Raw genomic sequence first — 72,089 nt, forward strand, 5'->3', positions numbered from 1 at the left:
CTAGTGGGCTTTCTGCCCCCTGGGGGCAGATCAGGGGCTATTGCCCCGATCTGCCTCCTGGGGGGGCAGAATGTTGCATGCCTTCTTTGGGGGGTTGTGTGGGGCCATTGGCATGCCCAACCATGGCATATAAAAACAAATCCCTGGTGCTAGGCTGTGGGGGAGCGAAGGCCCTTGCCCAAGGGGCCGCTCCTCCCTCCCTGGTGGCTAGTGGGTAGATTCCTGCTTGGGGATCACCCCCTGGGGCGATCCCCAAGCAGGGATACACTAGGGAAGGGTACCATTGGAAAGGGGAGATTCTCCAATTTTCCAACGATACCTCTCCCACATTTTTCCTTGCTCGGGGGGGCTGAGATAGCCCCACAAGCACCGAAACTGTGAAACTTAAACTAAGGTTCAGTTTCATTTTCATTGTAATGATGATAGCGCGAAATGCATGAAATCGTCATTACAATGGAAAACCTAACCGTGCTTTGGGAGGTCGGGGAAGCTCTTCCCACCTCCTAAAGCAAAACAAATGGGACTTTTTTAAAGTGTGCTCATGACGGAATGGTTCTGGAATGAGCAGACTTGCACTTATGCTCATGACGGAACCATTCTGTCATGAGCATGGAAGGGGTTAAAGCTGTATTTTGTTTTATTATTGAGCCTGGTGAGGTCTCCAACCATCTTCACTGAAGCTTTCAGTGGATCATGCAGAACAGACTCTCACCTCCTTAGAGCCTCTCTGTGAGTCTGACGAAGAGAAGCAATCTGACCATTTGATAATGCTTGATAGTGAGATGCTTGGTTCTCAGTAAAGGTATTGAGGACCTATTTCTACCACACAACTTATAACCCAATTTTCTATAACTGTTCATCCACATGTCTGGCCATTAACCTTATAAAACATTCAATAAAATTTCCACCATTAGAACTATTGTGAGTCATTCATGTCTTTGTCTTCCTATCACCGCATGTGGTGATTGGGGATGTTTTACTCATACCTTGTGGCAATAGCAGCGTACGTCACTCTCACAACATAAAGCTGTGGCGTCAATATATTGACGACATTATCATGATCTGGTCCGGGTTACAAGACACCCTTGTCACCTTTCTTACTTGACACAATGACCGTGATCCATACTTATGATTTACCAGCACAGCCATCCCCACGAACATTGCTTTTCTGGACCTCAACATTGAGGTAGAGGCAGGTAGGCTAAAAACCACAACATACTACAAATCCACGGACAGAAGTTCACTGTTACAATTCGAGAGCTTCCCACTCGGGCCCTCAGGGAGAACCTCCCCTTCGGCCAAAATCTACGTATACGTAGAAATTGTAGCAATGTATCAGACTACCAAAAGCAATCAACGCAGCTGGCCACAAAATCACGTGAGCGGGGATACCCCGACAAAATAGTCCAAAACACCAATTAATGGGCCCGCAATCAGAATAGAGATGCTCTCCTGGAAGACAACACACGGGAGGAAACCACTGCCCCCTTGACATGTGTCACCACTTATAATGAGGCATCGAACATGGTGTCTAAAATAATCAGAAAGAACTGGGAAAAGGAACTGAGGCCAACCGCTTTTTGCGTACAAAACAGCCAGCAGCCTCAAAGACCGACTAGTCTCCACGAGACCCAAAGTGACCCAAAAAATCGCTACAAACTCGGTACTCAATGCCTGGGGCCTCCCTGATGTGGTCGGGCACTACCCATGTGGCGATTGTGGCACCTGCCACTTAACACGCCCCACAAAGACACTTGATCTGGAACCCAGAAAATATGGTGACAAATAAAACACACGAATTGCAACTCATCCAATGTAGTCTACTTGTTCGAATGTCCATTTAGACTACGCTACATTGGTATGACTACGCACAAAGTCAAAACAAGAATTGTGGAGCACCGTAGTACCATCAGGTGCAAAAAAAACATTAGCAAACTAACGGACCATTACCTCCAAAAAGGACATACAACTAATGACATGTCCTGGACTGTAGTGGAACATATTGAGTGTCATAACACCAACCACAGCACATTTTTGCTCAAAAAAGAACAACGTTGGATTTACCGCCTGTCCACCCACCTACAGGGGTTGAACGACAATATCCCCTGGCACAGTCTGAATTCTAGTGTCCACAAATATACTAATGACTGAGGTTCTCACCAGGTCATGCTGAACACAGCTTACCTGGACCGTACGATGCTTGTTACCCACGCGCTGCTCTAATCCCATTTGACAAATCCTAATACACTCTAGAGTGTGCAGCATAGTCTCAGTAAAAAGTGACAAAACTTTCGTTTTAACAAATACCCATTTTCTGTGCGATTTGGGTTTATATATAATTTACTCGGCTCCCAGTATACAGGTGCACGTAGCCCATCTATCGCACCCCAATTAAATAATCATAATCTAAAGCGATATTTTTTACCTTTTACTTTCATAACCCAATCTTTATTGTTCCTCAACTGAAGAAAATAGTACTACACATAGTTAGGTCTTTCCTCTATGTCTACCTACACAATGAAGGCCTAGTCTTTCCACTATGTCTATGTACTACACATAGTGAAGTCTTTCCTCTATGTCTACCTACACAGTAAGGGCCTAGTCTTTCCTCTATGTCTATTCCTCTTCTCCCACTGCAGACGCTACTCACACAATTGAGGAAGTGGTTCTAGCTGGCACATGGTGGGAGTAATTAAGCCTGAGCACACTGAGGATGAACATCCACGGAGATCCGATGCATACCAAGTAGGTGCTGACGCGGGGACCGAGCTTCACCCAAGTAAGTGGGGACTGTAGGGACTTGCTGACCCTCGAAGCCAATGGAGATCCTCTATTTGATCTCTAGGCGACTTCACTCACCTTTTTGTATGTCTCCTCTTTAACTTAATAGAAGGCGTGTCTAAGCCGACCCCAATGCCGGATACTCATGAAGCTTTGCTCTGATAATCTCAAGAGTAAGCATTTGTAATCTTTTAACTGTCCACCACCAATTCGGCAGCATGGCGTGATTCCGCTATTGATTATATGCACATATAGCTTTTATTGCCGACCAACTACCACGTCACAGTCCGTACCACGCCACTATTTTAGCATTATGGTTACTAAACGGACACGACGGCATTTAAGCGCATAAGATACATGTGCATTCTGGGATGCTAATTTCCATTCATTATGTGTTTGTTTGTATTGTTTTATGTCCTTTATCTTTACAGATACAAAGCAGAAAGGGAAGCACCCTCTTACCCATATTGCACCTTAGCGAGTGCAACACATATCGGGTCACTTACACTCAATTCCTGACCCTGCCTTTTTAAATCACTTCACGAGCACTTCACACACTTATAGGTCCTGAAGAAAGCCAGCTCGTTACAAGGCCTGGCTGAAACATGTTGACCACACAGGATGTGGGAGACCATAGATAACTCCACAACACATCCATTGCATTGTTTTTGACACTGCCAAGGGCCCTCTAATAAAATTACATAGTATAGGAATTGGGACCCAAGGCCAGTTTTTAATTCACACTCACACGCTATCACTGCACACTCATTTACCATGAAACCAGCTCCGCTGTAAACAGGCGTTGAAGCACACCCGGGACACATTCGGTGTCACCGGGTGGAGAACGATGATGAAGCATGCCACCAACTAGGTTGGTGGGTGAGGGCTTTCAAAAGAAATAGGATTTCTTTCTTCCGTACAAACACACTATCCCTATGCCCTTTGAGGCTAGTTCCCATTGATAATACATATATTCCAGGGGAAGTGAACTAGCCCTGCTGTTCCTCCCTCTCCCCTTGATACCTAATAATAGCAGCAAACGCTCTGTGCCATTTTGTGATGATGATTCTAGATGGGAAAGGAAAAAACACAATGTCTTAATGTCAATGTGAGAAGGTCAATGTGCATTCAGTCGAGCAATAGAGGAGTCTCATATATGTCCAGGAATCTGGGTATTTATTGCTTGGTGCTTGGTTACAGATAACTGTTGCTAACGGGATAGTGTACGAGGCAAATACATTCACACACCTCAAGGTCGGGAGTCAACCAGCTGTCTTGTAGCACTTTGTAAATGCCATGATGGACAGTTAAGAGAGAAGTTGACGTATATACCAGCCTCAAGCTCAGACAATAACAGAGCCAAACAGTATTTGCTTCAAACAGGCATACATATAACATGAGCTTATGATACAACTACTACATCATGCCATCCTTATCGACAAATCCTATCATCCAGTGCTTCATATACAGTTACATAGGTGAGTTTATGCTTCCATGTCGTCAACTACTGCTGTGTTGTTAAGTCTTGATTCAGGGTGGGTGACACCAAATAGTGGTATCCTGAGTCCTGAGAAGCTCCTCCATGTCTGAAGTGCTTTTCGGTCCTCTCGCCTGTACAGTTATCTCCCTCTGAATAGATACTTTGAGGTATGGAGCATACAGGTGGTTCAGTGTGTAAAGCTGTCTTTAAGCATCCCAATACATGGCAGTAGGGTATTTATGGAGTCCCAAGTTGTTCTCTTTACGCAGAGCCGAGCTTTCCTCCAGGGCCCAGTTTGTGAATGATTGTAGTCAGGCAGTGACATGGGGGGGGTCACGTGATTTCCATTTGCAAGAGATTAATCTTTTGGCTAACAGTAGCCTAAATCGAGGAATCTAGATGTAACTTTGTATTTCTTTGCCTCTTCTATATAGTCCTAAAGTGTATACCTCCCATGTAACCATGAGCGTTCTGTTAGTAAAGTGCTTCAAGCAGTCGATGATTTCCTGCCAGTAGTGTAATAGGGGGCAGGCCCAAAGTATGTGAAGAAGGTCGGCATTCATCAGCGGGCAGAAAGGGCAGGAGGCACCTGCATGCTTGATTTTATCAGGAGTAAGATAGGCGCTCTGTAAAACATATAGTTCAATCTGCTGGAATCTTGTATTACTGGGGACATTGAGAGGGTTCTCCAACATGGCATCCTATTCCTTATCTGTACATGGCCGTCCCAGGTCCAACTCCCACCTGGCGTGCAATGATGTGAGAGGTAACGTTATAAGCGAGCTTACAGACTCAGCCAGCCAACTTACCAGGTGTTTACTGTGACCTAGGACATGTTACTATTGTACTGTAAGTAAGCCTGGGCAAAGCACTACGCTACGCTCGCGTAGTTTGCGAAGTTCGGGCTACTTGGCACTAAGCGAACTGCACGTAGCACAGTGTGAACATGCGTAGCGTAGTGTTGCGTAGTGCTGCGGTCATTTTTTGCTTGCTCGCGGTCCTCAACGTCAAGTTGGCGACCGCGAGGAAGCAAAATGACATCCCGGCGAGACTTTTTCCTTGTTCGCGATCAGCAACATCAAGTTGGCGATCGCGAGCATGGAAAATAAACCTCCCAGCGAGATTCCCAACGCGAGGAGGTCAGGTTTCTCATTGCGATTGGTCGCGTATACTCGCGACCGCTCGCGATGAGAAACTACCAGTTCGCGTTGAGAAAGCTGCCGCTCGAGTAAAAATCTACTCGAGCAGCAGAAAACTACAGCTCGCACTGTGCAAGATGCCATTTTTAATGATTGCACAGTGCCGGTTGCTTGTCCGCACTGTGCAATCATTGAAAACGACATCTGGCACAGTGCGAACAAGGTACTACGCAGTTCGCGAAGTGCTACGCTTAGCTCGCGTAGTGCGAACTGCACTTTGCGTAGCTTCGCGAAGTGCTACTTCACGAACTACGCCCAGGGTTAACTGTAAGGTGAATAGGTTGTTCGTGGGTTAAGTCACCCCAGATTTTACCTAGCATCCCCACTAATGATGTATGTAGTAAAAACTGTCTTCCTCCTCTGCTAGGGTGTCATAAGATAAAAGTGTACCCTGTAAAGGTTGCCTACCGTCTGAATACCAGCAGCATCCCACTCATATAATTCCACTCTGCTGCTCCATGTGGCATGCTCAGTAGAGCTAGTGCTCGGGCATAAGGAAGAGTTTGGCATGCCTGATAGAGGCTCCTCCAATAGCAATGATGGGTAGCCAGCAGGAGTGCAGGCTTATACAGTGGGAATCGAGCACAGGGGTGAAACAAATGTAATGTGCTAGAAAGGCTCCAGGCTGGTGGCAGTGTAGCTGTGTCTGATAGTTGTGATGCGGAAAGTCACCTTGCCACCCAGTGGACTTTTGCCGCCAGATAGCATTGCTCAAAGTTGGGTACTGGAAGGCCATCATGATCTACAGGCTGAAATAATTTTGTCAACGCCACATGACATTTGGAGAAATTCCAGGTACATTTTCTCATCATGCTTTCAAAAGAGTGAAATAAGGAAACATGTATATGAATGGGCAAGTTCACATAACAGTATAGGATATGAGGAAGCGGGACCATTTAAAGTAACTCCACACGACCAGTTACAGACAAGGAAAGAGTCTTCCATCTGGGACCTCAATGATGTGACAGCTTGTGTCAGATTCCCATCAAAGAGATCCACCAGGAAATGATGGACCTGCATCCTCAAATACCAAAATGTAGTGGGCTTCCAAGCGAGCGGAGTTGTGTCGATGGTAAGATATGGGTTGGGCATAGTTGAGGTAAACAGGAATGAACAAGACTTGGTCCAATTAAAAGGCAGGCCAGAAAGAGCAGCGAATTGACAAAGGGGGCACACAATCTCAGCAGGGATAAAGCAAATGTCGCTGAAATATATAAGCAGGTCATCTGCATATAAGGATAAAAAGAGGAAGCCATCTCCTAATTGTATACCCCATTCACCAGATGGAGTCTCTATCACAGAAGTGCAGCACCTTGAGCACCAGAGGCCTAGATTAAGACTCAGGAGATCTACGTGCCAGGACCTGATGTGAGGAATATCGTGATAGAGCATGCAGAGGAAGCAGGTCTTGTGTCCAGGCTTCCATATATGTAACAGCATCACAGCCATTCATTTCCTCTGGTAAACCTACTATATGGAGATTTTTCCTCCTAGACTTTCCCTCTGCATCTTCAGCTCTTTGCTCCAATGTGTGTAACCAATCCGTTAGTGTTTTCAAGGAAGATTCCATGCATTGGGATTTAGGCTTCAGTCTGTATGCCAGCTAGAGTCTACTAGGTCAAAATGACCTTGTCAACAAGTTTGTGATTTCTGGATGCAAGCATTGTAAGGTCTGTGACAACATTGTCGATTCAGGTTTGCTTGATGGCTGCCAGGTGAGTGCTAAGCTTGCTTTCCTGTGCCACTGAAAGGTCTTGGGCCTCTGGTTGCACAGCATCCCCATACGATGTACCAGGAGCCAATGCAGAATGTGCAGGTGTGCTCTGAGTAACCGATCACAGTCCCCCTATGGTGCAGTTTCACATCTAGTGGCTTTACAGTTCAACAACGTTCTGCAACGTTTATGTGGTGGCAGAGATTTCAACACCTGTCTGTTCAACTCCAGTGGCACACCTTCTTCAAGGGAGTTGTAGCAGTGTTTGGCAGCATAGGAAAGTTGCTGTTAGTTCTAAGTGAATTGGTTCTCGAGATAAAGTTGGAGGGCTAAGCAGGATGGAGTCCACAGCCACGGTTCATGAGCGTAGTGTCCATTAGACCACTCAGGCACAGAGCAAACCACATATTTGACACCAGTCAAAGAATGGCAGAACATTTAGGCAATCATGCAAATCAGCAACAAGATCAGGCTGAGAGGAGTTGTATATGGTGGCCGCTTGCTGACTCTGCTAGTAACTTTAGCATACTATGTCAGTAGTGCTTCAAAGAATTGAGTGGGGCTAGCGGAGGCAAAGCAGCAGATACCTGTCAGGTATTTGCATTACCACTTCACTGCACATCTGTTTTGGACTGGTGTTTGATTAATGTAGCACCTTTTTAATGAGGCAGCGTGGTGGTAGTGGAAGGGGTACCTGCAGCTAAGGAGAGGCGGAGATGGTCCCAAGGTTAGATGACCACAAGTAGTGCCTGTGCTGGGAGAGTCAGTGGTGCTCTAATGACAAATTCATGTATATGTTCAGGGAGTTCAGGAAGGACGGTGGGCAGCCAGGAGCATGAGTTGTGCCACGACGAGATAGGCTCATGTCTCAAAGCCCCCCAATGTCCCACCACACAAAAGGTAAAGTAGGGGTGTGAGATACAGTGGTCAGGACAATATTCAATGCACCCTAAAAGCACACAGAAGAGATGGCTAGTGGTAGAGTTCAGAATATCGAGGGACTGGAATATAGCGTGCTGCTTCCAATGCAGGGAGGTGTAGTGTTGCCTAAAGGGTAGGAATTAGACCAAATCCGGTCCCCGGGCCCTGCCACCTCCAGCAGACATCACAGTATTCCCAGTAATATGGGCTGGGCCCAATTAGACCCCAGTCCCCAATCGGGTACAACACGTCAGCATGTAGCTCTGGTACCACACAAGCAGATACATCAGGAGGGATCATTCTGTATCTTCCAAGCAGCAATATGGTATCAGGCCTGGCCTTATAGTAGTGGTGAGGCCTGGGCCCAATCTAACCCCCGTGCCCTGCCGCACTATGGTGTGAAGTCTAGGAGCATTTCCTGGCCGCTATCTGGTGCATATCACACCACTACACTGCAGCCCCGTCCACCAGGTTAAAGGAGGTAGGCAGTTAGGCAGTAGTTTAATGCAGTACTGCCAGTTCATAGGTCCCACAGAGCACCCAGTGCACAGACAAGTCTAGACCCAATATGGCCCCCAGGCTATTCTCAGCAGCCGCATTACAGGAGTGACCAAGGGTTCGGCAGCTCAGTATTTATCCTTCCACTCATCTGCTGTTACAGCGTCTTAAGGATGGCAGTGAACAATGCCAAAGTCCAAAACCCTGGGTGGAGAGAGAGTTTGAACTTGCCTGCTACATATTGACTATGAAATGAGACCCTAGAAGAAACACCCAACTGTCTGAGAGCTCTAGTTGTGACCAACAGAAAGATGCTCTTCAAACTGAGAAGTGTGGAAGGGAAAACATCCTTTACCGCAATGCCGTTACTACGCATACCTTTACCATGCGTGCCTTTACCACCCATGTGCCTTTATCACACATGGCTTTACTATGCATACTTTTCCAAGCATGCCTTTTCCCCACATAATGACAATTATATATAAGTATTTGCATCATCAAATACATTAAAAAATATATATTTTAGATAAATATATCCAATAATTATTTTTCAAAATAATTTAAATGTAGCCAAATATATATAAAATGTGGTAATATAGTTCTAGGCACACAATGTAAGGGATATAGGTGTAATTGGTGGGAAAGCGTATTAATGCTCAGGTAGCAACTAAGATACCTGAGCATCAAGGGGTCGATTACGATCCAGGATTTTTTTTCCCGTACGACTCGTATCCGTATTTTTTTATGTACGAATCGTACAAGGCCCGTACAAACGGCGAAGTACGATTCGTACATGACAAATACATACGAATCGCCTCGGGAAAAGTCTACGAGACGTCCCCGGACAGTTTTACTTACAACTCGTAAAACTGAAGTCCGAGCGCGCAAGTACGAACCGTACCGCCCGTCCGAAAACAAAAGCGCGTGGAAAAGGCCCCGTACGGAGCGAACTTTGTACGACCCCTACCCCGAGTACACTTGTGCCCAGGGTACGAATCGTACGGCCCCCCCAGCCTCCCACCCCTCCCGCGTACGTCCGCACCATATCCCCCACTCCCCGTATGTACAGACCGTACCCCCACCTGCATATGTCCGCACCGTACCCCAGGCGTACCCCCCACCAACGTTTGTCCGCACCATATCCCAGGTGTACCCCCACCCGCGTATGTCCACACCGTACCCCAGGTGTACTCCCCACCCGCGTATGTCTGCACCATACCCCAGGCGTACCCCCCACCCGCGTATGTCCGCACCATACCCCAGGTGTACCCCCCACCCGCGTATGTCTGCACCATACCCCAGGCGTACCCCCACCCACATATGTCCGCACCGTACCCCAGGCGTACCCCAATCCTCGTGTATGTACGGTCCGTACATATGCGAGGATAGGGTATGCCTGGGGTACGGTGGGAACATACGCGGGTGGGGGGTATGGTGCGGACATACGGGGGTGGGGGGTACGGTCCGTACATACGGAGGGGTACGGTCCGTACATATGCAATGTTGGGGTACGCACCGTACATGATGGCACATACGATGTGGGTGATGGCATGTACGTCGCGTAGCGGGCCCCCTTTTCCTCGTGTATCGCAGCGTACTTAGCTTTTCCGGCACTTTTTGGCTCCCGTAAAAATATAGCTGTGCGGAGTGCTGTAGGTACGAATCATACTTGCTGGTCCATAAAACGCTGCCTGACTGCATGCGGACGTCGCATACGCGCTGTCCAGGATCAGAATTGTATGTATTTTTTAGCCGTACAGTGTTTTTTACGATTCGTACGGAAATGGTATTTCTGTACGAATCGTACTTGCTGGTTTGTACGATGGAATTCCCGGGTACGAGTCGTACGGAGAAAACGCTCCATACGACCATTCGTACCCGGGTTTTACAGGATCGGAATCGGCACCCAAATATGCAATATAATCTAATTGAATATGTTTTTTTAAATATTTTATGGAAATTATTTTTAAAATATGTAAATAGGTTTTTGGAAGTGGTATGTAATGGGAATATGGGTAATGATTGAGCAAATATATTAATACTTATTTATCAACCAAGATAACTGAATAATAATTATCAAAATATATTTACATTTATTTTAGCCTAATTATTTTAATTTAATGCATAATACCTTTTTAAAGAAAGCAACTTAAAATTTCTATTATTACTGTAACAAGAGCAATATTTAAAAAAAAATGTACAACAATTGAAAAATCTAATATGTCAAGTAGGCATTATAAAAATACAAGAAACCATATTTTAATATTTTTTTATATAAAAAAATTGAAAAATATTATTGAAATATATAGTTTAAGTTGAAAAAATATACTATGTAGATATCAATAAGGAAGAACAATTTAAAGTACACTTTTAATATATTTTCCCACAGTTTTACAATAATTTCACTGAGAGAAATTGTCCTTTTCTAATTTTTACTTTTTGCAGATTGACCTAAATAGTTCATTGTCTAAGGAGCATTGTGCTCAAGATTGGAAGCAAGGAGGACCTGCGGTCAGGTTAAAACAATCTAATTTATGTTTTAAAACATATTGGTGAGGCAATTCATTGTAAGGAGAGATGAGGGAAGGTAGCTAAATATTAATTTTAATAAAAATGTGTTTAGTTTGTGTTTTAACAGGATATACATCCCTATACAGGTTATTTTTGCATGCACGTCAGGATTGTTTTTTTTTTCAAATATACATTTAAGAAAGAAAACAAAAGTAATCTTTCTATTTTATTTAGACCTATTTGACTACAAATCATCAATATAATGTTTTGCATTAAGTTTTTTTTATGTTGATCAACTCTGGAAGAAGAAGTCTGCACTTTGTAAAAAGAAAAAAAACCTGGATCTCTTGAATGTTTATTTTTTTTCAATTGAAATTGTTTGGGAAGGGTTTACCTTTTTTTTTTAAATTAACATTTTGAAGCAACTTGTTCATTGGATCATGACATTTCTAGAGTTTCGTAGAAGACAATGTGAAAATTGGATATTGTTTTTTTAATTTGGGTTTGGATTTGATGAAAACTTTAAGGTTTTCTGAATTATGAATGACTCTTGATGAAAGGTTCTTAAAATAATACCAAGGGCCTGATTACGATTTTGGTGAGGCAGCGCCGGGTCATCCTCATGGCTGCACTGCCAATCCTGTAGTCAGGAAGCCCACTAGCCCGCCAGATTAGGAGTTTTCTCCTGTCTGGCTGGCTGGTTTTTGGCATTCCCACAGTGGTGCTTCAGAAAATGGGCACCATAATGGGAACAAAAGAAACAGTTCCTGCATGGCATGGACTGTAAAGTCCACGTCATACAGGAACTGGTGTGCATGTACACAGGGGGACTCAACATGCAACCCATGGTGCAAAGGCACAAGGGGCCTTTGATTCCTCCCTACCAGGGTGTTCATGGAGTAGGAACTGCCATGAAAACGCTGGCTGAGAGGAAACATCTAATACACTTGGCGGCACCAGGGCGGTTCAGCCAAGCATATTGATGCCTCCTGACCACCGCAACACGGCCAGGGAACTGCGGTTCCCTAGGAGCTGCAGTGGGGCAATGGCGGTCCGACTGCCCTAATTGTAATAGGGTTGAAGAAAGAAGACAATTACAGATAGGATGTGTAAAAAAGTTAATATTTTAATGATCATTTCAAAAATGCCAATAGAACTTAGTTATTCAGCTGAAACAGAAGAGTAATGATTAAAGTTTTTAGGAGGTATTAATAGTGTTAAATGTACGCAATATTGTTTAGGTCGTCTGAAACTCCCACTAGCAATTGTTGAATTTTTGCAAATAGTCTTTCTGACATCTTGCCATTTTAGAAAATTCAAGGACTCAGACTACCTGTCAATGATTGTACCATTCCCACTTGCTGGAAATGTTGCATTATTTTAAAACTTCTAGAAAATGATATAGTTTAGGGTGACTTTTTCTAATAGAATTCATAAAAGAATTATGCCAACCCTCGATTGAAATTTTGTTTTTTGCACCTTCCTCTGAGCAGACCATGTAACCATTCCACCATTCAATAGGAAACATGGGTTTCCCTCTGTGTACCAACCTGTTTAGATGGCCAATCCATGTGCCTTCAAAGTAATTTAAAACTGTGGCCAATATTTTTGTATTTTGTGTAAAACATTCTTATTGTATAAGGCGTCATCCACACATTCAGAAGGTACACAACCCAATGCAGTGAGATTTCTGAGTTCATATTGAAGTTTACTTTCTGAAATAAATTCCTTAGCTAAGTATATTTTTTTATTTTCGCCAATGTGCCTATGAAAAGTAAAAAACACCCCTGAATTTGGGCATTGGGCAACATTTTAGTAATTGGATTATTCATTTGTAGTTCATAAACAAATATGATTTTCCTAGGACGTTTATTTATTGTTTTAGATTTTACAACTGGTAAAAGCTGAGTGTAAGTTGAAGATTGTTTGTCAGGCAGAAGACTGTAAATTCATTGGATTGTTTGTTGTTAATGTTTGCATGAATAGTATAAATGTAGGGGAATGTATAGGGACTAGCTTTAGCATTTCCATCCTTCATCCAAATTCACTATTCTCTAGGGTTATTGTGGTATGTAGCGTATTAAATATTATTATTTGTTTTTGAGGGTTCTGGTTATCATAGAGAATAAATGGTTCATGATTAAAGTATTCTGTCAGCTCAGTCCGAGTAGAAAGAGTTAGGGCATATTACGAAGCCCCTATCGCCACCACAACGTCACTTTTTGTGATGTTGTGGTGGCGATAGGGTCAGCGCTCTATTACCAAGGCAGCGTTAAACCACATAACGTGGCTAAAAGCCACGTTAACTGTCTTAACGCTGACTTGGTAATAGGGCCCTTTTCACTCTATAATTAGCGTGAAAGGGGCGTGCAGTGGGTGTTGCGGTGGGTGTTCCACCGCAACACCCATTCACTTCGACACTGCCACCTATTATCAAGAGAGGCAATAATAGGTGGCAGCGCCAAACTTCAGACGAGGAAAATCCTGCTCTTAAGGTGGCTAAACAAGGAGAAAGGCTTCATTTCTCCTCGTTTTTGCTTTTTCCATGTGTGCTGCCTTGTGCAGCACACATGGAAAAACACAAAATGCCAAGGTTCGTTAATATACAGGAAGGTGTCCCTTCCTGTACATAAGCAAGCCTGTTTTTTTAATGACATTTTGTAACTTACATGTGTGCTGCATGAAGCAGCACACATGTAAGTTACAAAATGGCATTTTAGGCTTGTTTAGGTACAGTAAGGGACACCTTCCTGTACATAAACAAACCTCCCTGCTCGCAGACACCCTTGCACTCTGGTGCAAGGGTGCCTGCTTTGGTGTTAAGTCGTGAGACTTAGTGCCATCGCAGGGGGAAACATCAGGCTGCCCCATATCCTTGGTAATATGGTGCAGCCTGGTGCTTCTGAAGTGGCGATGAGAGGCGTTAAGCCAAGGAGGCTAACGCCTCTCACCGCCACTTCCTAGATAATGTGCCCCTTGCTCTTTAAGGATTACTCACCAGTTTTTGTTCTTGCGCCATTCTTTTTAATTTTGTGATGGTGGGCCTACTACTGGCAACTTGCATGGGGATATTTTGGGCTATCTCCCTTGAACTGAGCCACAGAATCCACAGGGTTCATTGATGGTGGCGGCAAATGAGATGACCTCATTTGTTGAATATTTTCTCTAACTTCAATCTTCATTGCAGAGGTAGAGTGGTTATACTCAGTGGTTTGCTCCACTGTGTCACCAATAGTAACCCTTCTGCCTTTCTACCAGGATGAGAAATATTCAACATACCGCCTATGACTTCAGGGCTCCAGGTAAGCTCTCCTTACAGTAAATGTACCCACCATATTTTAGAAGTCTATTGTCTCTGTTAGATGGAATATAACTTGCTTGATGTACAATTTCCATTCTTGAAAATTCTGTAAAGACAGAAACCAAAATATTATGCATGTGTTATAATGAGATTGTTTATTTTTTTCTATTGTTCTGGGTTGAGCCTATATGGAAAATTGCAAAGCAATTCTTGAAATCTGTTGAGAAGAAAAAGTTATTTCATTCTGTTTGGACTGTGGAAAAACATATTTATGTTAATGTCCTGTTGTCCCTATGTACATGCTGCCCAGATAGCACTGAAACAGGGGAGCATTTTCTATTTCTCTTGCCCAGGTACGCTGCAAATAGGAGGCACTGGTTAGTACCAATCTGTAGTATCTTGTCTGTAAGACAAATGAGGCCTACTATTAGAATCTTTACAAGTGACACAACTGCATGACTGATTTTTGCCTTATCAAGATATTGTTATATGCGTGGCGAATTGGATGTACGATTATGCCATGGTGTGACAAGTAGGAACTTAGGGCCTCATTATGATTGCAGTGGGACTGCCACCATTAGCCCGTCGATGGTGGTCCCTCTGCCATTAGACTCTGCCTACCTCCCTGCCAAATTTTGATGGCGGGCAGATGGTTGGTGGTCAGAGAGATTGATCACCAAGGATCCAACAGACTAAAGAAGCCCGTCGGACTGTCGGGGGAAACCGCAATCCCTACAGGGGTGGCGGTGCCTGCAATGCACCACAACAGGGATTTTGATGTCTCTTTCTGCCGTCTGTTTCATGGCAGTTTACCTGCCAAGAAAAGGCATGTGGTAAGGGACATTGGGGGCCCGTAGTGGACCCCCTTTGCCCCCTGGCACTCAGACATGGGTGCCCCCTCCATACCGCTGCACCATGTGGCAGGCCCCGCATGGTGCCTGCCACCTAGTGCAGGGATATGCAAAATGTGTATTTTTTGTACTGCAGCATGTGCTGCATCCCCAGCGCCTTGGAGGCGTTTGCATTGTAATTCCCATGGCGGGACCGTCGACAACAACTCGGGCGGTCCCATTCCCAATATGATGGCAGTTATACGAAAGTCCAACCGCTATCATAATGAGGCCCGTAGTACTCTGAACAAAAAATCTGCCACAGCCAGAAGAGTGGTTAGGCCCCTGGAATGAGTTGTAACAAGGGCCTTTTTCTTATTTACTGATTAAGTGCTAACCTCCAATGTGACTCCTAGATAGTTTGGAGAAATGTATATTGTGCGCAGTTTTGATCTCGTATTTAAACACATATTCGCTTAATTATAACGCTTAAATGGATTGTTTTAGGACCTTTTTATTAAGGAATTATAAAATGTGAGCATGACTCTCCTAATTTAAAAAAATAGATATTTCATACTGCTTAAATGGCAAATATGTTTACTTGTTTTATATTTAATGTTATGTGCTTTTAAGGTTTTGTTATAAACCGAATAAATATTATTACTGCTACTACTACTGCCCTGTTTTGAAAAAAAATTGTGAATATTAAATTAAGTTTATGGTTATTGTGAATACATTTACCTGTTTTATAGGTCTTTGTGGTTTTGGCTTCAGGCTTTTGGAGGTGTTATTCTGTTTTTCTTGAGGCGGTGTTGATTTTGATTCTTTGATGTGTATCTAAGGTTAGAAAGACATTTATATGCTATTGTTGTTTTTCTTGCATCATTGCATTTAATTATTTGCATTGTATGTATTTACATTTACTATTTTATATATTTCGTCAGCGGATTGAGCAAGCATGCCAACTGGTTCACACCTGAACTCCAACCCGTCAAGTGTGAATGCAAGCAACTAGAGAGATGCTGCCACTCCAGCAGGACTCCTTAAGACCTCACCACCTTCAGCAGATACTACATCCACCTCAGAGGAGCCAAGAAGGATCAATCAATCAATCAATCAATCAATCAAACATTTGTAAAGCGCGCTACATACCCGTGAGGGTCTCAAGGCGCTGGGGGAGAGGGGGTGGGGTGCTGCTGCTGCTACTGATCGAAGAGCCAGGTCTTGAGGAGTCATCTGAAGGCTAGCAGGTCCTGGGTCTGACATAGGTTCGTAGGGAGGGTGTTCCAGGTCTTGGCAGCGAGGTAGGAGAAGGATCTGCCACCGGCGTTGGTTTTCCGGATGCGTGGAACTGTGGCGAGGGCGAGGTTGGCAGAGCGGAGGTTGTGGTCGGGGATGTAGAAGCTGAGTCGGTCATTGAGATATGCTTGTCCGGTGTTGTGAAGGGCTTTGTGTGCGTGGATGAGGAGTTTGAAGGTGATCCTCTTGCTGACGGGGAGCCAATGCAGGCTTCTAAGGTGGGGTGTGATGTGGCTGTGTCGGGGGATGTCGAGGATCAGTCTTGCTGAGGCGTTCTGGATGCGTTGCAGCAGTCTCAGGAGCTTGGTTGCTGTTCCTGCGTAGAGGGCGTTCCCGTAGTCCAGTCTGCTGGTGACGAGGGCCTGGGTGACGGTTTTTCTCGTGTCAGAGGGGATCCATTTGAAGATTCTGCGGAGCAATCGGAGGGTTTTGAAGCAGGATGCGGAGATGGCGTTGACTTGCTTGGTCATGGAGAGGGCGGGGTTGAGGATGACCCCCAGGTTGCGTGCGTGGTCGGTGGGTTCTGGGGCTTTTCCTAGCGATGTGGGCAACCAGGAGTTGTCCCAGGCTGATGGGGTTGGGCCGAGGATGAGGACCTCCGTCTTGTCTGAGTTCAGCTTCAGCCTGCTGTCCTTCATCCATTCGGTGACGGCCTTCACTCCTCTGTGGAGGTTGGCTTTGGCGGTGTGGGGGTCTTCGGTGAGGGATATGATCAGCTGGGTGTCATCGGCATAGGAGATGATGTTGAGGCTGTATTGTCATGCAATGCGGGCGAGTGGTGCCATGTAGATGTTGAACAGCGTTGGGCTAAGGGACGATCCCTGTGGGACGCCGCAGATGATCTTAGATCGGAAGGGTGGGAGGCGGACGCTCTGGGTTCTGCCGGAGAGGTAGGATGTGGTCCATGCCAGGGCCTTCTCCTGGATTCCGGCGTCATGGAGGCGTGTTGCTAGGGTGCGGTGGCAGACCGTGTCGAAGGCTGCAGATAGGTCCAGGAGGATGAGGGCGGCTGTTTCTCCTTTGTCCATCAGGATCCGGATGTCGTCGGTGGTGGCGATGAGGGTGGTCTTGATGCCGTGGTTGCTCCGGAAGCCGGACTGGGACGAGTCCAGGATGTTATTGTCTTTGAGGTAGCGGGTCAGCTGTCTGTTGACAATCTTCTCTGTGACTTTCGCCGGGAAGGGGAGCAGGGAGATGGGCCGGAAGTTCTTGAGGTCCTTGGGGTCCACCTTGGGTTACTTCAGAAGGGCGTTGATCTCAGCGTGCTTCCAGCTCTTCGGGAAGGTTGCTGTCTCGAAGGAGATGTTGATTGTCTTCCGGAGGTGGGGTGCGATGGCTGTGCTGGCTGTGTTGAAAGTGTGGTGAGGGCATGGGTCAGATGGGGATCCGGAGTGGATGGAGTTCATGGTCTTGATGGTGTCTTCGATGCTGACGTTGGACCAGGGGGTCAGGCGATTGGTGCGGGTGGGGGCCTGCGAGAAGGTAGTCTCGACGGTTGATGTGGGGGTGTTGGAGTTGAAGCTGTCGTGGATGTCTGTGATCTTGCGGTGAAAGAAGGTGGCCAGTGAGTCGCACAGGTCTTGTGATGGTGGAATGTCGTTGGTGTTGGAGCTGGGGTTGGAGGATGTCCCAACCAATCACATTGAGACAAATGCCAACGACACTAAAGAACTCTTCAGCATTGTCAGAGAGTTGTCCTGCCTGTCGGCCATCAAAAACATATTTGGCCCTCTCAGGTCTTTGCGACATCCTGGCAGACTACTTCCACAACAAGATAGCAGACATCTCCAGCAATTCTGACCCTCAACCCACCATCCCCGACCAACTGCTGACACTATCTGACATCACCCATAGCCACCTGCCCAGCTGCTGGAAGCAACTCACCACGCAGGACATCACAACCATCCTGAAATCCAGAGAACTCACAGACCCTTCTTCCACCATCATTTCAACCTGGGGCAACAGGAAATAGGCAGTACCAACACTAACACCCTCGAAGCATCCATCACCACAGCCACCATTTCCAAGCATGAAAGCCTGCAGAGGTCAAACAGCTCCTTAAAAAACACTTTGCTGACCCCCACGGAGCCAAGATTTATTGCCCCATCTTGCTGCTCCCCTTCCCTGCCAAGGACCTGGAGAAACCTATTAGTCACCAGCTCACGGAACATCCAAAAGAAAACAACCTTCTTGACACCTCCCAAACCAGCTTCCGATCCAACCACAGCACCAAAGCACCCTGATCATTCATTACAAACAATGACATCAGATGCCTCCTTGACCTAGGAGATGCAGCAACCTGGATCCTCCTAAACCTCTCTACCACTTTTGATATCATTTCCCACCACACCCACATCACCAGATTCCACCACATCGGTATCCTCTGCAAGATCCTCAAATGGATCACATCCATTTTCACTGGACACACATAGAGTATATGCCTTTCACCGTTCACCACCAAACCCAAGGGTATCATCAGTGGCATCCCCTCCATCAGCCCCACCCTCTTTAACACCTATATGCCACCGCTGGAAGACATTCTCTACACTTATGGGTCAGCATCATCTCATAAGCAGATGACACCCAACTCATCCTCTCCATCATAGAAGACCCAGCCACCACCAGATCCAACAACCGCAACAACATGACCAGCGCTGTACATGGCCTAGACAAAAGGGCTCATCTTTGGAAAAAACACCTCGCCCTGGGGCTGCACCTAGTGCCCACTGCTCTTGAACCAATGCTGACCCCCAGTGACCACGCCTCCAACCTCGGTGTCATCCTCAACAGCCAACTCACCAAGAAACAGGTGAAGGCAGTGGCTTCATCATGCTTTAACACCCTCTACATGCTCCAACAGATCTTCAGATGAATCCCCATCAACAACAGGAAAACAGTTACTCAGGCCCTCATCTCCAGCCGACTAAACTACGGACACTCACTTTATGCCAGAGCCACATCATGGCTCCTCAAATGATTCCAGACCACATTGAACACTGTAGCCAGACTCATTTTCAACCTCCCCAAATGACTCAGCATCACCCCCCACCTCAGAAGTCTCCACTGTCTCCCCATCCATGAAAGGTGCTAGTTCAAGCTGCTGACCAATGCCTACAAAGCTCTCCGCAGCATCAGACCCACCTAAATGAACCACCACCTGACTTTCAACCATCCCACCAGACAACTCCGATCTGCCTCCCTTGCACTCACACAGGTCCACCCATCTGACACAGTGGACGTCATTCATTCTCCTACCTCACCACCAAGTCTAGATTGACCTCTCCCATCATCTCCACACCTCCTCCTCACAAGCTGACTTTAGGAAAGGGTTCAATACTTGGCTCTTTGACTAATGGTCCTTGGGCCCCAGTGCTTCGATTCCCTCTGGGGGGATAAGCCTTGCTATACAACTACTGTTTGATTGGAGGATTGATTTTTGGTCTCTTTGCTTTAGGTTGGAGCAATGATTTCAGTTCTCCTTTTTGTTGTTGGAAGTTTCTTTTCATTCAAGTTGTTTGGCTTTGTAATGGCCTGAGTCACTGTCCAGCACCTGCCCTGACTAGGCACAGGATGGACCTAGAATAGTAATTCTGCTCCCCCAGTAACTGTCCAGCACCTGCTCTGACCTGGCACTTGGCAGAGTTAGATTAGTACATCTGCTGCTAGGTCACTATCCATCACCTTCCCTAACTTGGCCTGATTCTAAAAAAAACAATACAAATAAGGCCCTAATGTCTGTTTTGATAACGTCTTTGCCTTGGTATAAAAAAAATGACAATGTAACATTTATGTTAACTTACATTTTTAGAAAATTTGCATGAGTTGGCAAACGGCATTGATCTTGGAACTAGGATATTTCGCAGAACACATGTCTGAAAATGGTAAAAAAGGTATTCCATTTCAATAGTTTTCAGGTATTATGCTATTTCTACACATATTCATGTTATTAGTTCAACTTACTATGACAGATAGATGGCAGTGTTTCAAAAAGTGTCTCTGACATGCTCCTTCTTTCTCACTCTCCGGTGCATGTGCTCACTCGTTGCCTTGTTTTTGAGCTCCCTAGGAGTGTTTGTCCACTATGTTGGTAGGGGACAGAGTCACAGGCTGTGTAGTAATGCAAGTATTCGGAGTTTGAATTTTGCATGTGATATAACAATGTTTAACAATACATGTAGTTTTGTAAACAAAAAAGTGATGGATGGAATGCATGAATTAATCCCAGCCACTGGTGGTCACTCAGGCAGCATCTCAATCCATTTTTATTTTGCACACCATGCCACCTCAGTTTGGACCTGACTATATACAAATCAGTCTTGACCCTGTTCCAGTAGAAATAGTCCACCCCAAACTGGCAAGCCAGTTCCTCCCTGAAACAAAAGACAAGCAACCCAAGATTTATTTCACCCTAGTTATGGGCGCATACGTCAGGTACAGCTTGGTTCCAGTGACACGGTGTGCACGGGAACCATGTCTGGGCAAACCTGGCCCACTTATGGTGACACATTATGAATATAAAACAATGATGGAGGGAATGGTACAATTGATCCCTCTGTGTGGACTCAATTATATGCAAATACTCAGATCTGGGTCTCTGGCTCACTGTGCCACAGGAACCAAGCTATACCTGGCTTAAGAGCTCTTACAGGGGTAAAACAGGCCCAAGGTTGCTTGTGTTTCAGTTCATGGAGGACCTGGCCTGGCAGTTCAGGCTTGACTGCAAGTGGCTGGGTCCAAACTGAGGTGGCGTGGTGGGCAAAACAACATGGAATGGGATGTGGACCTGAGCGATTGCCATTGGTTGAGATTAATTCAAACATTCCATCCATCACCTTTTTGTTTTTGCACATACATGCACTGCTCAACCAACATTTTTTTTTTTAAATGTTGGGAAATATATTTTAGTGTACACATCAATATAATTGACTTTGCAAAAATAATTCACATTTTGAAGCATTTATTTGAATTTCTAACTTAAAATAGAAAGTGTGGTAAAGGTTTGCATAGTAAAAGGCTTATGTGCATGTTCAATGTATGCATGGTAATGGTAACTTTAATGAAATCCTATGAATGTTTTGGGTAAGCGTATGCATTGTAAAGGTATGTGCATTGTAAAGACTGCATGGGAAAGGGGAGCTTTGTTGTGTCACAAAACCGCTTGAAACCATTTGAGTGCATCAGTCTGGAAGGTAAAATACTTTCCCTTTTCTTCGATGCCTATGTGGGGCTGAACAGTTCTGGTAGCTCTTTTTAGTTATGGTGAAGTAGTGCACGGTTGGAGCTGCCCTTGGCAATGCACATATCACAACAGTTATTGTTTTATCTTTATTCTTACAAGTTTCAATGTATCCAGTTCTCCATTTTCACATATCCAATGTTTGTCATTTTGGTCTTGGTTTGATAAATAATCATTTTATTCTTTCACCAAATCAGTTTTAGAATAACCTTTTTTTGTTTCTGTCTTTAATGGATTTATTTTGTGCTGCTTAAAGACTTATAATGCATTTCTCAAGTGCAAGGCCAGATGCGCTGTCCCTTGGCTTCCAGAGGTTAAACCCAGTTTTTCCAGTTTTTAATGTTTGCCAGTGGCGGTGCATCCATTAGGGCGCTGGGGCCCCACAAGATGCCCGCTCCTGCAGCTCCCTCGGCGTCTCTTAACTTAAGTAAACACTCAGTTTACTTAAGGTCAGAGACGCCGAGGGAGAACTGACAATCATGTCAGTCAGCATGATTTCGGACCGCCCACCCCCTTCAGAGTCAGAAGGGGGTGGGCGGTCTGGCTCCATGTTGACTGACAGGCTTTGTCAGACCAGGGGCAGGCAGCAGCATAAGTGTGCAGGACTTGTGAAGGTCGGCACATTTTACTGCTGTGCCTAGTCATATACATTAGTGTCTGCTCAGACTGGCGTATGCCTATTAGGAGAGCGAGGGTTGAGCAAAGGCTCAAACCTCTGTTTCCTAATGGGCAGGCGGGCAGCGAGTAACCCTGCTCTAAGTCAATCCTGGTGCTTCTGGAGCAGCACCAGGATTGGCTGAGAGGGGTTGCCACTTGCCAGCAGTGATGCGGCTATTCCTGTAGGTGCCAACGGACCGAGGTGGCGCGGACCTGGTCAGGTAGGATTTTTATTTTATTTTAAAATTCTTCCCTGTGCGACACCCCCCCCCCAATGCCCCCGTGACACCCCCCCCCCCCCGCGAGCCGCGACTGTGCTGCACTCCTTAACAGATACTCAGACAAGACTGACTCCAGTTCATGTTTTCGTGATTGCAGCAAGGTGTTTCTTCCGGAGCGTTCAAAGTTGTGGTTTGTCCGTGGGTTTCTGAGTTCTTCTTAAGCGTTGTCTTTGATTAAATTAATGCCATCTGTCTTTGGACTGAGTTTGGGACTTGTTAATTTGGTGTTTTCGTTTATGCTTGGGCACTAGGCATTGTTTTGAGTCATTGAGGCCACTGGCTTTCAATCCTTTGACTATTGAACCTGGGATTGGTTGTCTTCTATCTCGTGTTGAACTCCGGCCCTGGATTTACCTATTGCATTCTGGGTGTTGTATTCCTGATTCACAAAGCCTTTTACATGCCACTCCACAGCAGTAGTTTGCGTTCAAAGACACTTTGGTGTTGGCTCACATGGCCCTTTTGACTCACGTCCATATCCAAGCTTCGCATTCCATGTTGCGGTACTTGCTCTCTGGGGCTGCCTGTATTTTTCGAATGTGACCAGGCTATCGAGCTGTACGCCACATGGGAAACTTCACTGAATGCTGTGCACGATGCACGTGATAGGAATTGCATTTGGCTGCTATAATGAATTTTTGAAATGTAATGCAATGTTTGGATATTGACACGAGTTTGCGTGAGTTGGGAACAGGAGGATTTTTGCTATGCCCTTTGATTCAGTGAGTCTCATGGCGGCAATTGATTCATATGTATAATTTCTTCATTTTTCTTACATGTTTTGTATGGAATGATGAACATTTTTGTTTTGAGAGTTTGTTTGTTTTATTTTCGGATTTATACTTCAAACGGATGGACACGAGAAGAACTATATGCCTGGTGGGCAATTTTTTCTGTGTGCATCTCTGCACAGTGGCAATTGGAAACAAAAATGCACAATGCCTCGCCAGCGTATGGGTTGTTCTCATTTTATTTTCTTCACATGAAGGTTGTTGCGTCCAGATCCATTTTTTCTGCCTTTATACTAAATATTGAGCACCTCCTGCAGCATTTATTTAAATGTAATGAGCCAGAGGAAATTACTTCGAGATGCTTTTGGCCACCATACAGACATGATAAATACAGCAGGGGAAGGAAGACTTTGCATTTTTATTTTTCTCTCAGACCGTTTTTCTAAAGTCTTTTAGGTATTTATTACAGATTTTTTTCTAACACCCAAGGGTCTGGGAGATTACATTTTTAGCAGGATAATGCCACTGGGTTTCCAGTTTCCGCTCTATACTTCCCTAGTGCTAAACGCCAGAAACATAGTGCAGTACATGTGGGCCGAGATTAGAATCCGTTATTTTGACGAGAATGCACAATCTATATAGCATGAAAATAAAACATCTGGAAACCACTGGAAGAACCAGTCAGTATCAGCATTACTGTGGGCATCTTAGTGAACGGTATGTGTTGGCTCTTGGATGGGAGGCGGAAGTAGAGGAAAAGCAAAGACAGGGGGCGATTTCCTTAATAACTGCACAAGGACCCTCCATCGGACACGAATCACCAACACTTCCGTTGGTTTCTGAGAAGGAAGTCATTATCTTAGAGAGCTGTTACAGCGGCTGACGCAATGCGTTTGCAAACAGGGCACGAGACACTGTGAGATGTAAGGTGGGGGGTCACTGCCTGTGCCTCAATATGCGTAGCCTGAGGGGTATTGTTCCTGTTTGAAGCTTGAGCTTCTATTAGGGTCCGTTTCAACAGAATAATGGCTTTGTTGCCCAAAGCTCAAACCTATACAATTCATGTTGACTGGCCTGTCTCTCTGTTCTCAGATGTTTTAACATTAGTTTATCCATGCTAACTAATTTAGGAATTAAAACATTAAAGCACATCACCAACATGTAGAAACTAGGCTCAGGCTCTCTGCGGGTTACTTTTTGTAACTATCAATGTTCAGGACATCCAATCCCTATGAATATCTGCTGCACATTCACAGTACATGCTGCAGTGCAGAATCTATATGTAGTTTTATAAGCAATAGGAAACTGCAAGCGTGATCCATATAACCACGAACAGCCTCAAAGCATTGCTACATCCAAGATGCCCCTGTAGCCATTAAGATATGCTTTGTGCATATTACAAATATATAAACATGGAACACTGTGTCTGAAAAAAGGTCATGATATTACCAAAATTATTTTATTAACAAGCCTAATATTGTGACCTTTTTGCAGACACATTATTAGGATATTTTAGGAAACCAGATTTATTTCAAATTCACTAGACTCATTTATTGTTTACTTTGCTCTTAATCAAGACATTTCTCAGCTATTCAGTGTTTTCAGTGGCGTGAGAATTTTTCGGAGGAGGGAGGTGGTCTCTAAAACAGATGTAACATGGCCAGACAAGCATAACTGATTATATCATATATTATAGGTATGGCTTATGTAATTATAAGCTTAGCTAAAACCTGTATATTAGAAACCAGTGCTTGACACAGCTAGCCATCTGACCAGTATTTTGGTACCTCTGTGTTTTGTTAATGCATCGAAAAACACCACACACACACACACACACATCAATGCGCTACAATAAATGGACGAATGGACTTTACCCATGCTTGTTGGCACTGATTTTTACCAAATATCAGATAAATGAGTTACCACTCTTAGCAACAGGAAATCCATTGCCGGGTAAAAACTGGCTTTATAAGTCCTCAATTCTTTCAGTCCCCTTCACAACACTATATTCCCTCTCTGCATTAGTCACTTATGCCTTTTCTCTCCACACAACCTTCTGAAGTCCCTCCATGTGCATATCTCATACTTCATTTCCATCCTCTCCGTTTCTGTATTTCACTCTCGGCTTATACTTGTGATTGTGAGTAAAGCATGTCCTATCGCTCTGTGTGTTTAGGTGAAGCTTGCACTGAAGCTGTCTCTACTGTACGTGTTCTGGTGTGTTGGAAGCCCAGGCTGGCTGTCGGTAGCTTGACCTGTCTCTAGGCACACTCTCTGTGTGGGAGCAAAGCCAATCATGGGTAAAACATGAGTTGTTGAACATAGATGAGATGTACTTGCAAATTGTTGGATTGCGTATTGCATTTCAGGTTTTCAATTTCACCAATCTTTTGACTTCTTACCTACGTAATATGAGTGTCTTCCTGGTCGAGGACCGCACTGCTTTTTCTCTTATCTGTCTTGTATCAAGACCCTGCTGGACTATGGGGTGAAAGAAAGCTTGAATAAGCAGCGACCTATGTTATATGACATCTCTTTATTAATGTAATAACTGCAGTTTCACAATTGCTTTATTAACCTTCTTTCTCAAATTTGCTTCAAAACGCACCATTTGTCCACTCTTTTTTCAAAATTTTCTCATGGGCAGAACCCCCACGAACCCCCCTTAGGTTGTTCGGGTTTGCTTGCTGTGCTCGCTCGCTGCGGTGCAGTATGACAATCATTTTACGCCCACCACTATCAAATGTCACCAGCCGCCACTGTTTGTACCTAATAAGGCATTGGATTTCCGGTTTGATGATAATCATTGTCCAACTAATAAACCAAACACTTGCATTGCCATTCCCAAGAAATGACAACGCTCTAATATACGGACAACCTCTCCACATTGGAATGCCTTTGCAACTAGGTGCATCTATTAAAATGTGTATTTGGTGAGTTTTTAAATTATATACCATTTAGCTGGAAGATTATCCTTCTATAGACCTGCCTGCAATGTTTAGTCATCCACTGTTGGTGCCCTTTGGTTATTTAATTCTAACATTATTAATTTGGCAGAATTCATAATTCTTCTGAAATTCCTGTTTTTTAGTTAGTGTAATTTATAATTGTAATTTGACTTATCTATCTATCTATCTATCTATCTATCTATCTATCTATCTATCTATCTATCTATCTATCTATCTATCTATCTATCTATCTATCTATCTATCTATCTATCTATCTATCTATCTATCTATCTATCTATCTATCTATCTATCTATCTATCTATCTATCTAGCTATCTAGCTATCTATCTAGCTATCTCTCCAAACAAAGATTCTGCACAAACCAAACAAAACCCCATCCCTTTGAGTGTCATGCATGTATGTCAAATGTGGGTCAAGAAAATGCAGGGGGCCCGAAAGTGCAAGTTCCGATCTTATTTGCCATGGGATTCTATGATCTTCTACACAGAAGAAACTGCTGAATGGAACTACTACACCTTTGAATGCAAGGTAAAACTTTATTCAAGTATTGTGCTTTGGTTGGATTTATGTAATTCAGTTATCTTTGAGAATTTAGTATGTTGATAGACGCTTGGATTGGCCATGAAGAGATTTAATTTTAGATTTATATGAAACTAATTCACAGATCATCTGTGGATTGCAAACCCATGGATGATATGCGACTCCATTAGAAAAAATAAAGGCATTCAGTTGTACTTAGAAACTTTGCACTTTACATATGACATCACTTATTCCATGTCAAATCATAGCAGAGTGCACTGCATGGTATAGTCACAAGTTATAGTTAGTTTAGGATGGCGAGTTAGAATGCTATACACATAAGTGTTTGACTCATTGTAATTTGAAGGTGGTGTGTTAAATTAAAATGTAAGTTAAAAGTAACACTGTGTACATAGGATTATTATCATAATTATTATGACATTTATTTATAGAATGCACAGCTACCCATCAGGTTTCCCGGCACTAGGCATAGGCACAGATGCTGCTGAAATCACCAGAATTAAAATAGCCATGTTTTTAAGAGTTCGAGGAACAGAGCAAGATGGCGCCTGACTGACGTCACGACAGCAGTTGATCGCTGCCTTTGCTGCTGGTGATTCATGGCTGATCTTGGATGCTGACTATAGACTATAGATTTGAAATACGGAATTGAGCCTCCCATCTAACGATGAATGACCTACCTAGTTGATAAGCTCGATTCCCTCGTCGCTGCTTACGGTCGCATTGATTACAGTACAGGCGGTGCAAGCGGTGTTGGTGGAGCTGCAAGGAGCGGCGTTCTGTGACCAGCGCAGAGGCGGAGCCGAGATCGAGAGCAAGACGCCCGGGAGGGCTGAGTGGCTTTCGGCGGCGCGGTGCATCCAAACGTCTGGAAACGCCGAGGTTCCCAGGATGCCACCAAAAACAACCCGCGGTGGGCGAGGAAAAGCTCCTGATTCCTCCGAGCTTGGAAGTAGCGCTGGGGGAACGTTGTCGAAAAGTGCCAGAGCTACGACTGCCGGCGCGCAGCTGAGAGATACTGGGAGTCATCTGGATATGAATATAGGTGAGAACTCAGAAGCATTTAAAAAAAGTGAAAATATGACCGCTATGAGCAGCACGCGGGGCAAAGGGTCAAAGACTGGGGGCCCAGATACGGGGGGTCACCAGAATATAACCAAATTTTTTTCCCCTGCAACTTCACCTATTGCCAAGAAAGGTACGCCCAGCCAAGGAAAAAATACTTTGGTCAACAAGGGGAAAAGCGGGCAAAAAGAAGTGGAGAAGTATGTACACGGACACATGCTGCCCCCCAGATAGCCTCTACTGGGATTATACAGTTTGTCGATATCACTGAGTCCGAGCTCATAGGGGGTAACGGAGACAAAAGAAATAATACTGGCCATGATAAAGGGGAATGCAATGCAAATGAAAATCCGCCTCAACCTCAAGTACTCCTAATTGGTGAAAAACAGGACACAATCTCTGAAACAGCCAAGTCACTAACAGACCCAGGAAATACAGCACAATTGGATGTAAGCAAACTAGTGCAGGGGGCTATAGCCAGTAGCAACCCACAGGATACACTTGACCTGGGAGATAAGTTCTTCTCAGTAACAGATGGATCAGAACTGAGTCCTTCGGAGGTGGAAGGCAGCAGCAATGCTCATTTCTCAAGTTTTATATCTAGTTCTGACACTGACACTGACACCCCACAAAAAGACACAGTTGTCAGGAAAAATAAACTTTTTTTTTTTTTTAAGCTTTGTTTATTGAAGTTTTATGGTTCACTTTCACATACATACATAACGAAAAAGAAAAACAAATGCAGGTTCAAATGGCAATGAGGGTTAAACAGTACATGTGCATCATATATACCTCTTCCCTTGGAGGCGATCGAGTCTCGTCACATAGCTATGCATAGGGCCAGTGGCCTACCCAAATAAGGGGGACATCAGGTAGGGAAATAATGTATATCGTAGTTGTCCATAATCAGCTTGGGAGCCTTCAAATCAATCGTAGCAGTCTTTTCGATCCCCTCTGACGCCTGGTCCCCTCCCCGCAGCTGGGCCTCCCCAGCACAGAAACAAGCGACAAGCCATATGTAGCAGAAGATCATTATCTCATCATTCCCAAGGTTACTCTTCAGGGAAGCAAAAGTAACAGAGCGGGCGCACCTATAGTGCTCCAGCAGTATACCCCCCTCACTATGCAGGATTTCGACCTTGGGTATTGGGAGTAGGATCGTCAGGGGCCATAGGGGGGGCGCTTTCCGCCAGAACCTCAGGATGTTGCAACAAATAATTCTGCAGCGGCCCCCAGATGTCGGCAGGGCGGGACCGGGCGGGAAGTAGCTCAGAGTAGATCAGTACTTGCTCTTGACAATATATAAGGTCTTTGAGCCACTCCTTGAATTTCGGGGCCCGGCCCCGTCCCCAGCGGCAAGCAATACGCCGTTTCGCTAATAAAAGCGCTATCATGACAAATCGACGACAGGAGCGCGGAATCTGTTTGGTATATCCTAGCAATGCCTGTACCGGCTCAGGCGCAAGAGGAAGCTCTATCATGTGCGCAAGAGCAGAGTACACCTGTCCCCAGTAAGTTTGAATAGCAGGGCATATCCAGGAGAGGTGGAGGAAGTCCGCCCGAGGGGCGCGACATCTCTCGCAATTATCAGAATCTTGCAGTCGAAACTTGTGTTTGGTTACAGGAGTGCAGTAGAGACGGTTCAAAAATTTAAAATGGATGATCCGATGCCTACTACTCGCTGAGATCTGCTCTGTCTGCAAGCAGCAGTAGGTCCACCTCTCGTCACCGAGCTCCAGCCCCAACTCACGCTCCCACTCCCCACGAGCCCTCGAGGCAGAAACAGGCGCATCCAAGCGAACCGCATGATATAATATCGAGACCAGATGGGAGGGTGAGGCTGCCTGTAGGAGCCTATGTAGGGGAGCAAGGGTCTCGGGCTCATCCGGGAACGTCCGCAGTAGGGCCCTCATGCCTTGTCTCAGTCGAAAGTAAGTAAAAAGCTCCAGAGGGGTGGGCGCGTGGCCTGCAAAGAAGTGTTCCCTGTCACGAAACTGCCCACTCGTAAACAGATCACCCCAAGTCAGAATCCCCAATTTGCGACTCAAGTTTTGAAACAGCTTCTCCTGCAAAAGGGGGAGCTGAGGGGGGTAAACAATGGGGAGGAGAGGCGAGTACAGAAACGGGCTCCCCACTCGCTTTGATATTTCCAACCACGCATCCACCGTACCCTGGAGGGCGTTATAGTTAGCGGTGGTATGTGGGAGCACGCTATGCAACAGGCCAGGCAGGGGCAAAGGCGCCGCAAGCCAGTCCTCAGCAGCGAGTTGGGGCACGAAGGCAATGGGACGGAACCAGTAGTACGCGTAATGCGCCTGGGCACAGTAATAGTATAGCTCCAGATCCGGAATATCGAAGCCTCCCATGGAGTAAGGAGAGGTCATCACAGCCCATTTCAATCTAGGTCTCCTCCCTCCCCACACCAGCCGTATCAGTTCCGAACGCAACCGGGAGAAGAAGTGTCTCCCCGGAGGAAAAGGAATATTCAGGAACAAGTATAAGAGCTTAGGAAGCACCACCATCTTGATCAGAGCGGCTCGTCCGGCCATCGATAATGGGAGCGCAAGCCAGCGGTCAACGCAAGAGGCGATATGCAGCAGCGTCGTACCATAGTTTAATCGCATCAACTCCTCCCTATCTCGAGAGAGCTTAATGCCAAGATATTTGACCTTGGAGTCGCTCCACTCGATGGGGTAGTCAAGCGAGAATTTCCGGGAGCCGTCTGTCAAATGGAAAATCTGAGACTTAGACCAGTTAATCTGTATTCCCGACACCTCCCCGAAGACTACAAATTCCCGAAGCAGAGGGTTCAGATTATTTTGAGGGTCCCGAACATATAGAGTAATGTCATCTGCATACAGCGACAGCAAAATCTGTCGCTGCTCACAGAATAGCGCCCTGTTCTGATGGTGCTGCCGCAGCCTCGAGGCAAGTGGCTCAATCGCCAGTGCGAATAAAAGTGGGGAGAGAGGGCACCCCTGTCTGGTCCCTCTGGCGACCCGGAGGAAAAATAAACTTTCAAGGAAACAAATGGATATTCACTCCTTGGAGAAAATGGGCGAGGAGCATGGCAGGGGGGGTAGAGCTAACACTAATGATACCTTAAAATGGGATTACTCAGCCACTAGGAGTGTATATCCAGACCGCGCAGGGCAGGGGGGCGATGGAGGCGGGTGACGCTGCGCCCTCCTTGAAAATGATATTTGATTCAATAAAACAGCTTCAGGTGGAGACAATAAATGATGGAAAAAAGAACAGGCAGGCAACTAAGAAACTACAGGGGTCAGTTAGAAAAATGGCCAAGGCATGCACAGATATAAATACTAGGCTAACTCAGTTGGAAGACCGCACAAGTCTCTTGGAGGATAATCAGGTGAAAGATCTTGGCCAGACGGAGATTTTTGATAAAAAATTCACGGATTTACAATGGAAGATGGAGGACTTTGAGAATCGACAAAGGCAAGATAATCTCCGGATTCTTGGGATCGAAGAAGGGGTTGAAGGGGAAGATATCAGGGCCTACATTTTGAGACTGATGAAAGGGGCCTTTCCAGAGCTCCTACATTGGAAATGTGAGGTAGAGATACAACGGGTCCACTGATTCCCAATGATGCGCAAGAAGAATCCACAAAGAGGCAAGGATGGGGGTGCGATGCCAAGAGCAATCTTAGTTTATTTTGGAAATGTTTTACTCTGAGAGGAGGTATTTTCTAAAGCTCGCCCGAACGCTAAACGGACCTTTGAGAATCAATCAAATAGATCCACATAATTGTAATAAGGGAAATTAGAGATATAGTATGCGGATTGTAACTATTAAAGTATGCGGGCTTAATAATGCTGCAAAACGCAGGATGATGAAAGAATATTTTAAGTCCTTGTGGGCTGCTGTTATTTGTCTACAGGAGACTCATGTTGAGGGGTCTCATAAGTTTCTTTTGGAACAGATGGGTTTTTAATTAATAGTAAGTACCACACAAGGGACCAGGACACGGGGAGTGGCGCTACTTACCTGTGGAAAGCTAGTATCAGTTAGGAGACGCCTCTCAGATACTTACGGCCGATGGGCCATAGCAGAATGTCAAATACCAGGGCTTAATTTTACCCCTTGTACTGTATATGGTCCAACGGCAGATGACCCAGCGATGCTTAACCAAGTTAATACACAATTAGCTAACTGGTCTCTCCCAATTATTATGTGTGGAGATCTTAACATTAATGGACTAAACGGGCTTTGGAAAGGGGATCCAACTAAGTTTAAGGGACGAAAGAAGAAAAGCCATAGAGCTCTAATCCAAATAATGAAAGATAATGGACTCATAGATACGTGGGAACAAAAAAAACCCTTGGGGACAGGTAGTACATATTTTTCTGCACCACATAGGGCTATAGCACGATTAGATTATTTCTTGATTTCTTCCACCCTTATCTCTATTAGCAAAACTAGTAGGCTGCCACGGGTTGTTTCGGACCATAATCCCCTAGTGCTAGAGGTTTTAAATCCAAATCAACCCCTACAACCTATAAACTGGTCGTTTGAGCGAGCTCTGTTGCAAGATGCAAATTATGTGACACATATCGAGAAGTGGCTCAAAGATTTCCTTGAAATTAATAGAGGGAGCACCCAATCTGGGATAATGTGGGATGCCCTGAAGGCAAGTATCAGAGGAGAAACTATGAGCTATTCATTGAGACGAAATAAATTAGAAAAGAACGAGATGGAGATAAGATCAAGACTAATTATTGGTCTCGAAGAAGAATTAGCACGGGCCATCGGTTCTAATATCAATATAGATGAGATAGCTCAAAAGCTTGCTTTTGCAAAAGCTGCGGCTGGGGATATTATTGCCGCCAAAGCAGCAGGAGCATTTCTGGCCTGGAAACAGGTTCAACATGAATTTAGTGAGCAAGCAGAACGCATTTTAGCTGTTAGAACAGACAGGCAGCAACTAGAGGGGATATCTCCGAAGTTATCTCGGAAGCTGGGGTAGCTGCTACAACTCCAAAGGATATTTGTAGAGTATTTCAAGATTTTTATCAAAAGCTATATAGTAGGGAAATGGCAGCGGATAGCAAGGAAATAGATGACTATCTAAAACTGGCCTTAATGAAAAGATTTTCCGGGGAGGATACAGCGGACATGGAGGCTAGCTTTTCTATTGAAGAGATTCAAGGAGCGATTAATGATTTACCTGCTGGTAAGGCTGTTGGGCCAGATCTTATTCCCATAGAATTTTATAAAAAATTCTTTCCATATTTGAGGGAAGACCTGTGCAATATAATGATCCAAACCCAAAGAGGACAAACACCTCCACAGTCTTGGGAGGAAGCCACTATGGTGGTTTTCTTGAAGAAAGGTAAGCCACCAACTGATCCAAGGTCGTATAGACCAATCAGTCTTATGAATAGTGATACGAAGATATACTCCCAGATTTTAGCAAATCGCCTCAGCTCTATAATAGGGAAAGTGATCTTGCCTAGACAACATGGATTTATCCCAGGGAGGGGAACAGCAGATCATATTAGGAGAGTATGTGCCTTACTCGATGGTACGGCAGCCTCACGAGACCCTATGGCTCTTCTACTGCTTGATGCAGAGAAGGCGTTCGATAGGGTCTCGTGGGGTTTTCTTTGGTCAGTATTGGAGAAATTAAATATTGGTATAGGGTGTATAAGGGCTCTACAGGCGTTGTACAGGAATCCTAAGATCAGACTCCGAGTCATGGGAGAACAAAGTGACCTAATAAACATCCGGAAAGGAACCCGACAAGGGTGTCCTTGTTCTCCGCTCCTTTTTGCGTTTTATATCGATCCCTTTATTAGAAGAATAGAGCTAAACAGAAGAATTCTACCGATAAAATTGAATGGGTTTGAAACAAAGATTCTAGGCTATGCAGACGACCTGGCAATCACTTCATCAGACCCCTTTTCAGCTCTGGATGAAATAGAACATGAAGCGGATTGTTATGGGGCAATCTCCGGCTATAAATTAAATCGGGGTAAGACGCAAATTGTGATTAACAATAATATAGACATGATAGATTCAAGAGTGACAGATTCGGCCACGTATCTAGGTGTAATCATAACATCAGATTTAACTAAAATAGTGGAAAAAAATGTAGGCCCGGTAATCCAAAAATCCAAAAAAGATCTTGACAGAATGAATAATTTACATCTGACAATAGTAGGGCGCTGCAACATTATTAAAATGTTGTTTCTCCCAAAAGTTCTATATTTGTTCAGAACTATCCCCTTGAAGTTTGGCAACAACTGGTTGAAAGAAATGGAGGGAGTAGTAAACCACTTCATCTGGTCTCATGGGAAAACAAGAAGGGAAATAAAATATACGTCCCTTCCTAGGGATAGAGGGGGCTGGGCAGTGCCTGACCTAAGGGCATATTATTGGGCCTCGGCTCTTCAGTACATGCGTGGGTTGCTGGGTGGCACGATCATAGATCAATGGAGGAGCAGAGAGGCTATACCAGATGTTTACGAGCTACTATTAAGCGGTGAAGCACGCAACTGGCTTTTAAGATTCAGTGAGGCAAGTTATTATAAAAAGTCAAGTTTAAGACGCTAGGGGCAGCTATAATGGTTTGGACTTCAATTCGGAAGAAGTTGGGACTTGGGAGAATGAATTATTATACCCCTTTATTTAAAAATCCTGCTCTATCAGAGGTTTTCCATGATGGGGTAATGAAACGGTGGGATGCGCTCGGAGTCAAAATAATTGGAGATATCATTGATTCCGAAGGCATAATTTCCTTTGAAAGAGCACAAAAACTCTATAACCTAGAGCGCAGGGAATTTTTTTAATTCTTGCAGATTAGGTCGGCCTTGGCAAAGAAACGAGGAGGGAATAAGGCATTTGAAAGAGATGCGGTTATGGAACGATTGCAAGATCTAGAGGGGTGCTCAATTGCACAGATCTATGAGGAAGTGAACCAGAGTAAGAACGATGATCTGGAAAAAGTTTCTGAAAAATGGCGGGCAAACTTGAATACAGAAGGGAATGAATTTGAAATTTCGCTAAAATTGGGGAGCACGGTCCTAAAGGTGGCGAACCTTCAGGCCCAACATTATAAAACTATTTTTGAACTATATTTTACACCAGCAAGAATAGCTCGCAGGGGGGGACAAGCGGTATTTGTTGCCCGCGCTGTCAAAGTATAGAAGCTGACACGATTCCCATGTTTGCCTCATGTCCAATGCTGACCCCCTTGAAAACTGCAATAGAGCTTTTTATGGGACAGACTTTGGGCATTCAAACAAGCCTCACTAATGAACTAGTGCTTTTGGGGGTGGCTAGGGATGGGGCCTTTGTAGCTCATCATGAATTTATCTTTATGGCAACGGCTATCATTAGGATCTGCATAGCATCAGCATGGAAGGACCCCGACCCCCCCACTTTTCAACAATGGCTGTCGCGGTTGCTAGCTATATATAGCCTAGAAAAATGATTATATGAAAAAAAAGGACGGGAAGCAAGACAGCTAGGGAAGCGCATATGGGCTCCAGTAATAGAATGGAAATGTAGGCTGGATAGAATCTAGTGGCAGATAGTCATAACTAGTAGAATAGTATGTTTTTCAAGTATTATGTCGCTGAAGGGTGGGTTGGATCGGAACGCGGTATTAAATTTAATGAATTTGGGGGAGCGCTGATTTTCATGAATGCTTATCTTACTCCTCTTACAAATGGGTGAATTGCATTTAGGTTCTATCATTAATTATATATGATTATGGAATTATGTTGGGATGATGTATTATATGCTACTATAGCTCATGTTGGGTTTATTAATTTAACTTTTATAACTATGTGTAAATTGAATTGATCAAAGGATGATGATTATAAAACTTAAAAAAAAAAAAAAAAAAGAGTTCGAGGAACAGCAATAGAGAGGTGCAGTCGCTTAGGAACTGTGGTAGGGCATTGCAAAGTTTAGGACCTAGGTATGCAAATGAGCGGCAGATTCTAGGCACACAGTAAAGGTCCTGACTCGTTGATCTGAGTTTCAAGCAGGGTTGGTAGGGGGAGACCAGGTCCTGTACATATTTAGGGCTGAGTGCAACCCTGGCTTTAAACATTAAACAAAGAGCTTTAAATTGCACTCTCTTTCCAATTGGCAGCCAAGGCAACTCACAAAGGATAGGAGAGGCCTATCCTTTGTGAGCCGGAAGCCGGGCAAGAAGTCTAGCAGCAGAATTCTGCACAACCTGAATGCTCCGAATACAGTCCCTGTTATCTCCTAAATAGAGAACATTGCAGTAATCCATTCTTGAGAGAATCAGGGCCTGAATCAGAGTATCATCCAGATCATTTTCCTCACCCATTTCATTACGGCAAAACAGGTGGATGCAATTTTTTTTTTAGATATATCTTTATTGACTTTTTTCCCAAACAGACATCACAAATATCGGCATGTACCTTATCGTGTGCATACATTACTGATTGTCCAAACAACATGTACAACAGGCCGTAGCCCAAGTACGGCAAAAGTAAGTTCAGTTTATTAAACTTTTTAAAACTAACTTCTCCCCATATGTTTCTTGTGCATGGTGCCTCATACATGACATTTCCGTGGAGCCCTGCAATGGCCCATGCCCCACACTCTATGCTACAAAATAGCCAACTACGTCCCTCTCACCCCCCTTCCCCAACAAAGCTCCCCCACCATGTCTGGTGAACGATCTCATATGATGTATCATGGTGCATCAAATTCCTCTGTCTATTCTGCTCCCTGTCCAGTAGAACCATGTGACCCTGCCTCCCTCACCTCCAAGGTATTGTCTGGCCACCTTCCTGAGTGTATGTTCCCTCCATCTACCTTGCTGTCCATTCCGTCCACACCCCCATTTACCAGTCCTGCCACAATCGCCCTCCAGGCCTGTACATCATCTTCTAGTTTCTCATCTCATCTAGTCTGCTGCATCCGAATCACCTCAGCAGTCGTGCATATCTCACACCCACTGTGACATACTGGGCGAGCGGCAACCCATCCACGAGATGGCTATCCGCCGCTTCACAAACACCAGCCCCAAGAGGACCAGCTTCCTATTCTTAGGTCAAGGCAGAAGTCCGAGCAGCACCACCCGGATCTCTCCCGCTATCTCCCACCCTGTCGCCCCCCTCAACGCTGCCAGAACTTCCTTCCAGTACCCCTGGAGTGCCAGGCATGTCCAAGCCATGTGTATGAACACAGCTTCCGTCTCTCTGCACTGAGGACATTGCCCGATCAGTCCGGGTAGATCCTATGGACCATTTTCGGGGTCAAATACGTCTGATGGACATAATTAAATGTAATTAATTTAAACCTCGTGTTTGCACTCACTTGTTTAACCCCCTCATGGATCTTGGCCCAATCCTTTCAAGCAATACAGTCGTCCGTCAGCACCTCGCACTTTGCTTGGATTGGTAGCACCCCTGTCACTCCATCATCCCGGATCGCCCGATACAAATGTGAAATCAGCCTACAGCCTTTGCCCATCATTAACAAATTCTGCTTCCCAGGAGACCGGGGGTTCATCCGAGAACATGGGCGATATGTCCCTCCCACCTGTGCAATCTTTTCAGACTGTAAGAATTCCCCGGGACCCAGCTCCAACATCTCCCATGCCTGTTTACTTGTGATGTACTGCGCATTATCATATTGGTCCCCCATGGTCAGACAACCTCCCTCCCGCCACCTCCGCACTGTCATAGATGCGACAATCTGCCAGAATTGTTGGAAAATCCACTGGGGCACATCAGGTAAGTATGGGGCCCTCTTCAATACTTTCCGGACCATCACTTCCCACATCTCCGCAACATGGCGCACAATGTCTGGACATGTCTAGGGCACCCTCGACCCCATCATGAGCAACTCAGGCAGCTCCCCTTCTCCGAACTTTCCCCGCCAAAAAGGTCTCTTTCCAATTGTTGTCCCCATCAAGCCAATGAACTGCATGTTGCAGCTGCGAGGCTATGTAGAAGTATTCCAGACATGGGACCTCCGAGCACCCAGCCTGTCATGTCCATTGCAGAGTAACCAGGCTAACCCGTTTGCTTTTGGGTCCCCATAGCAGATCGACAATAAGCCTATCCAGTTCAATGAAAAAGGATCAAGGGATCCGATAGAAAGAATGCTGCATTGCGTACAGACACCGAGGCAGGACCACCATTTTGATCAGTGCTATCCTCCCCATGAGTGACGATGGCAGCTCCCACAAGAAACATACCGAGCCTCGCAGACCTTCCACTACCCTGCCGATGTTATGTGCCAGGTATTGATCAGCAGTGTCCGCTAGTCTGACCCCCAAATTTTGGGGTGCTGTCCTTACCCACAGAAGTCCCACCTCTGATAGTTCCTCGTTCGGACATAGGGCCATCCGGCCCAGGGGTATCCGCTTAGAATTCCCCAGATTAATTTGTAGGCCTGACCTGTGCCCAAACCCCTTCATGATGTCCAGCAGCACCAGCATCGCTACATTTGGGTCCCTGATGTACACCAAGGTGTCATCCGTATACATGGACACCACATGGTTAGTCTCACCAAGCGTGATCCCATATGGTGCCATCCTTGTTCGGAAACCTACAGCCAATGGCTCCATTGCCACAGGAAAAAGTAGTGGCGATAGCGGGCACCCCTGCCTTGTGCTCCTTTACAATCAGGAGGCCCGGGACACCAGTCGCCCCTCTGATCCTTGCACACAGTGCTGAGTACAGCAGCTGCACCCAGTGCAAAAAACGGTCTCTAACTCCCATTGCCCGCAAGTCCTCCGAGAGATACTCCCACCCTACTGAGTCGAACGCTTGTTCGATGTCTAAAAGTGCTAGTGTGCACTCCTCCTGATGGAGCACGGATGAGTGCCAGACATAGGACAAATGCCGTATATTCAGGGCTGTGCTATGTTTGGGGATGAAGCCCGCCTGATCCAAGTGGACGAGGCGCTGCATGTACAGTTGCAGGCGTGCTGCCATGATCCCGCTGAGGACCTTAATGTGGAAATTAAGCAGGGTTTTGGGCCTATATGACTCCGGGAGTTGATCTTCCCGGTCTGCCTTAGGGAGCATTACCACCACCGCTTCATTTATGGAGGGGGGGGAGTGCCCGGGCCTGGAAGGCTTCATTATACACCTCAAGAAGGTGATCAACCAGAATATGAGCGAAATTCTCATAAAATTCAGCCGAAGGCCATCACTTCCCGGATTCTTGGTAGACTTTAGGGATTTAATCCCTCCCAATATTTCAGGTGGATGTGACTTTAGCAGCTTGTGGATGCATTGAGAGAGTTTCCTCTAAACAGAAACCTAAGCTTTTAACTTTCAGGGATAGAGTTGGAAGGGTCTCCAAAGATTCAGGCTAGTGCTCAGAGTCCCACAGCTGTCGGTTCCTGCCCAGAACCAGAACCTTGGTTTTATCACCGTTAGGTTTGAGTGAGTTGCCTTCCATCCTGGAGGTAATCCTTCTGAGGCAGAGGTTGAGAGAATCAGGATTATGCCCCTGTGGAGATGACAGGGAAACAATATTTTGAGTGTCGTCAGCATAGGAAAGAATGTCAGGCCACACCTCTCCATACCATCCGCAAGAGGGCTCACATGAAGATTAAACAACAAAGGGTTCATCACAGAGCCCTTGGGTACACCTGAGGTCAGGGCACAAGTCTCAGACCTAGCATCACAGGAGAAAACTTGAAATGATCTATCTTTCAAGAAAGAGGTCAGCCGAGCTAGGGCTGTTCCCTCAAGGCCAATTGTCCTCAGTCTGTCCACAAGAATGGGATGGGACACTGTATTGAAGGCCGCACTGAGAAGCAACAGAATCAGAGTGGCTGTGCTGCCCTCCTCTAAGAGATGTTTTATATGTTTTGTGGCCCCCAGGAGGGCGGTCTCCGTACTGTGTGCTGGGCTTCCACAAAGGTGGTAATGTATGCATTTATATGTTTCTCTAAAACGTGGGCAAACAGGGGAAGAAAGGAGATGGGTCTAAAGTTAGCCCAATTAGTAGGGTCAAGATTGGGTTTCTTTAGAAGAGGCAGGGCCATAACATGCTTCCAAGACCATGGAATGCAGCCTCCATGAAGTGAGCAGTTGAACAAATCTACCACTACTTATAGCAGATCAGAATCGAAAAGCCCTAGCTTAGCTGGAGGAAGCGAGTCTAGGGGAGAACCTAACATAATAGACCGCAAAATGAACAGAATCCGAGCCTGGCATGTGGTGGGAGGGATGCAAGTTAGATTGAGGAGACAGCTGTATTGAGCTTTTAGAGTCCTCCCCATGTACACCGGTCCTAGTATTAACCCCTAATTGTGATTGGATAGTGGCTTCCTTGTTCATATTAGAGGATGATCAGTTTCAACCTTCTGTACTAGATCTGGTTTGGAGCTACGAAGTAATGTGTTCAGAGATGGGGCATCTAGTTTGCACCAGTTCTTTCACTTAACTGTAGCTTTAAGGGGGCCTGCAGAAAGTTGGGGTGGAATTCTAATTAGAAAAGGAACAGCCAGATGGTCAGACCAAGAAAGTGGAATAGGTGCTGCTGTCAGGAGATCCCCTATTAGAAAAGATGGGGTCCAAAAATGCCCCACCTCATGAGTGGGAACAGAATTGATCCTTAAAGATGATAGAAAATCCTCCTCCTATTTTGTATTGTCTATCTCTTTTTACCATCAGGTAGCTTGAGGGAAGGGCAGCATTATATCAGGCGCAGAGGACTCATTAACCAGGTCTCTGTAAGAAATAGAACATCTGGAACCTTTTCTTCCAGGAAATCAAACTGATTTTGTTGATGTCTAGGTAGAGAATGACAGTTGATGCTATAGAAGTGGAAAGAATCCCTGCTACTGTTCCTAGCAGCAGTATCTGTGTAATTGGAATCAGTGTGATATCGTATTTCTGTGACAATAGAGTTCCCTGATTTGGCTAAGAAAGAGCACTGGGAGCAACAAAGAGGGTCTAGCCGAGGATCCAGGTCTGTTTGGCAGCCTTCCAAACAGACCGGGTGAAGTGCCATCAGCTGCCCAGAATCATACATCAGAGAATTCTGCTGTGAACGGCCAAGAGTCCTGGGTCCTTGGCACAGTCGGGCATGGAGGGGTGCATACAGGCTTGCCTTAGGCTCGCCTTCGGGCATGTAATAACTAGACCACTGACCTTCAATGACTGACAGCACCACAAAATATCCGCCAATCAGTTGAAGCGGGCACTTAACTTGTGCTCCACGCTTCACACCAAATACAAATACACAATTAGAAAAGCCCCAGGTAGAACAATAAAAACATTTAAGAAAAGTGGCCCAGTACTTAAAAACAGCCCCCCATTCTGTGTAAGGTTCAAGATAGCATGATACCTATGAGGAGCGGGTCCGTGCCACGGCCGTGCTAAATAGAGCGGGCGTCCAACACCTGGACCGCTGACCTCCACTGCCTGCGGGCACCACAAAATGGCCACCAATCAATTGAAGCGGGCACTTAGCTCGTGCTCGACGCTTCACAACACATACAGGATTAGAAAAGCCCCAGGTAGAACAATAAAAACATTTGAGAAAAGTGGCCCAGCACTGAAAAACAGACCCCCATTCTGTGTAAGGTTCAGGATAGCACCTTAACTATGCAGAGAATGACTTATAGTAATTTGAAGATAGTGTTTAAATTCTAAATTTAAGTTATAACTATAACTTTTAAATCGCAAATGTTTTTGTAGGTTCTGTATGGTTTGAATGGAAAGAATAAATTATGTTTTCCTAGCTATAACGTATCTCTAACCTTGTGTTTCAAATCGTAGTATTTTGTGTTCTTTATTAATGTATCATTAAGTGGAGTATTGTACAGCAAAAGGAAGGAGAGTGTCATATAGGTGAGTGTGATAGAGTGGAGTATTCTACAGCGCAATTGAGTGCAGTGTAGAAGAATGTAGTGGGGTAGAGTGGGAAACAGTGTATTAAAGTGTTGTACAGTTGGGTTCTATAGAGTATAGTAGTGTGTTGTACAGTATAGGTGCAGAAAGTTTATGATTGAACAGTTCCGTAGATTGAGGTAAAGTCTCATATAGAAAAGTAGAGTTCAGTGGAGTTGCGTAACATAGTGTGGATACATCAGATTGGTCGCACACTGCTACACCTACCAGTCGTGTTCCCCCAATGAAAATGGTCCCTGAAGGTCAGCGTCGGCGGATACACCTATGCTCAAGAGTGCGTGCAAGTATGCGTGGCGTGTGCCATCCCTGGACACGTGTTTCGAGGTAGTTGCCTCTCGTCAGCAGGGAGTAGGAAAATGAGAGTGGGGTTGCTGTGTAAGCTGCTAAAAACATAATCAGGTCTAGTACCTCTCTTAGCGTGCAGGTGCGTAACCATGAGTCCGTCGACTCCACCGGCTCAAGGGAGCCTGAATATAAAGTTACATCAGATTGGTCGCACACTGCTACACCTACCAGTCGTGTTCCCCCAATGAAAATGGTCCCTGAAGGTCAGCGTCGGCGGATACACCTATGCTCAAGAGTGCGTGCAAGTATGCGTGGCGTGTGCCATCCCTGGACACGTGTTTCGAGGTAGTTGCCTCTCGTCAGCAGGGAGTAGGAAAATGAGAGTGGGGTTGCTGTGTAAGCTGCTAAAAACATAATCAGGTCTAGTACCTCTCTTAGCGCGCAGGTGCGTAACCATGAGTCCGTCGACTCCACCGGCTCAAGGGAGCCTGAATATAAAGTTACATCAGATTGGTCGCACACTGCTACACCTACCAGTCGTGTTCCCCCAATGAAAATGGTCCCTGAAGGTCAGCGTCGGCGGATACACCTATGCTCAAGAGTGCGTGCAAGTATGCGTGGCGTGTGCCATCCCTGGACACGTGTTTCGAGGTAGTTGCCTCTCGTCAGCAGGGAGTAGGAAAATGAGAGTGGGGTTGCTGTGTAAGCTGCTAAAAACATAATCAGGTCTAGTACCTCTCTTAGCGCGCAGGTGCGTAACCATGAGTCCGTCGACTCCACCGGCTCAAGGGAGCCTGAATATAAAGTTACATCAGATTGGTCGCACACTGCTACACCTACCAGTCGTGTTCCCTCAATGAAAATGGTCCCTGAAGGTCAGCGTCGGCGGATACACCTATGCTCAAGAGTGCGTGCAAGTATGCGTGGCGTGTGCCATCCCTGGACACGTGTTTCGAGGTAGTTGCCTCTCGTCAGCAGGGAGTAGGAAAATGAGAGTGGGGTTGCTGTGTAAGCTGCTAAAAACATAATCAGGTCTAGTACCTCTCTTAGCGCGCAGGTGCGTAACCATGAGTCCGTCGACTCCACCGGCTCAAGGGAGCCTGAATATAAAGTTACATCAGATTGGTCGCACACTGCTACACCTACCAGTCGTGTTCCCCCAATGAAAATGGTCCCTGAAGGTCAGCGTCGGCGGATACACCTATGCTCAAGAGTGCGTGCAAGTATGCGTGGTGTGTGCCATCCCTGGACACGTGTTTCGAGGTAGTTGCCTCTCGTCAGCAGGGAGTAGGAAAATGAGAGTGGGGTTGCTGTGTAAGCTGCTAAAAACATAATCAGGTCTAGTACCTCTCTTAGCGCGCAGGTGCGTAACCATGAGTCCGTCGACTCCACCGGCTCAAGGGATCCTGAATATAAAGTTACATCAGATTGGTCGCACACTGCTACACCTACCAGTCGTGTTCCCCCAATGAAAATGGTCCCTGAAGGTCAGCGTCGGCGGATACACCTATGCTCAAGAGTGCGTGCAAGTATGCGTGGCGTGTGCCATCCCTGGACACGTGTTTCGAGGTAGTTGCCTCTCGTCAGCAGGGAGTAGGAAAATGAGAGTGGGGTTGCTGTGTAAGCTGCTAAAAACATAATCAGGTCTAGTACCTCTCTTAGCGCGCAGGTGCGTAACCATGAGTCCGTCGACTCCACCGGCTCAAGGGAGCCTGAATATAAAGTTACATCAGATTGGTCGCACACTGCTACACCTACCAGTCGTGTTCCCCCAATGAAAATGGTCCCTGAAGGTCAGCGTCGGTGGATACACCTATACTCAAGAGTGCGTGCAAGTATGCGTGGCGTCTGCCATCCCTGGACACGTGTTTCGAGGTAGTTGCCTCTCGTCAGCAGGGAGTAGGAAAATGAGAGTGGGGTTGCTGTGTAAGCTGCTAAAAACATAATCAGGTCTAGTACCTCTCATAGCGCGCAGGTGCGTAACCATGAGTCCGTCGACTCCACCGGCTCAAGGGTGCCTGAATATAAAGTTACATCAGATTGGTCGCACACTGCTACACCTACCAGTCGTGTTCCCCCAATGAAAATGGTCCCTGAAGGTCAGCGTCGGCGGATACACCTATGCTCAAGAGTGCGTGCAAGTATGCGTGGCGTGTGCCATCCCTGGACACGTGTTTCGAGGTAGTTGCCTCTCGTCAGCAGGGAGTAGGAAAATGAGAGTGGGGTTGCTGTGTAAGCTGCTAAAAACATAATCAGGTCTAGTACCTCTCTTAGCGCGCAGGTGCGTAACCATGAGTCCGTCGACTCCACCGGCTCAAGGGAGCCTGAATATAAAGTTACATCAGATTGGTCGCACACTGCTACACCTACCAGTCGTGTTCCCCCAATGAAAATGGTCCCTGAAGGTCAGCGTCGGCGGATACACCTATGCTCAAGAGTGCGTGCAAGTATGCGTGGCGTGTGCCATCCCTGGACACGTGTTTCGAGGTAGTTGCCTCTCGTCAGCAGGGAGTAGGAAAATGAGAGTGGGGTTGCTGTGTAAGCTGCTAAAAACATAATCAGGTCTAGTACCTCTCTTAGCGCGCAGGTGCGTAACCATGAGTCCGTCGACTCCACCGGCTCAAGGGAGCCTGAATATAAAGTTACATCAGATTGGTCGCACACTGCTACACCTACCAGTCGTGTTCCCCCAATGAAAATGGTCCCTGAAGGTCAGCGTCGGCGGATACACCTATGCTCAAGAGTGCGTGCAAGTATGCGTGGCGTGTGCCATCCCTGGACACGTGTTTCGAGGTAGTTGCCTCTCGTCAGCAGGGAGTAGGAAAATGAGAGTGGGGTTGCTGTGTAAGCTGCTAAAAACATAATCAGGTCTAGTACCTCTCTTAGCGCGCAGGTGCGTAACCATGAGTCCGTCGACTCCACCGGCTCAAGGGAGCCTGAATATAAAGTTACATCAGATTGGTCGCACACTGCTACACCTACCAGTCGTGTTCCCCCAATGAAAATGGTCCCTGAAGGTCAGCGTCGGCGGATACACCTATGCTCAAGAGTGCGTGCAAGTATGCGTGGCGTGTGCCATCCCTGGACACGTGTTTCGAGGTAGTTGCCTCTCGTCAGCAGGGAGTAGGAAAATGAGAGTGGGGTTGCTGTGTAAGCTGCTAAAAACATAATCAGGTCTAGTACCTCTCTTAGCGCGCAGGTGCGTAACCATGAGTCCGTCGACTCCACCGGCTCAAGGGAGCCTGAATATAAAGTTACATCAGATTGGTCGCACACTGCTACACCTAGAATCATACATCAGAGAATTCTGCTGTGAACGGCCAAGAGTCCTGGGTCCTTGGCACAGTCGGGCATGGAGGGGTGCATACAGGCTTGCCTTAGGCTCGCCTTCGGGCATGTAGTAACTAGACCACTGACCTTCAATGACTGACAGCACCACAAAATATCCGCCAATCAGTTGAAGCGGGCACTTAACTTGTGCTCCACGCTTCACACCAAATACAAATACACAATTAGAAAAGCCCCAGGTAGAACAATAAAAACATTTAAGAAAAGTGGCCCAGTACTTAAAAACAGCCCCCCATTCTGTGTAAGGTTCAAGATAGAATGATACCTATGAGGAGCGGGTCCGTGCCACGGCCGTGCTAAATAGAGCGGGCGTCCAACACCTAGACCGCTGACCTCCACTGCCTGTGGGCACCACAAAATGGCCACCAATCAATTGAAGCGGGCACTTAGCTCGTGCTCGACGCTTCACAACACATACAGGATTAGAAAAGCCCCAGGTAGAACAATAAAAACATTTGAGAAAAGTGGCCCAGCACTGAAAAACAGACCCCCATTCTGTGTAAGGTTCAGGATAGCACCTTAACTATGCAGAGAACGACTTATAGTAATTTGAAGATAGTGTTTAAATTCTAAATTTAAGTTATAACTATAACTTTTAAATCGCAAATGTTTTTGTAGGTTCTGTATGGTTTGAATGGAAAGAATAAATTATGTTTTCCTAGCTATAACGTATCTCTAACCTTGTGTTCCAAATCGTAGTATTTTGTGTTCTTTATTAATGTATCATTAAGCGGAGTATTGTACAGCAAAAGGAAGGAGAGTGTCATATAGGTGAGTGTGATAGAGTGGAGTATTCTACAGCGCAATTGAGTGCAGTGTAGAAGAATGTAGTGGGGTAGAGTGGGAAACAGTGTATTAAAGTGTTGTACAGTTGGGTTCTATAGAGTATAGTAGTGTGTTGTACAGTATAGGTGCAGAAAGTTTATGATTGAACAGTTCCGTAGATTGAGGTAAAGTCTCATACAGAAAAGTAGAGTTCAGTGGAGTTGCGTAACATAGTGTGGAGTTGTTAGACCTGACATCCTTGGCGTGGGTTTTTCCCCTATCTTTTGCCTCTGCTACATGGATTTTTGATGCTGTGCTGGATTTCGTTTTGCTGGTTTAGATGCTTTGGACACTCTGCCACTGCTAATCAGTGCCAGAGTGTAAGTGCTCCCTGTGTAAAATATCGTATTGATTGGATATACCTGATTGGCATATCTGTATCACCATGAAGTCCCTAGTAAAGTGCACTGTGTGTGCCAGGGCTGGTGATGACAGATGCTACTAGTGGGTCTGCAGCGCTGATTGCGCCACCCACCTGTGTAGCCCTAAAACAGTGTCTCAGGCCTGCCGCCGCAGGCCTGCCTGCAGTCTCCGGACTGCCATGTCCTCCTGGCCAGTGTCCACACTGACCGGGCCTAACCCTTCCCTTTTCGTACACATCAGTCATCCCTATGGAAGGCCCAAGGTACCCCCCTGGGCAGGGTGCAGTGTATGTAGAAGGTAGAGCATGTACTAGTGCAGGTAACATGTTCTGGTAGTGAACACCGGCCATTTTGTGTGTTCACTACTGCAAGGTTATCTTGTTCCATAGGCTAACATGAGGGAGGCGGGTGCCAATGGCTATCCGCCTATCTTCTCATACGAACAAGATAAGACATGAGTGTTTGATATCCCTGAGCTCAGCATTTAATAACACATCTTTTAGGAGAGATTGTTTTTAAATCCTGAGTTGGAGAACAGTACTTTTTAGAGGGTAGCTGTTCTCTTGTCTGACCCTTCTGTGTGCCTGGGCACGCTTGTGGATTGACTGTCTGGTTTGAGAGTGACAGGGGCTGGGGATCCCCCGGGAGGTTGGCTGAGTCAGCCCTCTGCTGAATGGCGACAATCGCAAGGAGAGTGGAGGGAGGAGATAGCACCTGGGATTGAATAGGGCTGTGCCTGCCTGCCACTCTGCTGGCTCCACCTCCTGCTGGGCGGCTGACGACCTTGCCCCTCGCTCTGAAAAGAATGTAGATGCCAGGAAAACAAAGTGCTCCAGCAACACCCAGAACTGGATCAGACCGGGCTCAGGACCCACTTGCACAAAGACTTCAAAGACTTCTAGGGGTATAAGTACAAGACCCCTGACAACAGATTTTTAGATTCGACCATCGAGAGGAACCTCTGCTGAAAGACGGACCGCTGAAGAACTAAAGGAAGATTGCCGTGCTGTGTGCTCTAAAGGCTGACCTGTTCTGCTGTGCAACTGAAGCTGAGGAGAAGAAGGGGTCTTGCTGTGTGCTGACCCTATCCACTTGACCAAACAAGACTTTGCTGTGTGCTGTGTCTTCAACTGAATCTCCAAGGGCCTGAGAAGAGCTGGCCTCCTGTTTCGCAACCCAGGGATAGAAAGGTTGCCAAGAACTCAAGACTCTGCTGTGTCCCACCTGCGCTGCTGTGTGCCGCAGGGACCGCGGACTGTTCTACCAAGCTTCTCAACATCTGCCTGTGAGGTGGGCTGGCTGCTCTCTGTCTTGCTGGAGAGTACCGCACCGAGCCGGGCCCGACACCGGTTGCCGCATCAAGAAGATCAACGTGCTCATCGGCACGTGCCTTGCCGCGACCCGGAGGCCTGAAGCAGATCGAGTGTCGTATTTCCCTGCTCTACGAAGCCGCGCTGTGAGTGGCTGACTCCGGTGACGTCGACATCGTCACTGGGGGCTCGTCGAGGGAGTTGTGGAATCCTTGTACCGAACAGCCCGAGGAGCGCTTGTACAACGAGCGCAGCGACACTGCCGGAGCAACGTAGCTGCCTAAAACATCGAGAGCCTACCAAGGGATTCATTCTCAGTGAGTATCGAATCACTCCAGAGACTAGAGACTAGAGACTATCATCTTACGATCCCGACCAACCAAGAAAGCGAATATTGTGTAAACCTGTGATGCTTGCCTTCAACTGTGGAAATTAGATAAAGATATATTATTTTTGATATAACTCACCTGTGTGGTCTAAGTTTGTGGTGTGCGGAGGGGGGATCATTGTGGTGTCTACGTGCAAATACCTTACACATTGCCTTGGGGATAAGCCTGTCTGCTCGAGCCAAGCTACCTAGAGGGTGAGCAGGGGTTATCTACCGTGTGTGTCCCTGTACCCTGACTAGAAGCAAGGGTCCCTATTTGGTCTAAGGTGTATACCTCTGCCAACTAGAGACCCCCAGATCTAACATTGGTGGTCAGCGGTGCGGATTAGAACCAGTATTTGCACTTGACCTGCAGTGATTCTTCGTACATCACTAATCTAGTAAGCAGTTGCATTGCACGGAGTTTTTGCGAAGACTATTCTTGGAGGATCGACGAAGCATCATGTCTCTGAATGGAGTAGGTGAGGAGTCGGAATTGCAATTTGAAGTAGAAAAGTTGCTCACATACAAGAAGAAGCAACTAAAGCAAATCTGCAAGCAGCTTGGATGCCCAGCGAAGGGCAGCGCCAACAGGACGGAGCTACAGAAAGCTGTAAGGGCCTGGTGGGAGGCCAAGAATGGCGCAACCGAGGAAACTACTGAAGGGGATGGCACACCGGAGCACGGATTTGGATCCGATGATCTGCCAGTGAATAGGCCAGCGTCTAGGGCTGGCAGCGCCCATTCCAGTAGGAGCCTCTCTCCAGAGGAGCTGGAGGAAAACCAGAGGGTTAGAGCCCATGAGATTGAACTTTTTAAGCTCAAAGCTCAAGCGGAAGAAAGGAAACTGCGCCTTGACAGTGAGAAAGAGGCGGAGGAGAGGAGGAATGCTCTCGCTTTGGAAGAGAAGAAACTCCAGTTGGCTCATGAGTTGAGCATGAGGGAGCTGGACATTAAAGCCAAACAAGTGGCGTCCAGTCCGAATGGTGGCAGCGCACAACCAGTACAGGCGGGTAAAGTATACATACCGAAAGATTTGGTGCAGAATTATCAGAGGGGTGAGGATATCTATGCATGGTTTAGATCCTATGAGCTTGCCTTGAAGATGAATGAAGTGCCTGAGAAGAGTTGGGGAGCGGGTTTGTGGAAGCATTTTGAGGCCTCTGGGAGGGATGTCTTAGCACCCTTAGAAGCAGCAGGGACCTTAACCTACCCCACGATGAAGGAGGCCTTATGCCTCAGGTATGGGCTTACACCAGAACAGTACCGCCAGAAGTTTAGGAACTTCAAGAAACTTGATTCGAGTACGTGGGTGGAGTGTGTGAGTATGTACACGCGTGCACTGGAAGGTTGGATAAAGGGCAGCAAAGTTACTGATTATGTGGGGTTGTGTCACTTGATTAGTTGGGAGCACTTGAGTAGTCTATGTGTTCCAGAGCTGCACCAGCATCTTTTAGACAGCAAGTTAACTGATCCCAGTGAGCTTGCTAAAGAGGCAGACCGCTGGACTAGCACCAGGGTCAACAAAGGGGTGGTAAGTATGCCAGCCAAGTGTGGACAGGGTCCCCAGCAGAAAGGTGGGGAGGACAAGGGTAACAGTAAGGAGTTCTCTAAAGGGCCCCAAAACAGTTCCCAGGAGAAGGAGTCCCAAGCCCCCAAGCCGAAGAGGTCTTGGCCCCCTAAGGGCAACAGACCACCGCCTACTTGCTATGCTTGTAGGGAAGTGGGGCACATCGCCCCTAAATGTCCCTAGAAACCCCCAGCACCAGCTGCTGCTCCATTCCCAGGGTTAGCTAGTGTAGCTTTGGGAGGGGATTTGATTTCCAGTGGGGAAGAGGGATTAGCTATGATGACCCTTGTCTCATTAGGAGACCAAGAGATGGTCCAGGATACCTTGATACCCGCTAACACTAAGAAATACGGGCAAAAGGTGACCATCAATGGGAGGGAGATAGAGGCTCTGAGAGACACCGGGGCTAGTGTGACATCTGTCAGGTGTCAGTGGGTGTCTGAAGAGCAAGTCATTCCCAATGTGCTCAGCCCAGTAGTGGCAGCTGACACTTCAGTTCGCCTCTGCAAGATGGCGCGTGTTCCCTTTACATGGGGGGGGAGTCTCTGGTACCTTGGAAGTCTGTGTCAGTGATGCCTTGCCGGTAGATTGTCTGTTGGGTAACGACCTGGAGAGTTCTCCATGGAAGGACGTAGAGCACAGAACTCACTTGGAGATGTTAGGACTGCCAGCGTGGATCTGTGTATCCACACGTGTCATGACAGCCAGTAAGGGTGGATTAGTAGAACTGGAGCCTGGAACGATGGCCCAGGAACCTGCCAGGAGAGGAAGGGGCAGAGGGCGCGGGAAACCGGCCCCCGCTGTTCCCACGGTCCAGGAGGAAGCAGAACCTGAGGGGGATGCCCTGGAACCTACAGGGGAGCAGGTGGCCGAACTGGGGGAGTTGTCTGAGCTGACCCATTGGCAGCAAGAGGGTGGCCCCTCCAGGGAGGAATTCTGCCAGGCTCAGAAGGAGTGCCCTTCTCTCGTCGGTGTGCGGCAGCAGGCTGCAGACCAGGCAGCAGGCCTAGGGTCCAAGGAACATTTGATTTACTGGGAGGATGACTTACTGTATAGTGAGCCTAAGTTCGCTGAGCCCGGTGCAGCCCGTGTGCTGGTGGTACCCGAGCGCTTCAGGAACTTCTTACTGGGTCTGGCTCACGACGTGCCTCTCGCAGGACATCTGGGGCAAGACAAGACCTATCACAGGCTTGTCACCCACTTCTACTGGCCCCAGATGAAGAAGCACGTCGGTACCTTTTGTAAGTCTTGCCAAACCTGTCAAGCCAGTGGTAAGAGCGGAGGGAAGGGCGTTGCGCACCTCCAGCCGTTTCCTGTAGTGAGCACCCCTTTCGAGCGGGTGGGCATTGATATCGTAGGGCCCCTGGATCCCAAGACCGCCTTAGGCAACAGGTTTATCCTGGTCTTGGTGGATCACGCCACTCGGTACCCGGAAGCAGTCCCTCTCAGGACAATCACAGCACCCGTGGTGGGCCGTGCATTGATGGGGATCTTTTCCCGCGTGGGGTTCCCCCGAGAGGTGGTCTCCGACCGGGGTACCAACTTCATCTCTAGGTATATGAAGTCTCTGTGGGAGGAGTGTGGAGTAACTTATAAGTTCACCACTCCTTACCACCCTCAAGGAAATGGGTTGGTTGAAAGGTTCAACCGCACCCTGAAAGGTATGATTATGGGCCTAGCGGAGCCCATGAGACGGAAGTGGGACGTCTTGTTACCATGCCTGTTGTTTGCCTACAGGGAGGTGCCTCAGAAGTCCTTAGGGTTCAGCCCCTTTGAACTGCTGTACGGCCACCCTGTTAGAGGACCTCTCACACTGGTGAAGGAGGGGTGGGAGAAATCCCGTGGGAAAACCCCCCAGGATGTGTTCAGCTATGTGCTGGCCATCCGCAACAAAACGCAGCGCTTCAGGAAGCTCGCTCAGGAGAACCTAGAAGCCAGCCAGGAGGAGATGAAAAGGTGGTACGACCAGAATACCACTCTGGTAGAATTTCATCCCGGGCAGAAAGTGTGGGTGATGGCGCCGGTGGAGCCTTGTGCGCTCCGTGACAAGTGGACCGGGCCATATGAGGTGGTAGAGCGCAAGAGTGAGGTGACCTACCTGATCAACATGAAGACTCCTAGGCAGCCCCTTAGAGTCTTGCATGTGAATCGCCTCAAACCCCACTTCGAGAGGTCTGAAGTGACGATGCTCATGGCTACAGACGACGGTGGGGAGGAGGATAGTGATCCTCTCCCTGACCTCCTGGCAACCAAGGAGCAAGACGGGTCAGTGGATGGTGTGGTCCTCTCGCCCACCCTGACCCCAGAGCAGCAGAGAGACTGTCGCCAGGTGTTGGGTCAGTTTGCCTCCCTGTTCTCCCTGACACCAGGTGTCACCAATTGGTGCGTCCATGATGTGGACACTGGAGATAGCCTGCCTGTGAAACAGAAGTTTTACAGAGTAGCTGACAAGGTCAGGGCCAGCATCAAGGAAGAAGTTTCCAAGATGTTGGCGTTAGGGGTAATTGAGCCCTCTAGCAGTCCCTGGGCTAGCCCAGTGGTCCTCGTTCCCAAGAAATCTGCTACACCCGGTGGCCCGTCAGAACTTCGGTTTTGCGTGGACTACCGCGGGCTCAATGCGGTCACCAGGACTGACGCGCACCCCATCCCCAGAGCTGATGAGCTCGTGGATCGGTTAGGAGCTGCCCGGTACCTCAGCACCTTCGATTTGACTTCAGGGTACTGGCAGATTGCCTTAACTGACGGGGCAAAGGAGAGGTCGGCATTTTCAACGCCAGAGGGGCACTTCCAGTTTCGAGTCATGCCCTTTGGATTGAAAAATGCCCCTGCCACCTTCCAGAGACTGGTCAACCGGGTACTGACCGGGCTGGAGCAATTCAGCGCCGCGTACCTGGATGACATTGCTGTGTTCAGCTCCACTTGGGAGGAACACTTGCAACACCTCTGTGAAGTGTTGAGGGCGCTGCAGAAGGCAGGCCTCACTATCAAGGCCAGTAAGTGCCAGATAGGGCAGGGATCAGTGGTGTATTTGGGACACCAGGTGGGGAGCGGCCAGGTGGCGCTCCTACAGGCGAAGATCGATACCATTCTGGCTTGGGAACCCCCCAAGACGCAGACAGAGGTGAGAGCCTTCCTTGGACTCACCGGGTATTACAGACGGTTCATCAAGGGATACGGCACCATTGTTGCCCCCTTGACGGAACTAACCTCTAGAAATCAGCCCAGGAAAGTGAATTGGACCGAGGCCTGTCAAACTGCTTTTGATGCCCTGAAGACTGCAATGTGCACAGCACCGGTGCTTAAGGCGCCTGACTTTTCGAGTGAGTTCGTAGTGCAGACAGACGCTTCAGAGCAAGGCGTGGGAGCAGTACTCTCACAGATGGACGACGAGGGCGGGGACCAACCCGTAGCTTTCATTAGTAGGAGGCTACTTCCCAGGGAACAGAGGTGGAGCGCTATTGAAAGGGAAGCATTTGCTGTGGCCTGGGCCCTGAAGAAGCTGAGGCCCTACCTGTTTGGGACTCACTTCCGTGTTCAGTCCGACCACAGGCCCCTCAGATGGTTAATGCCGATGAGGGGTGAGAATCCAAAACTGTTGAGGTGGTCCATCTCCCTACAGGGAATGGACTTTACGGTGGAACACCGTCCCGGTACAGAGCAAGCCAATGCTGATGGTCTGTCCAGGTTTTTCCGCCTTAGCGATGAGAACTCCCAAGAGGGTGGGTAGTTCCCCCCGCTTTCAGCTGGAGGGGACACGTGTTAGACCTGACATCCTTGGCGTGGGTTTTTCCCCTATCTTTTGCCTCTGCTACATGGATTTTTGATGCTGTGCTGGATTTCGTTTTGCTGGTTTAGATGCTTTGGACACTCTGCCACTGCTAATCAGTGCCAGAGTGTAAGTGCTCCCTGTGTAAAATATCGTATTGATTGGATATACCTGATTGGCATATCTGTATCACCATGAAGTCCCTAGTAAAGTGCACTGTGTGTGCCAGGGCTGGTGATGACAGATGCTACTAGTGGGTCTGCAGCGCTGATTGCGCCACCCACCTGTGTAGCCCTAAAACAGTGTCTCAGGCCTGCCGCCGCAGGCCTGCCTGCAGTCTCTGGACTGCCATGTCCTCCTGGCCAGTGTCCACACTGACCGGGCCTAACCCTTCCCTTTTCGTACACATCAGTCATCCCTATGGAAGGCCCAAGGTACCCCCCTGGGCAGGGTGCAGTGTATGTAGAAGGTAGAGCATGTACTAGTGCAGGTAACATGTTCTGGTAGTGAACACCGGCCATTTTGTGTGTTCACTACTGCAAGGTTATCTTGTTCCATAGGCTAACATGAGGGAGGAGGGTGCCAATGGCTATCCGCCTATCTTCTCATATGAACAAGATAAGACATGAGTGTTTGATATCCCTGAGCTCAGCATTTAATAACACATCTTTTAGGAGAGATTGTTTTTAAATCCTGAGTTGGAGAACAGTACTTTTTAGAGGGTAGCTGTTCTCTTGTCTGACCCTTCTGTGTGCCTGGGCACGCTTGTGGATTGACTGTCTGGTTTGAGAGTGACAGGGGCTGGGGATCCCCCGGGAGGTTGGCTGAGTCAGCCCTCTGCTGAATGGCAACAATCGCAAGGAGAGTGGAGGGAGGAGATAGCACCTGGGATTGAATAGGGCTGTGCCTGCCTGCCACTCTGCTGGCGCCACCTCCTGCTGGGCGGCTGACGACCTTGCCCCTCGCTCTGAAAAGAATGTAGAAGCCAGGAAAACAAAGTGCTCCAGCAACACCCAGAACTGGATCAGACCGGGCTCAGGACCCACTTGCACAAAGACTTCAAAGACTTCTAGGGGTATAAGTACAAGACCCCTGACAACAGATTTTTAGATTCGACCATTGAGAGGAACCTCTGCTGAAAGACGGACCGCTAAAGAACTAAAGGAAGATTGCCATGCTGTGTGCTCTAAAGGCTGACCTGTTCTGCTGTGCAACTGAAGCTGAGGAGAAGAAGGGGTCTTGCTGTGTGCTGACCCTATCCACTTGACCAAACAAGACTTTGCTGTGTGCTGTGTCTTCAACTGAATCTCCAAGGGCCTGAGAAGAGCTGGCCTCCTGTTTCGCAACCCAGGGATAGAAAGGTTGCCAAGAACTCAAGACTCTGCTGTGTCCCACCTGCGCTGCTGTGTGCCGCAGGGACCGCGGACTGTTCTACCAAGCTTCTCAACTTCTGCCTGTGAGGTGGGCTGGCTGCTCTCTGTCTTGCTGGAGAGTACCGCACCGAGCCGGGCCCGACACCGGTTGCCGCATCAAGAAGATCGACGTGCTCATCGGCACATGCCTTGCCGCGACCCGGAGGCCTGAAGCAGATCGAGAGTCGTATTTCCCTGCTCTACGAAGCCGTGCTGTGAGTGGCTGACTCCGGTGACATCGACATCGTCACTGGGGGCTCGTCGAGGGAGTTGTGGAATCCTTGTACCGAACAGCCCGAGGAGCGCTTGTACAACGAGCGCAGCGACACTGCCGGAGCAACGTAGCTGCCTAAAACATCGAGAGCCTACCAAGGGATTCATTCTCAGTGAGTATCGAATCACTCCAGAGACTAGAGACTATCATCTTACGATCCCGACCAACCAAGAAAGCGAATATTGTGTAAACCTGTGATGCTTGCCTTCAACTGCGGAAATTAGATAAAGATATATTATTTTTGATATAACTCACCTGTGTGGTCTAAGTTTGTGGTGTGCGGAGGGGGGATCATTGTGGTGTCTACGTGCAAATACCTTACACATTGCCTTGGGGATAAGCCTGTCTGCTCGAGCCAAGCTACCTAGAGGGTGAGCAGGGGTTATCTACCGTGTGTGTGTGTGTCCCTGTACCCTGACTAGAAGCAAGGGTCCCTATTTGGTCTAAGGTGTATACCTCTGCCAACTAGAGACCCCCAGATCTAACAGGAGTAAAGTATAATACAGTTTATAAGTGTGTCATAGAGCAGAGTGGCGTGGATTGAATTATATTGTAGTATCGTAGCATATAATCAAGTAAAGGCTTATAACCTGGAGTGACGTTTCATACAGTAGAGTTGATTGCTGTGTTGTGGAGTGTTGAAAAGTGTTGTTTAGTGGAATAGAGTGTTGTACAATTGAGTGTAAAGGCATCTCTGGTAACCCTAACTATAGCTACAGAGTAGCTACCACCACTCTGTAATATATATTGCATATTAAGCACTGTGCTTTGCAGCAAGTGCACAAGAACCCTCTAGCAAGTGCAATAATCATTAGTCATTGTGCGACTGTTATGCCTTGGAACTTGCTGGGCATACACACATCTATGTAGCAGGTGTAGTAACCCCATCAGATGATTTAAATGTAACCTGTTTCTAAACAATTAAGTAAATCAGAACTGTCACATTTGTCCTCGTTGCTAATTTCTTTGGGGGCTGTTTTTTATAAACATGCTTAGTTTGACTGTCAACCTAAGCCCTTGCCACAGCATTCTCTTTCTACTGCGAATCCTTAACTTCTAATTTATGGGTCCCGAGCGTAATAATTTCCTGCATAACGTACAGTTACGTTCTTATTATTCTCTTAGTATATATCATCTGCCTATTTATTTCGAAGCCACACTTTTGAAAGCTACATTTAAGACATTCGTAATTTTAAATTACTCCTCTTAGAGCTTTGGCATATCAGCTATAATTTACCAAACAAAATGGGCCCGATTCACAAAAGTAAACTGAGCCGAAAGTCTAGATTCATGACTTTTGGTATTAACAAAGGGCATTTACGAGTAGTAAATGCTCTTTGTGATTACCAAAAGTCGTAAAGTTAGACTTTCCTCTTATTTTACCTTTGTGAACCGGGCCCGATATACTGTAAAAAAATATTATATCATAAAAACTTGAGACAGAATTTTAATTCAAACACGTTAATCATACAGCCATATACAGTGCAATTTAATTATTTCAGAGCAATGTTTTTCCGTGTCAAAAATTGTCTTTTATATTTTCATATAAAGATATGTACTTTATATTCACTGTGAATGCAAATCAAAGTACATCATTTTCAGACGAAGTGAGTTCCTCACCTCGAGAACGCATTTGTAAACTGAATGTTTTCAATTAAATGATGCCTATAAAGACGGAGATTCCTGCGTTATTCTCAAAATGGCAAAAACATTGGACTATACATATTGCTGGCGAGACAATGCAAGAATTTAGGCATTCATAATTTCTTCCCTTGTTATCACAGATAGCCATCAAGAACACGCTGCCAATCAGCTCTATTGCAGAGTGGGACAAAAAAATGGAAGAGCTTAATATTATTATGGAAAGTGATTTGCATCTCTTATATGTCCTGATTGCAATCTTCCAGGTAATGACATTGAATGCTAATTCTAGAACTGCTGTGACTGTGGCAATAACTGTTATTACGATCAATTGTAATAAAATAACTGCAATATGGGGGCATGAATAATTCATGGTTTGCATATTGTTGCTTAAAAATGTGGGGGCAGATTTATGATATATAGAGACTAGCAAGAGGATTTTGAATATATCCAGGCAAAAACGATAATTGCCTTTTGTAACTAAATGAGTTCTTCATGTACAAGGTATTGCTAATGATGCAAGAGAAGATGTCTGAGCTCTAGGGAGACATATTTTACGGCTGTGATGAGAGGCCTTGATGGCTTTCATTAATGCACTGAGAGAAATTTATATTGAGAGAATGATTTGCTGTACAGCTATGGGACGTGATTAAAACGACGTTAAATCATATGGAGTTGATAAAGTGGCAAAAGTATATTTTCTTGCGGTATTTTTGATAGTCTTGAAACATATACATAATTTATCACAACATATATTCAAAAAGGGCTGATTAATATTTGGCAACGTTTAAGGTTTACGTTATTTCCGATATACATTATCCGCACATGTTAAGTAAAAACTTTATGATGTTTGACAGAGGTTAAACAAAGCTATTAGGTGATAGATAGATAGATAGATAGATAGATAGATAGATAGATAGATAGATAGATAGATAGATAGATAGATAGATAGATAGATAGATAGATAGATAGATAGATAGATAGGTAGGTAGGTAGGTAGGTAGGTAGGTAGATAGATAGATAGATAGATAGATAGATAGATAGATAGATAGATAGATAGATAGATAGATAGATAGATAGATAGATAGATAGATAGATAGATAGATAGATAGATAGATAGATAGATGGATGGATGGATGGATGGATGGATGGATGGATGGATGGATGGATGGATGGATGGATGGATGGATGGATGGATGGATGGATGGATGGATGGATGGATGGATGGATGGATGGATGGATGGATGGATGGATAGATAGATCGACCGACCGACCGACCGACAGACAGACAGACAGACAGACAGAAAGACAGACAGATTGATAAATAGATAGATAGATAGAGTGAGAGAGAGAGAGAGAGAGAGAGAGAGAGAGAGAGAGAGAGGTAGCACAGGAACAATTATGGCCCATGATCCGTACTTTCCAAGGCCCGTTTCCCTTCAGCAAACCTTTACAGATTTGTAATTGCATTGCAATTAAGCCTGGCGTCTTCACTAATTGTGAGACAGCTTACATTTACAGACCACTAAATGTTCAGATGGCATGTTTTATTTTTGCCTGGAATCATTTTTTTTAAATGCGTAGATACTTTAATATTTAGAAATAGGTGCATATGACACCTAATCAAATTGATAGACACACTGAAAAACATTACTGCAAAGCTATGGGTGATTTTGTTATCCCATCTTAACATCATTTTAAGGAAATCTCATAAATTCACCTAAACACATGAAAAAAGTGAAGTTATGGGTCCAAAACATTATCTAAAAATCATTTAAATTTCCAGTTATACTTCAGTAACTCAACTCAACCATAACTTGTGCCCCGATCAGGCGTTGCTTATGACCACACATTGTACATCACCATGAAGTGTTAAATGACATTATTGATTACATCAATGTTGTCATCTCAGATGACCATGGGACCGGGCAGTGAAACTTGCCCTTGAACTGCAGATCCTATTTTGAATTGTGGAACCAGTGGTACTCACAAGGAACTGTAGAAGATTCATGGTTGGAGCGATAACATAAACAATTCTTCTGTCATTTTAATTATCCGGTGCCACCTTGGCCGTCCTCACCCCCAGTCACAGATCTGGGTTTAATCCATCATCAGTCTTGAGATCACTTCCCCACACCCAGTTCAGACTCAGCCATATGCAAATCGGTCTTGACCCTGCTCCTTATGGGAACAGTCCAGCCCGAACTGCCAAGCCAGGTCTTCCCAGCACCGGAAACAAGCATCCTGGGACCGGGGTCGGGGCAACACGCATCATCAGCCAGGCTGGCTTGAATCCAGTGGCATAGTTAGCAAGGGACCCATGCCTGGGCATACCCTGCCAACTTATGGCGAACAAAGCAAACACAAGGAAATGATGGACGGAGCACCAAAACTTTTCAGACACTCACCACCAGTCACAGATCTGGGTTTAATCCATCATCGTTCTATCATGTGTGATTATCTATGTTTTAGAACCATGGAGGTCTGCGGCTCTGTTATCATGAATCATCCAAAATGTGATGATCTAGAGAGTCATAAAATGTAACCTTCTCATGCCCAATTTGAGCACTTTTTTAAGCACTAATTTCTATAAAAGCTCCTGAACTGGTTTACACCAAATGAAACAAGCACAATCCTGGAATAAAGTTATATATGACAACTTGTGTTTGATAATCAAGAAGCAAATAATCCTATAAAATGACAATGAAAATTGAGACTTTCAGAGCTGTTCCATTTTCTTGGCTCCAACTTGATGAATCTGCATAAAACTTGCCATGAAGGAACCATAATAGATGAACTTTGTTTGAAATGTTTTGTCCAAATTCCTTGAAGGGCACCAAATTTATTAGGAAACTAAAAAATGGTTTTCCTATTAAAATTCAGACTCAACCATAGCTACACTGGTATTCTCACCATCAGTGTAATATGATATATATATATATATATATATATTTTCTACTGGCGGTCGCCAGTAGATGGTTATAGTTAGGATCGAGTTTCCATAGGAAATCTGAAGATTCTATTTTGAATAACTTTGGCGCCGGTTGACGAATCCTCGCGAAATTTTCAAAACTAATGTGGTGCTCCGCTCAGCTCCTACCCTGAAAGTCTCGGGGTGATTCGTCAAGCGGGGGCTGAGAAAAAAGGGGGGTCCCGAAACGCATTTTCCCCATTCATTTTCCCATAGGACCTTTAGTCGAAGGTACAGCCCGAACGGCTGAACAGAATTATTGAAATTTGGCAAAGAGGTAGTCTTCAGGTCAGGCATGTGCCTTTTGCATATATGGTGTCAATCTGTTCAGTAGTTCCTGAGAAAATTGCAGTTAAAAGTACATAAATATCTATAAGCGCGCACCGTGGGCGCACCGTGCGCGCACCATAACGTGCGCGAGCGTAATTCTGATTGGTGGTTACATGTCAGTCAACATTCGAATCGGTCGAAATCAGGAAGTGTCGGCCGCCATTTTGTGTGTTTTGTGTGTGACAGTGAAAAACAAAGGTGGAGAACGTGAAAAGGGGGCAGGGTAGAGAGTTCCTGACCCCTAGCCTTTGTCAGGGGGTCCCTGAAGGACCCCGAAGGGTGAAAAAACGTTTCTTTTTTTAAAAAAAAATCGCGGGGTGCGCGCACGGTGAAAAACCTTAAAAAAACGAGCCATTTCATATTACAGGATACAGTCAATCTATAACTATATACATAGGTAGCTTATTGTAAAATAAATATATAAAAAATATAATAAAACATACATAACTTAGCATTTAAAAAAACCTTACAAATTCACTTAAAACACCATAGGTTTCACACACGTTATAGTTAGGAATTAGCATTTAAAAAACCTTGCAAATTCACTTAAAAAGCCATAGGTTTCACACATGTTATAGTTAGCTGGACATTTCACTCGTAAAAAACCATTGAAATTCCCCCGTTATAGTTAGTTCAGATAACTATAACTAGCGCGACCGCCACTCTATCACAAGGATGATGTCATCAGTGATGTCATGAGTGATGCCACTGTCCATGTCATGAGTGATGTAATATGTGATGTCATGAGCAGTGGATTGCGGGCGCGCGAGTTATAGTTATCTGAACTAACTATAACGGGGGAATTTCAATGGTTTTTTACGAGTGAAATGTCCAGCTAACTATAACATGTGTGAAACCTATGGTTTTTTAAGTGAATATATATATATATATATATATATATATATATATTACCTACTGGCGGTCGCCAGTAGGTAGTTATAGTTAGGACCCTGTTTCCATAGGAAATCCGCAACATTCTATTTTGAATAACTTTGGCGCCGGTCGACGAATCCTCGCGAATTTCTCAAAATAGGTGGGGCGCTACGCTCCGCTCCTACCCTAAAAGTCTCGGGGGGATTCGTCAAGCGGGGGCTGAGATAAAAGGGGGTCCCAAAACGCGTTTTTCCCATGCATTTTTCCATAGGACCTTTAGACAGGGCTACAGCCCGAACGGCTGAACAGAATTACTAGAAATTTGGCAGAGAGGTAGTCCTCAGGTCAAGGAAGTGCCTTTTGTAGGTTTGGTGTAAATCTGTTCAGTAGATTCTGAGAAAATAGCCTTTAAATCAATATATATATCTGAGCCAGCTTACGGTACGCTTACCGTAAGCTTACCGTACGCGTACGGTGGCGTGCGCGAGCGCGATTCTGATTGGCTGTTAGATCTTAGTAAACATTCGAATCGGCCGAAACCAGGAAGCGGCGGCCGCCATTTTGGGTATTTCACTCCGGTAAAAAAGAGTGATATCTTGAAAAGGGGGCAAGGGAGAGAGTTACAGACCCCCTAACATTTGTAAGGGGGTCAAAGAAGGACAGAAAAGTACAAAGAAAACATTTATTGATTTTAAAAAAAAATCGCGGGGTACGCGTACGGTAAGCTTACCGTAAGCGTACGGTAGAAAAAAAAAATAAATAAATAAATGAAATTCAGATTTAAGTGTTTAGATATTAGGGGGCTCTAAAAAGAGCCGTTGTGTTTATGAAGTGATTTTTTATTGGTACCTACAAGTAAGTACCGATGCAGAGTCTAAGGTTCAAGAGGAAGACTCTGTTCCCTTCATCATTGAAGTGCACACCATCTCCTCTATAAATGTCTTGCATGTCGTAACGCAAGTTGTTGTGGTAAATGGAACCCATACCATAGTCACGGAGGAAAGCAGAAACAGATTTGTTGACGTGCTTTCTTGCTTTGTCAATCTGCGGACAGAAATGATTGGACCAGTTCCATTTTTGCCTTTGGCATATGTTAGAAAACACAAAGGCAGTTTTAGGGAAAAGTGAAAACAGTTGTGCAAAGGTGTCCTTCATAAGCATTTCCAGACCTACCCCAGTCAAAGTGCCTAGGTCATTGCCACCACAGTGCACTATTATGAGGTCAGGGTGTTGGATTTGCATGAAGGATTTCACCAATGGCATCAATTGGTGCCACTTTAACCCTCTCTGACCAATCCATTTAATGTCTACATTTGGCAAAGCAAGGTCTCTCACCATACCTGTTTTCTCTGCAAACTTTTCACTCCAGAAGACATAGCTGTGCCCTACAATCCACACTGTGAACATCTTCAAAAGAGAACTGGATGCACTCAGGAGGTGTCTTTCAGTAGAATGGCAATATGAAAAGAAAGACAGTTTGGAAATGGAGGCATACATATTTTTTTCAAAAAAAAAGAACTGATTGGCTGTTTCATACCATTCTAGAATAAAAACTAGGCTGTATGTGTAAATTAATAGAAGCATGTTTTGTATTGGTACAGAAAAATGTGTTACCAAAGAACAGTACTATGGATTTGCTGTTAGGTTTGAAAAGTCAAGCACTCTTGCTCTGTGGAATTGAAACATTGTTTGGCGAACTTCTGACCTGACTCCACACAGCAGTGTTCCATGAGCTGTTGCTATGGTAGCAGGCAGAAGTCAAGTTGGGGGAAGGGTACTAGGCAGAAGTCAAGTTGGGGGAAGGGTACTTTTGGAAAAGGGTTGGTTTTCAACCAATAGAAATGTGTGATTACATTTGAAAAAAAGGGGGAAGCACTGAGATTTGAAACTTACATGTATATGTGTGGAAAAATAGAGGGAAACTTTGCCATTATCTGGTTCTGGTGAGAGGAGAGAGGTGTAGAGAACAGAGATCCTGGCTCTGATAATCTGCTGTTTGAGTGCCACATTTCTTTCACAACTAACTAATTTTAAAGGTGAGTTTAGAGTTTGAGAGGAGATGTATATGGTAAATTAAGAAATGAATAATAGAAATGTAATTCTTTTTGTTGTAGTTGTGTTTATTATTTTCTGTTTTGGGAGAAATTTAAATGTGAGGAACATGTAAAATAATATTTACAAGCGAGTGGGGTTTGAGGTTTCAGTCTGTAATGCAAATACATTCAGTATCACTAAGGCTGGTTGCCCTTGCTGGAGTGTAGGCAGTCACCCAGGATACACATGGTGGTGGTCTGAAAAAGCAGTCTGGACATGGGCTTTTTAAAAAATCTGAAAAGTGGATTCATAATGTGTCAGTCTGTAAAAGTGATTATCACTTGCCAAAAAAAAAGAGCAGTAAGTGTGCTTTCAAATTGGCAAAGAAATTTCGTTTTGTGACTAATGTGAAAACATGACTCTGTGTGCAAATAGGAATTACAGGCAGAGATTTATTGCGTTTTGCACTGGTGATTTCACAGTTGCATTAGTAGGAAAAAGGGGGAGCGATTTTTTGGTGCAGAAGCAGACTCTTAGCACACACCCAGCTCCTTTCTATGTATAATCATGCACAGTATTTACAAGCGAATGGGGTTTGAGGTTTCAGTCTGTAATGCAAATACATTCAGCATCACTAAGGCTGGTTGCCCTTGCTGGAGTGTAGGCAGTCACCCAGGATACACATGGTGGTGGTCTGAAAAAGCAGTCTGGACATGAGCTTTTTAAAAAATCTGAAAAGTGGATTCATAATGTGTCAGTCTGTAAAAGTGATTATCACTTGCCAAAAAAAAAGAGCAGTAAGTGTGCTTTCAAATTGGCAAAGAAATTTCGTTTTGTGACTAATGTGAAAACATGACTCTGTGTGCAAATAGGAATTACAGGCAGAGATTTATTGCGTTTTGCTCTGGTGATTTCACAGTTGCATTAGTAGGAAAAAGGGGGAGCGATTTTTTGGTGCAGAAGCAGACTCTTAGCACACACCCAGCTCCTTTCCATGTATAATCATGCACAGTATTTACAAGCGAGTGGGGTTTGAGGTTTCAGTCTGTAATGCAAATACATTCAGCATCACTAAGGCTGGTTGCCCTTGCTGGAGTGTAGGCAGTCACCCAGGATACACATGGTGGTGGTCTGAAAAAGCAGTCTGGACATGGGCTTTTTAAAAAATCTGAAAAGTGGATTCATAATGTGTCAGTCTGTAAAAGTGATTATCACTTGCCAAAAAAAAAGAGCAGTAAGTGTGCTTTCAAATTGGCAAAGAAATTTCGTTTTGTGACTAATGTGAAAACATGACTCTGTGTGCAAATAGGAATTACAGGCAGAGATTTATTGCGTTTTGCTCTGGTGATTTCACAGTTGCATTAGTAGGAAAAAGGGGGAGCGATTTTTTGGTGCAGAAGCAGACTCTTAGCACACACCCAGCTCCTTTCCATGTATAATCATGCACAGTATTTACAAGCGAGTGGGGTTTGAGGTTTCAGTCTGTAATGCAAATACATTCAGCATCACTAAGGCTGGTTGCCCTTGCTGGAGTGTAGGCAGTCACCCAGGATACACATGGTGGTGGTCTGAAAAAGCAGTCTGGACATGGGCTTTTTAAAAAATCTGAAAAGTGGATTCATAATGTGTCAGTCTGTAAAAGTGATTATCACTTGCCAAAAAAAAGAGCAGTAAGTGTGCTTTCAAATTGGCAAAGAAATTTCGTTTTGTGACTAATGTGAAAACATGACTCTGTGTGCAAATAGGAATTACAGGCAGAGATTTATTGCGTTTTGCTCTGGTGATTTCACAGTTGCATTAGTAGGAAAAAGGGGGAGCGATTTTTTGGTGCAGAAGCAGACTCTTAGCACACACCCAGCTCCTTTCCATGTATAATCATGCACAGTATTTACAAGCGAGTGAGGTTTGAGGTTTCAGTCTGTAATGCAAATACATTCAGCATCACTAAGGCTGGTTGCCCTTGCTGGAGTGTAGGCAGTCACCCAGGATACACATGGTGGTGGTCTGAAAAAGCAGTCTGGACATGGGCTTTTTAAAAAATCTGAAAAGTGGATTCATAATGTGTCAGTCTGTAAAAGTGATTATCACTTGCCAAAAAAAAAGAGCAGTAAGTGTGCTTTCAAATTGGCAAAGAAATTTCGTTTTGTGACTAATGTGAAAACATGACTCTGTGTGCAAATAGGAATTACAGGCAGAGATTTATTGCGTTTTGCTCTGGTGATTTCACAGTTGCATTAGTAGGAAAAAGGGGGAGCGATTTTTTGGTGCAGAAGCAGACTCTTAGCACACACCCAGCTCCTTTCCATGTATAATCATGCACAGTATTTACAAGCGAGTGGGGTTTGAGGTTTCAGTCTGTAATGCAAATACATTCAGCATCACTAAGGCTGGTTGCCCTTGCTGGAGTGTAGGCAGTCACCCAGGATACACATGGTGGTGGTCTGAAAAAGCAGTCTGGACATGGGCTTTTTAAAAAATCTGAAAAGTGGATTCATAATGTGTCAGTCTGTAAAAGTGATTATCACTTGCCAAAAAAAAAGAGCAGTAAGTGTGCTTTCAAATTGGCAAAGAAATTTCGTTTTGTGACTAATGTGAAAACATGACTCTGTGTGCAAATAGGAATTACAGGCAGAGATTTATTGCGTTTTGCTCTGGTGATTTCACAGTTGCATTAGTAGGAAAAAGGGGGAGCGATTTTTTGGTGCAGAAGCAGACTCTTAGCACACACCCAGCTCCTTTCCATGTATAATCATGCACAGTATTTACAAGCGAGTGGGGTTTGAGGTTTCAGTCTGTAATGCAAATACATTCAGCATCACTAAGGCTGGTTGCCCTTGCTGGAGTGTAGGCAGTCACCCAGGATACACATGGTGGTGGTCTGAAAAAGCAGTCTGGACATGGGCTTTTTAAAAAATCTGAAAAGTGGATTCATAATGTGTCAGTCTGTAAAAGTGATTATCACTTGCCAAAAAAAAAGAGCAGTAAGTGTGCTTTCAAATTGGCAAAGAAATTTCGTTTTGTGACTAATGTGAAAACATGACTCTGTGTGCAAATAGGAATTACAGGCAGAGATTTATTGCGTTTTGCTCTGGTGATTTCACAGTTGCATTAGTAGGAAAAAGGGGGAGCGATTTTTTGGTGCAGAAGCAGACTCTTAGCACAAACCCAGCTCCTTTCCATGTATAATCATGCACAGTATTTACAAGCGAGTGGGGTTTGAGGTTTCAGTCTGTAATGCAAATACATTCAGCATCACTAAGGCTGGTTGCCCTTGCTGGAGTGTAGGCAGTCACCCAGGATACACATGGTGGTGGTCTGAAAAAGCAGTCTGGACATGGGCTTTTTAAAAAATCTGAAAAGTGGATTCATAATGTGTCAGTCTGTAAAAGTGATTATCACTTGCCCAAAAAAAAGAGCAGTAAGTGTGCTTTCAAATTGGCAAAGAAATTTCGTTTTGTGACTAATGTGAAAACATGACTCTGTGTGCAAATAGGAATTACAGGCAGAGATTTATTGCGTTTTGCTCTGGTGATTTCACAGTTGCATTAGTAGGAAAAAGGGGGAGCGATTTTTTGGTGCAGAAGCAGACTCTTAGCACACACCCAGCTCCTTTCCATGTATAATCATGCACAGTATTTACAAGCGAGTGGGGTTTGAGGTTTCAGTCTGTAATGCAAATACATTCAGCATCACTAAGGCTGGTTGCCCTTGCTGGAGTGTAGGCAGTCACCCAGGATACACATGGTGGTGGTCTGAAAAAGCAGTCTGGACATGGGCTTTTTAAAAAATCTGAAAAGTGGATTCATAATGTGTCAGTCTGTAAAAGTGATTATCACTTGCCAAAAAAAAAGAGCAGTAAGTGTGCTTTCAAATTGGCAAAGAAATTTCGTTTTGTGACTAATGTGAAAACATGACTCTGTGTGCAAATAGGAATTACAGGCAGAGATTTATTGCGTTTTGCTCTGGTGATTTCACAGTTGCATTAGTAGGAAAAAGGGGGAGCGATTTTTTGGTGCAGAAGCAGACTCTTAGCACACACCCAGCTCCTTTCCATGTATAATCATGCACAGTATTTACAAGCGAGTGGGGTTTGAGGTTTCAGTCTGTAATGCAAATACATTCAGCATGACTAAGGCTGGTTGCCCTTGCTGGAGTTTAGGCAGTCACCCAGGATACACATGGTGGTGGTCTGAAAAAGCAGTCTGGACATGGGCTTTTTAAAAAATCTGAAAAGAGGATTCATAATGTGTCAGTCTGTAAAAGTGATTATCACTTGCCAAAAAAAAGAGCAGTAAGTGTGCTTTCAAATTGGCAATGAAATTTCGTTTTGTGACTAATGTGAAAACATGACTCTGTGTGCAAATAGGAATTACAGGCAGAGATTTATTGCGTTTTGCTCTGGTGATTTCACAGTTGCATTAGTAGGAAAAAGGGGGAGCGATTTTTTGGTGCAGAAGCAGACTCTTAGCACACACCCAGCTCCTTTCCATGTATAATCATGCACAGTATTTACAAGCGAGTGGGGTTTGAGGTTTCAGTCTGTAATGCAAATACATTCAGCATGACTAAGGCTGGTTGCCCTTGCTGGAGTGTAGGCAGTCACCCAGGATACACATGGTGGTGGTCTGAAAAAGCAGTCTGGACATGGGCTTTTTAAAAAATCTGAAAAGAGGATTCATAATGTGTCAGTCTGTAAAAGTGATTATCACTTGCCAAAAAAAAAGAGCAGTAAGTGTGCTTTCAAATTGGCAAAGAAATTTCGTTTTGTGACTAATGTGAAAACATGACTCTGTGTGCAAATAGGAATTACAGGCAGAGATTTATTGCGTTTTGCTCTGGTGATTTCACAGTTGCATTAGTAGGAAAAAGGGGGAGCGATTTTTTGGTGCAGAAGCAGACTCTTAGCACACACCCAGCTGCTTTCCATGTAGAATCATGCACAGTATTTACAAGCGAGTGGGGTTTGAGGTTTCAGTCTGTAATGCAAATACATTCAGCATCACTAAGGCTGGTTGCCCTTGCTGGAGTGTAGGCAGTCACCCAGGATACACATGGTGGTGGTCTGAAAAAGCAGTTTGGACATGTGCTTTTAAAAAAATCTGAAAAGTGGATTTATAATGTGTCAGTCTGTAAAAGTGATTATCACTTGCCAAAAAAAAGAGTAATAAGTGTTTTCAAATTGGCAAAGAAATTACGTTTTGTGACTATTGTGAAAAGAAATGTAGTAATATATTTAAATAAAATAAAGGATTTTTTTTTTAGTTTTTTTCAGGTATTGCTGAAGAGCAGTGAACAAAATTTAAGATGCCTACAAAATCCAGAGTTAAAAAAACCCACAAAAAAAACCTATATTTGAAGACAACTGGAGGACCAAAGTTAGTAGAAGATGCTCATGTTGGGAAAAAGAAAAAATCTTCTGGTAAGCAGACAAAACAATTTCTAAAAAATATATTCAAAAGAAGGAAAAATGTACAAAATGTCTGTACTGGAAAGAATGTTTTGAAAAGAAAAGGACAGGAAAAAATTGAGAATTTAGTTAATGCAAATATACCTTCTGCAACTGAAAAGATTTACATAAATAGAAAAACAGCGTTTAAAGAGATACGTAGAAAAATGTTTCAGAGAAGAGTTATGTCCAATTTGATAAAGGATGTGAAGAAATATAAGCAAAAGACTAAGTTTTATAAAAGAAAAAAAGAAATTGAAGCCATTGCAGCAAAGGCATTAGAATTAAAAAGGAAACTATTCATTTTAATTTTGAATAGGATGCGTACATTAGACAAAATGGTTAATGTACTGAAATCACATAGCAAAAGGAAAAGAGTAGTGAACAGAACAAACTTTTGTAAAGTGTTTTTAGGAAAGTGGATGCATAGTTCAAGTAGTGAACCTTTTTTTAATGAAGAGAGCTATTTTCAAAGTAATAGTTTGCTGCATGCAGTTGACACCAGAGGTCGTGCTTACGAAGTGAAAAATGGTTGCATAATGGAGAAGGAGATAATGGTTCCAAGAGATGAGGTACAAGTGATGGCGGATGAGGCTATGGGGAGACGTCCTAAAGCCCCAGTGTACACTTGGAATTGTAGTAGTATTTGCACTGTGCGTCGGGAATCTATTGACAAATTTCGTGAGTTTCTAAGAGAATATAGTAAAAAAAGTATAAAACAGAAGATTAAGGTGCTTCAAAGCCTGGATCCATGCAGAGTGAGAGAGAATACTGGTTTGCAGGGTCATTCTCTGGCTTGTCTATCTAGAAAAGTGTGTAATAGTGTTTTCCATCATTTTAGGATGCTGGCTGTTCATCATACTGAAATGAGAAAGTTTGTGAGACGGTTGTATTTTGCCAAAAGTCCAGCAATAAAGTTAAATGAATTGAATAGGGCTCTGTTCCGAGGAACGGTATCAGATGTAGAGAAGGTTGTTGATGAAATTCAGTTTTGTTACTTTGGTCCTGAACAAAACAGTGCAGAGAAGGACACAGTAAATGAGGAAGAAGTGGAAGAGAATGTAGAACCCTCTGTAAGTAAGACATTTAATGATCACATAACAAAATTTGCAATAATCTCTAATGAAAGACCAAATGTTACTTGTATTTGTTGCCGCAGAACTCATTATAGAAAACAAACCAGGTATGTTGATCTCTACAGAAAGAGTGAAAATGAAGATAATTATAAGTGGAAGGATTTTGCCACATATATATTTCTTGAAAATTGTTTTGAATTGGGTGAAGTTCAGCGTATTTGTAAATACTGTTACAACAAGTTAGAGGAAAATAGAATGCCGACCAGAGCTGTACATAATAATTTAGAATTGGATGCTATTCCTGCTGAACTTTCTGAATTAAATACATATGAGTCTATACTCATTCAATGTGTTCATCCGTTCCAGACCATAGTACGTATGGAGCCCAAAACTGGTAAATTACCTCCTTCAGATTTACTGAGAGGTTTAAAAGGTAGAGTGGTGTATTTGCCCTTGGATTTGAAAAAAAATATGGAAACTATTGATGCGGATACTTTGGAAACTGAACCATTAATTATTCTGGTTAATGGTGTACCTACAAAGAATAAGAAGATTTGGCAGGAGCTGGTAGATGTACGGAAAGTACAAAGAGCAAATTTGTATTTGAAAAGGAATAACAAATGGTATGAATCAATTTATATAGAAGAAGAAGAAGAAGAAGATTTACAAGAAGACACAGAAACACCAACTGGACAAATTGAAAAAGTGGACAAGTCAAAGGAAGAAGAAATTTATGAACATTTTAGTATACATCCTCTTCATTCAAAAGAAGCTATGGGAGACAATATTGATCTGTTTCAGATGAAGAAAGCAAAAGGAACTCCCGTGAGTGTATGGGAGGAGAGCTTGGAAGCTCGATGTTTTCCCCAGCTGTTTCCTAAAGGAAAAGGAGGACGATACGATGAACGTCCGGAACAGATTCCAGCTTCTGAGTATCGGACTACAAGACTATATGCTGAAGATCCCAGATTTCGACAAAGTATTCCTTATTTGTTCCATCTTTTATTTGAAAGCGACTTGTCTGCACTGTCTTATGCAGTAAATCACATTTTAAAAAGTGGAGTACATTTACAAAATGTGTCTGCTAAGGATTTTCTGGAGAAAGTGCAGCACCGAGATGATCATTTGGAAACACAACTGATCAATCTGATGGCTTGTCAGCGTGGGACAAATGAATATTGGTACCGACGCCATGGTGAATTAAAATGCATGTTACGGAATTTAGGAACACCAACATGGTTCGTTACCCTAAGCTGTGCTGAGTACGCTTGGGATGATTTACTGGATTTTCTACGAGAGGCAAATTCAAACATTAAAAACATCGAATACAAGACAGCAGGAGAACTGTGCTCATTGGATCCGGTTAATGTTTGCAGATATTTCAATCATAGATTTGAGGCTATGATGTCCTTCATCTGCAATAAAAAAAATCCACCTCTTGGAGAAGTAGTAGATTTCTTTTGGAGAAAAGAGTACCAGGCAAGAGGTGCTCCACATATTCATATGCTGTTGTGGATCAAGGATGCCCCAAAGTTTGGAACAGATACTGATGAAGCAGTGTTATCTTACATTGAAGAATATGCAACATGTGCTATACCAAAAAGCACAGAAGAGAAAAAGTTAAAGGAGCAAGTTTTACGTTTCCAAAGTCATCGGTGTGGAAAATACTGTCGATGGAAATACAAGAGCAAAGATAAATACTACACTAAATGTCGATTTGGATTTCCTAGACCTGTTCTTTCAAATGGAAGAGTAAACAGTTTTATGTCAGCTGTGAGACATACTATCACAAGAAAATCACCTAAGAATACCTACAACCTAAAAAGAAAAGAAGAATCAAAAAATATAAATGACTACAACCCAGTCATTTTATCCATGTGGAACGCTAACATGGATATACAGTATGTAGCTGACAATTCCATTGCTGTTGCTCGATATGTAACGTCTTACATTACGAAATCAGAAAAAACAGAATTGAAGGAAATGTGGGAAGAGATTTCTCACGAGAAGACTGACAGTAAGAAGCTGTACAGTTTCAGTTTGAAGATGTTATCGCATCGAGAAATTGGATCCTACGAATGTTCAGATAGGTTATCTTCTGCAAGTCTCTACTCGAAATCAAGAAGAATAATTTGGGCAAGTTTAGGCCTTGCAGCAATGAGAAATCGGGTACTGAAATCTGTTGGAGAAATTGAATATTTGGCCGAGAATGACCCAGAAAGTACAGATATTTTGAAATCAAACATGTTGGACACATATTATCCCAAGAGAAGTCAACATCTGGAGAACATGTG

Source organism: Triturus cristatus, chromosome 6 (assembly GCF_964204655.1).
Source record: "Triturus cristatus chromosome 6, aTriCri1.1, whole genome shotgun sequence".
Lineage (NCBI taxonomy): Eukaryota > Metazoa > Chordata > Amphibia > Caudata > Salamandridae > Triturus > Triturus cristatus.